The sequence below is a fragment of the Pollachius pollachius genome, assembly GCF_949987615.1.
Source record: "Pollachius pollachius genome assembly, chromosome: 3".
Classification (NCBI taxonomy): domain Eukaryota; kingdom Metazoa; phylum Chordata; class Actinopteri; order Gadiformes; family Gadidae; genus Pollachius; species Pollachius pollachius.
The window spans coordinates 14,468,192-14,538,144 of record NC_136936.1 but is presented as its reverse complement, the minus strand read 5'-3'; the positions used below and the strand labels follow the sequence as shown (position 1 = coordinate 14,538,144).

At 44.6% G+C, this 69,953-nt stretch overlaps 2 protein-coding genes across 2 annotated transcripts; one reads left to right on the top strand and one right to left on the bottom strand.

The window, feature by feature from the left end:
- The first annotated feature begins 13,015 nt into the window (after positions 1 to 13,015).
- On the top strand, positions 13,016 to 20,896 carry LOC307073358 (uncharacterized protein). The gene is made up of 7 exons (XM_079733144.1): positions 13,016 to 13,141; positions 14,746 to 14,792; positions 14,976 to 15,027; positions 17,748 to 18,771; positions 18,904 to 19,059; positions 19,313 to 19,405; positions 20,483 to 20,896. The coding sequence occupies exons 4-7, from the start codon at positions 17,755 to 17,757 to the stop codon at positions 20,789 to 20,791; spliced, it is 1,575 nt and encodes a 524-aa protein (XP_079589270.1). The 5' UTR covers positions 13,016 to 13,141; positions 14,746 to 14,792; positions 14,976 to 15,027; positions 17,748 to 17,754; the 3' UTR covers positions 20,792 to 20,896.
- Positions 20,897 to 33,555: 12,659 nt separating this feature from the next.
- LOC307073360 (P2Y purinoceptor 3-like) lies at positions 33,556 to 59,439 on the bottom strand. Its single transcript, XM_079733146.1, has 5 exons — positions 59,317 to 59,439; positions 38,120 to 38,474; positions 36,246 to 36,414; positions 34,258 to 34,579; positions 33,556 to 33,877 (listed from the first exon to the last, which is right to left on the bottom strand). The coding sequence occupies exons 2-5, from the start codon at positions 38,454 to 38,456 to the stop codon at positions 33,674 to 33,676; spliced, it is 1,032 nt and encodes a 343-aa protein (XP_079589272.1). The 5' UTR covers positions 38,457 to 38,474; positions 59,317 to 59,439; the 3' UTR covers positions 33,556 to 33,673.
- Between the last annotated feature and the right edge of the window lie 10,514 nt (positions 59,440 to 69,953).

Genomic DNA, 69,953 nt, shown 5'->3' with positions numbered 1-69,953 from the left:
GGACACTAATGCGCCTACTTCCTTTTATAATTGGATGTAAGATACCAGAACAGGAGCCTGCATGGGAGATTTTAATGGACCTTAAGGAAATTGTTGACATTGTTGTGTGTAACAGACTCTCAGAGGAAGCATTGTGTTATTTATCTTGTAAACTACTGGATCATCGCAAGTTGCTCACAACTACCTTTCCGGACTTCAGATTAAGGCCAAAACATCACTTCATAGACCACTACCCACATCTCATTCGCTGCTATGGGCCTTTAACGGAGTTGTGGACGATGAGGTTCGAAGCTAAGCATAGCTTCTTTAAAAAAGTCATCCACGACACTCACAATTGGAAAAATGTGCTGCTCACTCTTTCCTCAATGCACCAGCAAATGATGGCCTACCATTTGGATAATGAGAACCTTTTCAAGACAAAACTGTATGTTGAAAAGGTGAAAGTCATCAGGGTCTCCGAATTGGATCCACTACTAAAGTGTGCAATACAAAAGAAGTACCCACATCTAGACAGTGTGTCTCTGTCCAAATCTGTTCACCTGCATGGAACACAGTATGCGGAGGGCATGATTTTAGCTGCTGGGCAGTGCAGTGGCCTCCCAGAATTCCATAAGATTGTGACTGTTCTTGTCAACTCCAATGATGTGACATTCATTTGTAATTTACTTTCATCCTGGTACATTGAACATCTAAGGTCTTACGAGCTTGTTGAACCCCACTGTGCAGAATTAGTGGCCCTTGATCCAGATGTGCTGACAGATTACCGCCCCCTTACAGCGTACAAAGTTGGTGGAAAGCTGATGGTCACAAGATCATTCATTCTCCATTAAAGAAGCCAAAAATGGTATGCTTTTTGTTTACACTAAAGTGGTCTATTCAATGATGATTTTATTAATGATTTATCAAGTAAATGTTCTAACCCAAGTTTTACATATATTTTCCACCTCTTTTCTCTTTCAGACTTTGTTACTTCGGGTCGTTGTCTCTTCCAAAAATGCCAGAAGAATCCAGCTTTTCGAAGTACCGGAATCTGTGAACAATCTGATAGAAATACTAAGAGAGAGACTCGAACTTGAAAGTGACTTCTCACTAGTTTGAGGACCCAGAGTTTGGAAATGCACTATGCAACTTGACATCAATGTCTAAGTTACCAGCTGAGCGTGCAGTCTTGCATATTGTGTGGGACAGTGATTCATCTGTTAACCAGTCTATTGGTTCAGTCTCCTCTCTGGATACAGCCAGTGTTCACTCTGAAGATTTCCGGGATAGGTCTCCAGATTATATCCAGAGCAATTTAAGGCATGTTGCTAAGTGGCCCATTCCGTTTTCTATCCCCAAATTTAAACAGGATGTTGAACTGAAATTGCGTAAAGGCAATGCAACATATGAAAAGTCCAACAAGGGCTTTGATGTGACAAGAGACATAAAAATGGAAATCTTGGATAAAATCGCACAGGCGATTTTTGAAATCAAAAGCTACCCTGAGAAAGATGAAATTTAATCGGTTGCCTCTTCACTGGTTCTCAAGTATCCGTGCCTGAAGGAGCCAGGTAGAATCACAGGCTACGATGGTTGGAAAACAAGTATCAAGTACAAGCTCGGAAACTTCAGGTCAAAGCTGCGCGAGGCGGGCTGTAATGAAGTGGATGTTAACAGGAATAGAAAAGCAGGAGATGAGGATGACACTCCATTCACCCTGAAAAGGCCCAAACGTGGAGAGGTCAACCATGTTCCAGATTATCCACAACACCATGACGATTCTGCTCTTGAAGGGGAAAGAGTTGCTCTGGTCGATGAAACTAAAAAGAAAAAAAAGAACACGACATTGATACGGCAGAAGATGGAGCAAACATTTTCCCTTAGGCGGAGAGAGGTAGTAGAGGTGCAGCCTATGGTATCCGAGGTCCAGCAGAGATGGCCTGCACTGTTTTCCTGTGAAGAGGTAAGGCTGTCATTTATTAAGTAACTGTCTTGTTAATATGTTCATTGCACTGTATTTAATAGGTGAAGGAGTGTATTACATTGATACATATATTGACACACTCTACTATTCCCTGCACTACCACTCAATACATGCTCCTCCAACACAACTATACCACTATACCATCAGTCCTGAAATCTGAAGTCAAAACCTCACATTGTGATTAAAGCTTAATTACATTGTTCCGCTGATTGTTTTTCAGATATCTGAAGAATTTCGTCGAATCACCAGCAAAGACCTCCTGGAGACTTTCAATGCGTCCCTTGACAAATATGTTCCTCGCCTGCTCAGACTGTACCGGGCTAGAAAGGGAGCCTTTGGTCAGCAAATGGAAGACATCCTGGATAAGCTTGATGAACAGGTGAGTGATGGACAGTAAAATGCATGTAATGAGTCATTGCTTTATGTTCTTAGTTTTTTCCATTTGATAATTATAACAGTATTTTTAATTTGCAACACTAGAAAATGAATGACCTCCAGAGAGCTGGGACCAAAGTAACAAAGGCTACCATCACTAACACACTACGCCGCCAGGGACTCAAATCCTGCAGTGCCAGACGTGTCCCCCTGCTAAAGCCAGTGCATGTCCGGGCCCGTTTGAAGTTTGCTAGAGAGCATTTGGATGATCCAGAACAGGATTGGTAGAATGTCATATGGTCAGATGAAACCAAAATAGAACTTTTTGGTAAAAACTCAACTCGTCCTGTTTGGAGGAGAAAGAATGCTGAGTTGAATCCAAAGAACACCATACCTACAGTGAAGCATGGGGGTGGAAACATTATGCTTTGGGGCTGTTTTTCTGCCAAGGGACCAGGACGTCTGATCCGTGTGACGGAAAGAATGAATGGGGCCATGTATCGTGAGATTTTGAGTGAAAACCTCCTTCCATCAGCAAGGGCACTGAAGATGAAATGGCTGGGTCTTTCAGCATGACAATGACCCCAAACACACCGCCCGGGCAACGAAGGAGTGGCTTCGTAAGAAGCATTTCAAGGTCCTGGAGTGGCCTTGCCAGTCTCCAGACTCCAACCCCATAGAAAATCTTTGGAGGGAGTTGAAAGTCTGTGTGGCCCAAAAACATCACTGCTCTAGAGGAGATCTGCATGGAGGAATGGGCCAAAATACCAGCAGCAGTGTGTGAAAACCTTGTAAAGACTTACAGAAAACGTTTGACCTCTGTCATTGCCAACAAAGGGCATGTCACAAAGTATTGAGATGACCTTTTGTTATTGACCAAATACTTATTTTCCACCATAATTTGCAAATAAATTCTTTAAAAATCAGACAATGTGATTTTCTAGATTTTTTTTTCATTTTGTCTCTCATAGCTGAGGTATACCTATGATGAAAATTACAGGACTCTCTCATCTTTTTAAGTGGGAGAACTTGCACAATTGGTGGCTGACTAAATACTTTTTTGCCCCACTGTATATGGTACTTTTAAGTCACATAAAAATCGTAAACATAATCCCCACAGTCTATCAGATTTTTAGGCAGGTGTAGTTAAGGTCACTGTTCAGTCTGCTAGTCCTGATGATAGGCCCACATCTTCTGCAAACATAGATGATAGTCAGTCAGATGCAGATAGTGATATTGATTATTCAGAGGACCTTCCTGAAGTAGTAGAAAAAAAACTTGCCTCTGTTCTATTGAAATTAGAGAACATTTTTCATGTTCCATCTATAGCAGTAGATGACTTGGTTGAAGAGCTACACTACCTGCTTAGTACAGTGTCTGTGCCGATAACTAGTAGCAGGCTCTCAGATTTTGTCAAAAACAAAGACATTGAGGTTGATGGTGTTGTTAATGAATTAGCTGATTTACTATGTAAATCTAATCCTTTGGTTAATGCACTAGGGAAAGGTGGTGCACTTTCTACACCGTATAAGAGAAAAGAATACTTAAAAAAAGTGTTTAATGTTGTTGAGCCTGTAGAGTTTGTTCTAGATCAAAAAAATTGCAGGTCCTTTCAATATATCCCATTACTGCGATCGTTGCAGCAGATACTTGATTCTACTGAAGTGTTGAATAGAGTTATTGATACCCACAGAACACAGAGCAGTAACACTGACCAGCCTGAAAGCCAGCAGTATCGCTCCATAAGAGATGGTGTGTACTTGAAGGAAAACCTGTTCCTCTCAAGTGATGATTTAAAACTTTGTTTAACCTTATACATTGATGACTTTGAATTGTGTAATCCTTTGGGCACGTCACGGAAGAAGCACAAGTTGTGTAGTGTATATTGGATTCTGAATAACTTGGCACCAGGCTCTCTCTCAGCACTCACCTCAATTTATTTGGCAGTTTTGTGTAAGAGTGACGATGTAAAGGCATATGGATATGGAAAAATTTTGGAGCCACTTTTACCTGATCTTGTTACACTAGAAGAGCATGGTGTGTTCATTCCAAAGCTTGGAGCTTTTGTCAAAGGAACAGTGCATAGTGTAATTGCTGATAATTTGGGCGCCCACGGTTTGGCTGGTTTCATAGAGAGCTTTTCTGGGCAATATATTTGCCGATTTTGTACTGCTCAGAAAGTAGAAATACAGTCAAAGGATGTTCATTCAGGTGCTTTTTGTCTACGAACCAAAGAAATACATGAAGCACATCTGAAGATTGCACAGGATACTCAAACGAATTGCTTTGGAGTGAAGAGAGCTTGCCCTTTAACTAAACATCTTCAACATTTTCACGTCAGCACAGGCTACCCCCCAGATATAGTACACGATTTGTTTGAGGGCATTGTCCCATTTGAACTAGCACTGTGTTTGAGCATTCTGATCTCGAACAAGTTTTTCAGTTTGGATTCTCTTAACACGCGTATACTCAAATTTCCTTATGAGTGGAGTGACAAAAAAAATCGGCCTCACATCATACCACTTGCCTATTCCAGTAGGAAAACGATAGGTGGCAACTCCCATGAAAATTGGTGCCTAATACGTTTCCTTCCATTTCTCATAGGGGACCTTATACCAGAGGGTGAGCTGGCTTGGCAAGTAATACTAGACCTGAAGGAAATCGTAGAGTTAGTTGTGGCACCTGTTCACACGCACGAGACCATTGCGTACCTTGATGTCAAAGTGTCTGAGCACAGACACAGGTTGCTTGAGCTTATCCCAGGTGTGACGCTGAAACCTAAACACCATTATATCGAGCATTACTCACACTTGATCAGGTGCTTTGGGCCTCTTGTGGGTGTATGGACTATAAGGTTTGAGGCCAAACACATTTTTTTTAAACAAGTAGCTCGACACACAAATAATTTCAGGAATATTGCACTTACTCTGGCAAGCAAACACCAGCAATTGATCAGTTATCACTTGCATTCATCCAGTCTCAGTGCATCAAATGTGGAAGTTACAAATGTCTCCATAGTCCCAGTTGATGTTTTGAATGAGGAGGTTGTATTGGCTCTCAGACTGAAGTATCCAGACATCAGTCAAGTGAATCTCACAAAGAATGTCACCACTAAAGGGATCAACTACAGAAATGGGATGTTTTTGGCATGTGGGTCAACGGCTGGAATGCCTGAATTTGCAGAGATCATACAAATATGTATAGTGAGAGATGAGTTGAGCTTCATAGTTTGTTTATACTTTGCTTGGTATCAGGACCATTTTGGGGCGTTCCAGTTGACATTGTCACCAGGAAGAGAGGTTGCCCTTGTTCAGCTTGAGGAGCTGACGGATTACTGTCCACTTGTGGCCTACACAGTCGGATCCAGACGTATGGTGACACTGAAGAGACACAACGTCATTACAGGTTTGATTTTGATAATTTACAGTGCCGTGTAAAAATCTTCAGTAACAAATTTGGTTTTAGTCCACCACATAAACTTTGTGGGTACCTCTCTGTACTCATGTCTGCTCTCTACTGACCTTCTCACTCTCCTAGTCTCCACTCTCTACTGACCTTCTCACTCTCCTAGTCTCCACTCTCTACTGACCTTCTCACTCTCCTAGTCTCCTCTTTACTAACTTCCTTTGTTACCCTCCTCGCTGTCCTAGCCTCATCACATCTAGGCAATGACTGTGTCCTGACCATGTATTCTGCCTGAGTGATTGAATATTTGAATAACAAGACTAATACCTGTCTACTCTGTATTTCTGTATCCACCAGATTAGCAAAGCAGGATGGCAGCACGAGTAACCTTCAGAGTCCTCTTTGGAGGTGAAGAGGATGCAAGAAAACTCTCCATTGAATCCGGAATACCAAGAACTGTGGAGGACTTGGCTCTTAAAATCAAGACTTTCTTTGAAGTGACTGAGAAGTTCAGACTTCAGTACAAAGACAAAGACATGGATAATCAGTTCATGAATCTCTTGTCAACATCAGAACTTGAAGATAAAGGGACTTTGAAAGTGGTGTACATGCTTTGTGAGACAACCAGGTCCGCTCCACTCACGGAAGATGCCTGCTGCACAATCCCAGGTACTCCTTCCAAAGCCAGCTCTTCATCACAAGAACCAAGTGATTCAGACTCCCACTCCAGCAATGATACCATCGTCTTGTCATCGCCTGAGACCCGGTCCTGCTCCTGGCCTAGACCCTTTGTCGTGCCCCGCTTCTCATCCTGTGCTGAGATTATGCTCCAGAAAGGAAATGATGAGTTCAAGGCACAGGGAACTGTTCTGTGTCCTACGCCAAAAGTATGCTCAGATATCCTTGAAGGCCTAGCTGAGGAAATAATAAAGTACACAGCTTACCCAAGGGATGAGCAATTAGAGGAAGTGGCAAAGGCTCTGATACAGTCACATCCATTTTTACTGGAAAAAGTAACACGAACTGGATACTGTGGCTGGAAGCATTACCTGAAGATAAAAATGATGAACTTCCGCACCAAGCTGAGGTTTGTGTTTTATTTAATGGGTTCTTTTTTTGTTGCTGTCCTAAGTACCAAGGCTTATGCTTTATATTTGTGCCAGCAGAGGGTGGAGCAAGATAGTAAATGCCAGTCCGACAGATTAGAAGTCTTGCATTTAAGGTCTTGTGCCACTTTGCACCAGCATAAATGTATGAAAGACATGGCGCTAAGGACAAAACTAAAATGGAGCCCATTGTGTTTAAATTGTGAAGCAATTTTTGATCGTCAGTGAAAGGTGCTGAAAAAATATCATTGTTCTTCTCCTCAGCCGAGCTGGACACCCCGAGGTTGCCATCAACTCTCTGAAAAACAAGCGAAGTGGCCAGCAGTCTCCAGCAGCCAACATCAAGAAGCCCAGGAAGGGAGATGTAAATTTCTGTCCGAACATCCCTAGTGGTGAAACAAAACACAGTTTGGAGATGGAAAGGGTGGCTCTACTGATGGAGGTATAATGTGCAATACATATCTTACCTATCCATGATTACACCATGTTCACGGCATGGCCAGTATAAGAGCTTTTCACCCGTCATGTTTTTTGCACTATACTTCCTGTCCAGCTCAGCTCAAGCAGCCCAACAGTTCATTTTGCACAGCACTGGACACTTTAGCTGTTTTGTGGTTACTTTGCACAGTTCATTTTTCTTTATCTATTACGCTCAGTTTGGAAAATATTCTTACTCCCTAATCATATTGTTAATATTTCTGTTTTCAATTGTATTGTGTACCATTGCTGAGAGTTTCTCATCATATCTCGTTATACAAGTATCTTTACTGTATAATGACAATGCCGTTTCATTCCATTTCAGGTAAAAAAGAAGAAGGGATGAGGCCCTCATCAAGGAAAAGATGCAGCGTACATTCTCCTTCAGGAGACAGGAGGTTCTCCAGGAGCCAAAGATTCCAGAGTTTTTCAATAAATGGCCAGCGCTCTTTGACGTCATTGAGGCAAGTGTGACTCTGAAGTTTAGTAACTTGTGTATTCAATTGGTCTGCACTTCAATAGCGCTTTTGTGCACCCAACAGGGCATGACAGTGCGACTGTTTTGCTCGCATTTGCGAGTTGATAATTTCCAGTGCGAATAGCAAATTACATTCAGTCGCATCAGTGCGACTCCAAAAGAAACTGTAGTACATGCAGTCCTTCCGTGACATAAATATTCTATTTTCTCACACACATTTGCATTGTTTGTCTTTCCTGATTTTTGTTAAGGCAAAGAGCCAGTTATAACATTAAAAATTAGCAGGGTTAGGATTAGGCTAAAGTACTTTATTTGTTTCAAAATGACATCTTTACCAAAATTGCTGAATTTTCATTGTGCTGCTAAAAAATGTTGTGTGCTACTAAATTTTTCAGCATGTTAGCACAAGTGCTACTTGGAAGAAAGCTTAGCGTCGAGCCCAACCCAAACCTAAGTGCTTTACAATGGCTTTCTCTCATTCACCCAGTTAACAATTCAATGGCGGCAGCCAGCTGCTGTGCAGTGCTCTAGCCTTGCTCAAGGACACTTTGACATGTGGACAGTCAGAACCGGGATTTGAACCACTGACCTTCGGTCTATGATTGACCCCTTTACCAACTGAGCAACAGCTGCCCCTGTTTAAGTCTGTGTCCTGTCTCTGTTGTCTTTTACAGATCAACTTGGAGTTTATGCGGCTGACAACTGTACCACTGACCTCAACATTTTTGAGGAAACTGGACTGCCTGACTGGCGACCTGATCAGGGTTTTCAACACTAAAGGGGGAGCTGCAGGGGAAAAAATCGGAGCCATGATGGCAATGATGGAGAATGTAAGTATTTTTTTGGTCTAACCCAGGGGTGCCAACCTCATACGCCATGGGCCAAAATTAAAAAATGTGTACAAGTCAAGGGCCGGACTGGTTGTTTATTGAGAACTTATTGAAATTACATTTTGCTTTAATGGAGTGTAGTGAAACCAGTTGAGTTCAGGATGGTCAAGGAGGGAAATGTTAGTGGCTTGACATGCGTGTTAGTGTGTATCTGACACTGACCAGCATGGAATCATGCAATGTTTGTTTCAGAGTCAAGACATCAACGTGAGGCGTGATTGCGTTTTGAGATGTCTCAGCATCTACCTCTGTGAAGACCTGGACACATTGGTCAAAGAATACGTGGTAAGTATGTCATCTTTCTGTCCTTTTTGCCAGATGTAATTAATTTCCCTCTAGGTGGGCCTGATAACATGTGGTGTTCATGAGAATGGGATGGGCATTAGGTCACATTGACCTTGACCACCAGTAGTTCGTCATTGGGTCCAATGGGTTGTTTGTTTAGAGTAAGAAATTCCCTCAAGGCAATGGTGGTAGTGCTGTCACTTGTAGGAAGTAAATCCAAATGGTCCGGAGGGGCCTGAGGTGAAGGGACGGGTCCTGGAACCTAAGCGTCTCCAATCTGCCAGCAACAATTCTGCCCCAAACAAGAAGGTGAGTACACAGAAACTTGACAGTTCTCGTAAAGCAGCAGTTATGTAATTGACACCCGTTTTGGAAATGTTATTTAGTAAGAAATGCCTTTCAGATTATGTTAGTTCGGTTTTAATTCTTGATTCTGATCAGCTTGATTCTCGTGTGTGTGTGTGTGTGTGTGTGTGTGTGTGTGTGTGTGTGTGTGTGTGTGTGTGTGTGTGTGTGTGTGTGTGTGGGGGGGGGGGGGGGGGGGGGGGTCAACAGGATGCATGTTGTGGACTCTCAGCTTATGAGCTCCAACGCCTGAAGAACATCGGAGAGAGGGAAGCCTTCTTGTCGTCCTTGATGTTATTGCAAGTAAGTGGACATGTTGACTGGAACTCTAACCAACACAAGATTGATCGACTTGTCTCTCTCTCCCCCCCCTCTCTTTATCCTACCACACTTTGTCTGTCTCCCCCTTTCTGTGTCTGACTATCTCCCTCTTCTCTCTGTCTCTCCGTCCTGCCTTTTCTCTCTTCCCCTAGGTCTTCTCCCTCTCGGTCTGTCTCTCTCTCTCTCTGTCTCCCACACTTCACACATATAGCTTTATTGTGTGTTACCTCCTATCACAGTGTAACTTCACACATACATAAAGCATGGGATTTTAAAAAGGTGTAAAAGTAGGGCGAAATTGTTACTTCTCAATTTTTTCTACAATGAGGTTTACAAAGATAATGCAATTCCTGTCTTCATCCTTTACCATACCTTGTATTGTATTTAGGGCTGATATCTGTGGAGAGAAATAATGGGATAATTTTTGTTTTTTCTGTCAAAAGGCAGCTGAGGATCTGAGGCAGACTATAAAGCCAAAGCCGGATGTGAAGAGGTAAGTCATGAAACAGTGTAGTAGTAAGGATACTTTGTTTTGTTTTGGCTGTTGGGGCTGATTGTATTTAGTAGAATGGGGCATTTGCAAGGGTTGATGGGTTAGGGAAGAGAAGGTCAGGATAGGAAGAGATTAGTTCCTTCTATTTGCTAACAGGAAACAGAAGGTTAGGAGAGGGAGGACGGCATGAGAGGGTTGGATAGGAGGGAGGAGTAAACCTTACCCTATGAGAGGAGATTAGGAGAGATGGTGGAGGGTAGGAGTGAGGGAGCAGTAGGTTTGCCTCTTTCCTACTGTCCTTTCACCCTACTTTGGCTCTTTTAGGTATTGGTTACTTATGAGAATATTTTCATAAACCTCACAGATTTTTTACATTTTTAAGGGATGTTTTGTTGACTCCATTTTTATTGTGGCAGGTCAAAGGCTTCGTTGGATAAAGTGCAGTCTCTTCTGTCTTCCCGGAAATCCTTGCGTCTTAAGGAAGCACAAAACCTTAGCCTCAGTAGGACGAACCTATGAACATGTAAGTTAGTCTCTTATGTTTCATGTGCACCATTAAATATTCACTAAATTAAAGGATTACCGTTAGAGTATTAATTTTAAGCAATGAGACACGACATGCCATTCTTTACGGCACAGAGTTACCACAAACACGGTAAGGAATGGCATCTAGATTCTTTGACACAACCCTCATTGTGATCAACAACGCTCAAACACCACTTTTTTTTTAATCATATTTAAATAGTTGATGATCATTGAATGTATAACTCCATTTATACATAACGTGACTTTTTGTTTTGTTTTCCAGGCTTTTAGGGAGTCAAAGATCTTGAGGTCATTGTAACCTTGAACTCCATCCCATTCTCATGAACGCTATATCTACAGTGCCTTAAGGGAATTTTTTTCAAATTAACACTTGGCCTCAATGATGAACTTCTTAGAATTTGGTGGTCAAAGGTGAGGGTGACGCAGTTCATTGTTCTCTGTTCCCTCCATCTTTCAGGACATCGAATGCAGTGAGGCCGAGGCAGATGTCGCAGGTACAACCATGGCAATCTACACCGTTCAAGCTGAGGGTGATGATCATGATGGTCCTGGTGGACTCTTTGCAGATGTCGGTATGGTCCTGGAAGGGGTCAAAGTTCTCAACAACCTCAAAAGTATCAACCATGCATGCGTACTGCTTTATGGGTTGATCTATGCTCTTAATTTAAGCTATCCAAAAAACTTGAAGTATACATTCGAAGCTTACCAGAAGATCCTGATGGACCTGGAATCGTCCAAGCCTTCCCCCAAAGTACGAGCACTGAAACTCAAATTGCTCAGGTGACTCTTTTTTTGGGGTGGGGTGGTGATGGGAGGAGGAAGTACAGGAAGCGACCACCCATACATGCTGATAACCATGTGTTTTATAGTGTTCCAGTACGTTCACAACCTTGAAGATTCACACATCGAATACAAAGAAAGCTAGAAACGGAAGGTGCTCAGTTAACTATGTTCTACTACTGTGTTTAATGTTGTTGAGCCTGTAGAGTTTGTTCTGTCCTTTCAATATATCCCATTACTGCGATCGTTCCAGCAGATACAGATGTAAGGAATGTTGTTGAGCCTGTAGTTTGTTTGTTTGTTCTAGATCTAGAAAAAAGAGCAGGTCCTTTACTGCCATTGTTGGAGCAGATACTAACTTGCCTCTGTTCTATTGAAATTAGAAAACATGTTTCATGTTCCATCTATAGCAGTAGATGACTTGGTTGAAGAGCTACACTACCTGCTGAGTACAGTGTCTGTGTGAAGAGAAGCGTTAATAAATTAGTTGAATCAACAAGGTGGTCTGATTGTATGCATCATTGATATATTGTTGAATTTCAAACAAATACACAATCATCTTGAATAGGTAACCTAATAGAAAAAATGCATTGAATATGAATCATAAAAATAATGCATTATGATTAAATTTAAGCTTAATTGTTATGTAAAAATATTAATGGATATTAATCATAAAAATACATAAATCGAATGCATTTTGATTGAATTTAAGCTTAATTGTTATGTATCTTAAACACATACACTTTATTCATCTTGAATAGGTAACCTAATTACTATGTAATTCAAACAAATATACTTAATGTATTCTAAATGTATAACCTGAATAATATGCATTTAAATTCAATAAATTATATTAATACTAAATACATAAACCTGAGGAATATGCATTTCAAATGAATAGGCTTTATTACACTGATGCATATGGATCATTTAAAGTTTATTAGATAGGTTTATGTTCAAAATATTTAAAAAATCAAATGGAACTTTGTTATTAATTAAATTACATAAATCTTAAAAGTTAGGGTTAAATATTTCTGTGAGTGTATGTTTTCTGCCAGTTCTAGTGTATTGTAGTTGGTGCTCATACAGACTATCGTTTTCGAGCTTGGCTCTGTGCTCAAATCCCTTCTGCCTCTGAAATTGAGATTAACGATTCTTAAAATATATATATATATATTTACATTTAAGTGAGATTCACAAAATTGTTTCAGGCGCCAGTTTGCAAGAGGTGCATATCCACTGTCAACTGTTCAAGTTTGTGAGTGCTTTAGAAACACCTCTGTGTACACTGAAAAAAGGGAAATATTGGGTCTTTGAATTTACGAAAGTGTAGTTAGTAAAAGTAACACAATTTATTTAGATTCTGTTTGTGAACATGATTTAATCAAGTAGACCCAAGTTGTTTATAGAGGTTGTTGAACTAACTAGTTTCTTACAAGTTGGATGAATTTAATCAAATTAAAAAAACGAACTCATTGTAATCGAGTTTGGTCTCTGCTGGAAATTAAGGTGTCATTAATCCCTCCAGAACAGTAGGGGGCGCTTCATTCATGATGTGGGGCGCTTAGTACCGGTAGTTGTGTCAAAAAAAGAAGAGCCCTCCGAAGGAAAGAGCGCGAACAACATTTAACGGAAAGTCTACATGCTGCAAGAGGTCAAGGCCCAATATCTTTAAAAGTAAGTTCTTCAAATGTATATAGTTCCTGTAAGCTTACTTGGGCGACAGTCCACTTGAGTGCTGTTTTCAAACAGTATGGTGATATAACAATTAGCACTAAAAGAGCCTGTTAACTCTGTGTATTTTTAGCCTCTTTGCATTAGCCTACATGTTAAGCTCACACACGGTAGTTAATTTAACGTTAAGGTAGGACTGTAGACGGTAACGTTAATCGTCACTGTGTTTTTCTCTACTAGACTAGATTTCTACTCCAGACTGTGACTATTGCTACGAAATAACTACGAAATATTTAAGTTATAATGAACTTATATGTGTGCGAGCGTGTGTGCGCGCGCGTGCGTGCGTGTGTACGCGGTTAAATGCTGTTGTGGCTGTGAATGTGTGTTGCTCCAGACACAATAACATAGGCCTACATTAAAAATCGAGCTCAACGTGTCAGTTCACAATTCCCTCTCCTTCAGAGCTCATGTTTCATGTTCTAATGTTCATTTGTCATAGGGCTGCAGGATATATCAGCATTTCCAAGGGGATACAAGATTTGACAATATCGTTTATATCGATATATGCGTTAAAATGGTCCGTTTCCGCCTCAAGTGTCTGCGTTTGCCTTGGAGACTGCGCGAGCGCGACCCCTCCCCCTCCCACTCCGTCTTTCCGAACATGCCCTGTGCAAAGACGCTTCATTCCCGCCCCCGCCGAACCCTCACAAACACATCAAGCATGGAGGATACTGGTAAAGAAAACGAGATGGCGGCGTGAGATGAAATTGTTTCAAAGAGGAGAAACAACGGCTCCCATAATATGGAAATGGTTCGGGTTTAAAAAAAACAGATGAGCTGCAGGTAATCTGTAGAGAGTGTAGCAAAACCGTTGCGGCTAAAAGTGGAAACACGGCAAATCTGTTCCACGATTTACAGCAGCGGCACAAAGTGCAGTATGAGGAATGCTAAAACTCCGTGGCTGTGCTGCTGCATCACCGGCCGCGACAGCTTCTTCTGCCCCGAAACCAGGGCCGGGGCTCGGCATACGCCACCTAGGCGTCGCCTAGAGCGGCAAATGTGTGGGGGGCGCCCTCTGGTGGCGCCCTTAATTAATTTTAATAAACGAAACGAGCGAAGTTAAACCAAACATGTTCCCAAATGGAACGGAGAAGGGAGGGGGCGGGGTATTAAAGTTATGGCGCACTGAAACCCTCACCGTAGTACGCAGGACAATGCGACAAAGCCATCTAACCCACTCTATAGAAGTGGGTTAGAACCCACTCTATATCGTATATCGCCATTCAGCCAAAAAATATCGGGATATCATATTTTGCCCATATCGTGCAGCCCTAAAACGCACGTCTGAAATAAATGAAATAGAGCCATAAATATGTATGTGCAATAAACAATCCTGTCATTAAAAACACTGCAGTAATATTCTCTCTCCTAGAAATCTTGTTTTTTTAATCTTGCTATTTAATGTTTCCAGAAAGTGTAATTAAAAATAATGTCTGCATCTAGCACATTTGCTTAGTGATTTTGTTGTACTACTAATTTGTAATTGTTTTGATTGATTTAATTGTGTGTGTGTTTTGACTGATGCTAAATATTTTCTTTCACAGGTTCACTGTCCTATTTGCATATCATACAATCAAAAGGCTCTGTAATGGTAGGTACTCGCACATGAATTTAAGCCCTAAATTTGCATCTTCATTTACCTGTACAGGTAAATGAAGATGTGTTGTGTTTAAAGACCTATGAATTTATTTGGACATTTTTCTATCTTGTTTTGAATTTTGGTAGTGAGCCTTTTTTTTCTGACTTGACTTGATGATCTTGATGTATGTTGCAGGATTAGGTCCAGGGAATGTGGAGTTGTAAGGGGTGTACAGAAACCGTATCAAGTAGGTCCAAGCTTTTACATCACTACAAGTTAAAGCATTCACATTTTGGACGTAGTTCTCGTTATCCATGTACACACCAGCACTGTCCATGCACATTTAAGACGTGGAATGCCCTTATTGTCCACCAAAGTAAAATCCACTCTACAGGTGCTCCTCACAAAAAAGAGGCTATATTCAGTTGTCACATTTGTAGTTGTAATGATTTAACATCAGAGAAGGATTATTTTTCTCATATAAATGCACATCTCAAACGAAACGAGACTGTCATTTGTATGTTTTTAGGCTGTGACTTTAAGACAAACATTTATTGTACTTTTAAATCACACAAAAACCGAAAACACTCCAATCACACATTGGTTGATTTTAAACCAGAAGTAGTTATAACTACAGGGATCTCATCTGTGGATGAATTGGAAACAAATAGTGAGGAATGTGTTGATGTTGAGCAGTCAGATACTGCCATTCCTTCAAACACTCATACTGAAGACTTGCAGAAGGTCATTGAGCATAGATTTGCAGCTGCTTTGCTAAAGTTAGAGCATTTGGTCCATGTGCCGACTTCAGCTGTAGATGAATTTCTTGGGGAACTCGATCATTTGATCTGTTCTGCCCCTGTGCCATTATCTTGTGACACGGTGCGTGACATCTTTCATCAGAAAAACCTCTCTGTTGATGAACTTATAATTAGAGAAACTGTTGATGCAATTTGTTCTGGTAATCCAGTGCAAAGGTCTATACAAAAAGGTGGCTCTCTAAGTACATCCTATCTGCAAAAGCAGTATTACAAGGATAACTTTGGGGTTATAGAGCCAGTTGAATATATTCTTGATGCCAAAAACAAACGCAGTTTCCAATATGTTCCAATATTGAAGTCCTTACAGCAGCTGTTAAGTAGAGGGGATATAATTACACAAGTTGTTGAGAGTCATCAAAGACAAGAAGGCACATATTCAGGTGTGACACATCGGTACAGGTCCGCAAGGGACGGCTCTCTATTTAAGGAAAATTGTTTCTTTGCTGGAGAAAAGCCAAGGATCATCCTAAATTTTTATGTTGATGACTTTGAAACGTGTAACCCACTTGGCACCTCACGAAAGAAACATAAGCTTTGCGCTGTTTATTGGGTATTGGCTAACTTGCCTCCGGGGTCTCATTCTGCTTTGTCGTCTATCTACTTGTCAGTATTATGCAAAACCGATGATGTGAACACCTATGGTTACGATAAAATCTTTCAACCTCTTCTGCAGGATCTAAAAACTCTTGAGGAGCTCGGCGTTTATGCCCCACTGTTAGTTGAGTCACTTAAAGGTACAGTATTCAGCGTAGTCGCTGATAACCTGGGAGCTCACAGTGTTGCAGGATTTTTGCAGAGTTTTTCAGGGGAATATTATTGCAGATTTTGCACAGGAACCAGCAGTGATATTCAAGTACATTCAGTTGCATCTGGTGCTTTTAGTCTGAGAACCAAGGAGCTCCATCAGACCCATCTCAGACAAGTCAAAGATAGTACAAGTACAAGTTGTTTCGGAGTGAAAAGGGAATGTGTCTTCACACAAAATCTGTCTCATTTTAACGTCATCTTTGGTTATCCTCCTGATCTTGCCCACGATGTGTTTGAGGGTATAATCCCAGTGGAGCTTGCTCGTTGCCTGACAGTGCTAATCTCAAAAAAGTACTTTACATTAGCAGAGCTGAACACTGCCATATTGAAGTTTCCATACAAATGGGCTGACAGGACAAACAAACCCCATGTTGTGTCTCAGACTTTCTCCAGAAGAAAAACAGTTGGCGGAAACGCACATGAAAATTGAAGTCTGCTGAGGTTCTTGCCTTTTTTGGTGGGCTCACGTGTACCTGAGGATGAGCCTGCATGGCTCATCCTCATGGATCTGAAGGACATCACTGAGCTTGTTGTTGCCCCCGTCCACAGTGATGACTCAATAGCTTTTTTGGAAAGCAAAATCCTGGAGCACAGACAGCGGTACCAAACACTTTTCCCAGACATTAAGCTCATCCCAAAACACCATTATTTGGAGCATTACCCCCAAATAATTAGGCTGTTTGTTCCAGTTGTAGGACAATGGACGATGCGTTTTGAGGCTAAGCACAGCTTTTTCAAACGGATCATCAGGCATACAAGCTGTTTCAAAAATGTGCCACTTTCCTTAGCCTCAAAGCATCAACTGATGATCGCTTACCACCTGAGCTCTCAATGTCTTAACAAATCAGACCTAGAGGTTTCAGCTGTCTCAACTCTACCAGTAGACCTTCTCAGAGAGGAGATAGCGCAAGTCATCAGGCAAAAGTTCCCAGACACACCTGAGGTCCAACTTGCAAAGTGTGTGACCACCAAGGGCATAACGTATAGGAAGGGGATGATACTGGCCCACAGAGCAATAGGTGGACTGCCAGATTTCTGTGAAATTGAACAAATCTGCATTTTACACAACAGTGTATTTTACATTGTCAGTGAGCTCTGTGGCTGGTACCAAGAGCATTACAGAGCCTTTGAACTCAGTACACTATCAACAAAAACATTCACACTTGTGGCAGCCAGTGAACTCCTTGATGCCTATCCACTTGTTGATTACAAGATTGGATTAGTTCGGATGGTGACTTTGAAAAGACATTGAAATAAAAGGTGTGTGTGCGTGCCATACTACTATATTGTATACTGGATTTGACATGATGTCTGATTAATATTCTTTGTGTTTCTGCAGAATAAAGATGGCCATGCCTGTAATCGTGAAGATCTTGCTGACTGATGGCAGCTGTCAGAGGCTGAGTCTTGCACATGGACTCCCTGAATCTCTTGGAGACCTTATGACTGAAGTGAAAAAACAGTGTAACCTTGAGGGAAACATCAGACTTCAGTTTATGGACTCATTGTTTGGGAACGAGTTCATGAACCTAACTTCTGTTTCAGAGGTGCAGGACAGAGGGACTCTAAGAGTAATGGATTTGTCAACGCCCACAATGCAACTTGAGAGCTCTCCAGTCCTACACCTTCAAGCATCAAGTCCTTGCTCCTCAGCAAATGACTCATCACTGTCAGGAGAACTTGTGGATACAGATATACTGTCATCAAATGAGTCCACAAGCTCACGGTCCTCCTGGCCAGCTGTGTTTCATGTACCGAAGTTACCCTATGATGCAGAATTACAACTTCAGCAGGCAGGTGTAGTTTACATTCAAAATGGCACTGTCCTCACTCCAAATCCCAAATTGAAGTCAGCCATCCTTGATGGATTAGTCCAGGAAATTGTGCAGTATAAAGTATATGTTAGTGATAAGGAGATGGAAGAAGTAGCCCAGAGTCTCATCAAGAAACATCCATGTCTAACTGAGAAGGGGTCCGATACTGGCCATGGTGGATGGAAGATCAGTTTGAAATATAAACTATCCAACTACCGCACACAACTGAGAAAACTGGGATGCCCTGAAGTGACGGTGAACTCTTTAAATCACAAACCTGTTGGAAAGCGCAGCGCAGCCTTTGGCATCAAAAAGGCAAAGAGAGCAGAAGTAAATTTTTGCCCGACATACCCATCAGCAGAAACTGAGGAGAGTCTAGAAGCCATGCGGAAAGCTTTACTCCTGGATGTAAAGAAGAGGAACAATCGAGAGGCTGTGAAGCTCAAGATGGAAAAGACCTTTGCATCTAGAAGACATGAGATTGTTCGTGACGCACCGATGGTGGATGATTTTATGGCGAGATGGCCTGCTTTGTTTGAAGTCAGTGAGGTAAGGTTGATCTCATGCTGTTTTTTTTTTATATAGCAAATCATGTGTCTGTACTTCATCTCCCTCCTTGACTGTCCTGCTCTGCTTTTGTATGATGGTGGCATTTTCCCTGAGTCCTCTGTGCTTTTTCAGATAAACGCTGAATTCAAGAGAATAACCACCGTGCCACTACAGTCTAAGTTCCTGTCTCAGCTGGACCTCCACTCTGACAATCTGACAAGGCTTTTCCAAAAGAGAGGAGGACAGCTAGGGGAAAAGCTCAAAAGAGTCACTGCACAAATTGCTAATGTAAGTGATGCAGGCCTCCTACAATCCTAGAAATGTTTTTTAAAGAATTAGTGCTTCCTTTTTTTTGGTTGTCTATTTCTATATTCTACCTCTTTTCTAATTCCCTACAATCTTCCTCCACCATGGAGTGCATGGAAAGGCTTGCACAATCATAGGAAACTTGAGGAAAATACTGTGCACCCTTGGGACAGTCCACGTTAAGGTAAGGCATATGAGCTGAATTAAGCCACTAATCTAGATAATGTCCTTTCAGTGTGATGATGTAGATGCTGGACGAGAGTACATCATCAAAGGAGTCTGTGTCTACATGGGGGAAGATCCAGATAACCTAATACAGGAATATGTGGTATGTATATTATTCAGTGCTTACGCTCTTTTTCCACTCTTCTCTTATTCTCATTCTTGTGTTGTCACTGGTGCTGAAATTATTCATCAATTAAAAGAATAATCATTATAATTTTCATCATCAATGGTTTGCTGTTTCATACAAAAAAAATATCTATACATTGTTTCTGGGTTGATGCTAAATTAACTTAAAGGTATATTGTTTAAGAATTACTCCCATTTAGTGGTGCGGTTGTAGATCACAAGCAACTCAGTCGTATTTTTCATGCTGCATTCACGTGAAATCGGTTAGATGGCAGACGGACAACAGCCGCTGCAGGTAACGGCGTAAACAAGTGGTCCGTCAGCACGAGGCAAAACAATACACGTGACAATATGTTGTCATGGCGATGTCGTACTGTTGACCTGACCCACGTTTTACCGGCTTTCTCTGGACTTCTGTGACTAAGATGACATCTGGTTTGTTACCGACGGCCGTCTGCCTGACTGCACCTGAATGCAGCATTCATGTGCAGTCCACACAGCACTGCAGTGACTTTTCACAGACGCCACCTTGACCTGAGCCGACAGCTCCGGTGTCTCCGCTGAGTTTCCGTGGTTTCCTACCGTCACGCTGCCACTGAACGTAAAAACATGGCGACACCACATGGCAGCAGCACCGAGTTACCCGCTCCATGTAGATATGAATGATATGAACGGCTCATTCAGAGTTTACCAGAACACTTAAGTTTGTTGTCTGGGTAATTATTGATGAATGAAAAATGTACTTTTAAACGAAATAATCGATTTCCGTGAATAGATAACAGGAGAACACAATGTACCTTTAAAGGTAGAATAAACAACTTTTTGTCAAATTCAGCAAATACCTCATGGACCGCCAGCAGTCTCATCTGTACATGCTGAATGAGAATGCCATGATTATACACAGCCATGGATCTGTGCAACAAAATGGCTCAGACTGCATTACCTAGATCTATAGTGTCACTGTTTTATGTTTGTAATTTTCTTGAAAGAGCTTGGTGAATAGTTTTGATTTGTCTATCTTTGTTTAACTTACCTTTTTGTCTGTTTTGTACAGAGCCTGGACAACACCATCACTGAGGCAATTGAAGACACCACCCTTGGCATCTATGTTGTCAAACAACATGCCTCAAGTGAGGAAGTAGAGGACATTGGCATTGTTGTTGAAGGCATCAAGGTCTTACAAGACCTTGATAATCTAGCATTAGCTGTTGCAATGCTGTTTGGGCTTATGTATGTCCTCAACCTAAACTACCCTGCTGAGCTCCGCTACACCTTTGAGGTCATCCAAAAGATTTGGATGGAGCTAGATGGAAGCAAGCTTTCAAACAAAGCACTAGCGTTGAAAAACAGGCTCTCTCAGTGAACTGTTCAAACTTGACTGCACCTTTGCTTATTTCTCTGTGACATTACCTTTTTTTGCAAATCTTCTTTAAGGTTAACTGTCATGGTTATTTCTTTTCTAATTCAGTTTGTGGCATACATTTGATTTTCTGGGTTACAGGGTTTCCCAGTCTGTTGAGTTAGAGATTATTGCATTTCCACTTGTTAATGTTGTGAGAAACATCTTTTAAGTGAGCTGTATTTACATTTGTGTTTGACACTGTTTTGCAATCTGATGTTTACATCAAACACAGTTCAACATGGTGTGTCCAGTGTGGAGCACATCTGAACATACATGCATGTTAACTGACACCCTGTCAATAGTTGTTGTGTCTGATGCTTTATTGTGGTCTTGAGCTCAGATAGTGTCACGTTCTCTCATTTTCTGACACGAGATGGAAAACCAATCACTTTTATTGGTGTTGTTATTTTATATTTGCTCTTAATGATGCACTAGTACTGTTAACAATGTTTTTAAATGTACTACTACTGTAAGTGACTGAAGTATTTTTGTTTGTGGTTTGTGTTTTAAATCCACTGGTATTATAATGGTTATAGCATTGTATTTCTATGCTGAAGTTACTGTTGGAACAATACAGTGAATTTTTTCAATGCACTCGGGTTTCATTTTTTTTTATTTGCACACAACACAAAACTGCTTTTAAGTTACATAATACATTTAAATAGTATTAGCATTAACAAATCAAGTTTAGACCTAACCTGGGTTGTAAGCAAATAATACAATTGCTTTTAAGTTACATAATACATTTAAATAGTATTAGCATTAACAAATCAAGTTTGTCACAAATCAGGTATCCTGAACATGATATAGTCACTTCCATACTACTTAATTAATTGGTGTTTGCTAACTTAAAAAAAATAAGTTAACCAACTTGATTATTTTAAATTTCTGAACATGACTGGAATGTGTTGGCCTAACTAGTAAATAATAAATTGAGAGAAATAAGGATATTTGTCAGTCTTACACATTCTTATCATGTGGGACCGATGTACACATTAAAATCAAGTAAATCCAAAGGATTATTTTTTTCAGTGTATGTACACGCGTGCATGTGCACTAATTTTAAGCATGCCATTCTCCTCTGCCTGTGATATAGAAATGTGTGGGATTGTCAGTTGCCAGTCCACAAAGCTCTGGATTCTCATTGGTTTTGTTTTTTTTAAAGTCAAGTTCCTTGACTTAATGTGCTTCAATGTTTCAAGTTCCATAGTGGTGTTGAACATGTTTCTGAAAAAGAGAAATACAAAGTTTTCAGCTATCTTTTGATGTGTGCTATTTATTCATTTAGCATTTCTTAAATACAGTCAAAGTTTCAACAAGAATTTCCGAGTTTGTTGAAGGTAAAAATACATCGAATTGAGGCATGGATTTTATTGTTGGTCCGACGTAAATATCATAATTAGGTGAACAAGATCGAGTTGGCATAACTCGTATATAAACTCGGAAATCTTAGTTAAGTCAACAACAGTAGTCAAAGTTTCAACAAGAGTTTCTGAGTTTGTTGAAGGTAAAAATACATGGAATTGAAGCATGAATTTTATTGTTGGTCCGACGTAAATATCACAATTAGGTGAACAAGAGGATCCAAGTTGGCATAACTCTTATGTCAACTTGTATATCTTAGTCAAGTCAACAATAGTAGTCAAAAGTTGAGAGAACTCAAAAATGTGGTTGCATCAAGTTGCCTTGATAATTTGCGTTTTCTCAACTTTATTTTTTTTACAGTGTATAATTGCTCCATACTCAAATATTCTGACTGGTATTTACTGAAATATGAAATATCTTAAAATTATAATTTGTTTGTCAAATACTAATTTCTTTTGTGAAATAAACTTAAATAATGGATGTAAATATAAGGCAAAATTAACTGTTGGATGTCCAACTCAAATAATCAGTTTTGTGATTTTCAGAGATTTTATTAAGATAATATACTTTTATTTTATTGTGATATATCAACCCAGTATCACGCGATTTTGTGGTCAAGTGCACAAACGTTAATCTATTGAATCGTGTCCCAGAGCACGATTGTCCGACCTTTTCCGTGCTACACAGAACGAAATGTAAACCAATGCATTTGGAATGGGAGCGTTTTTCAAATGAGAGAGAGTGTGTGCAGACAGTAGGCTACAGTACACCCTCTAGTTATATATGTCAATATTTCCGATTTTTTAAGCAGACCTCAACTGAAACGAACGTGCTTCTCAGACAATTAACGTGCTCCATAAAAACGAAACAAGAGAGAGTAAGAGAGAGAGAGAGAGAGAGAGGCTTCAGAAGGGGTGTGCGCAGATAGTACAGTGCACCCTCTAGTTATATATGTCAATATTTCTGTTTTTTTAAGTAGACCTCCTCAAAAACTGAAAATAAATAAATAAAAATAACCCTGCTCAGCAGATCGAAATGTAAACCAATGCATTCTGAATGGGAGTTTTTCTCAGATTTTTCCGTGCTACACAGAACGAAATGTAAACCCATGCATTTTGGATTGGAGCGTTTCTCAAAATATACATATATATATATATTCATTATATAGGAGAGGCCTATATGCATCAGTGTCCACCTCTATCGCTCCCTCTCTCTTTTCCACTGTGTTTCGAGGTGGTCATAATCATTTAAATACAATTAAATGAAAGCGTGTAACGAGGAAAAGAGACGATCTAGTTGTGGGCCAGCAGAGGCTTAATTTTAACCGAATTCGGCCCATAACCTTATTTTTTACATCGTTTATATATTATGAATATTTTAATATTTTCTGGTATACCTGAACCACACTTACAAATTGGTCAAGTGGATTTTCAACGGTCAATTAGGCTACAGATCTTGTTATAACGATAATTGAATAAAAGCTACATGGTCTTAATATTAGAGGCTAACTAAATAATTGTATATTTATATATATATATATAATATATATTTTAATTTTAAATTAATTCAATATTAAACCAATGCATTTCAATCGGGAGATTTTTTTCGACCTCAGAAGGGGGGGCGGTCTGTGCAGTGCACGCTCTAGCATCATCTTGTTACAACGATAATTGCATAAAAGCTAGGCCTATATGTCTACTTATATTATAACCAAATCATTTTATTGAAAAAAAAAATAGGCCTACATAATATATATTTTAATATTTAATTAATTCAATATTGAACCAATGAATTTCAATCGGGAGATTTTTTTCGACTTCAAAAGGGCTGCGCAGTGCACGCTCTCGCCCCCCATATCGTTCTATTTCCCACAGCTTAGACTTGTAATTAATAGTTTCTTTTGTATTCAATGTGACTCTTTTCTTTTTTTTGGTGTCTGGTGGCTATAGTAGGCCTAGGTTATAATGTCACTCTGAGAGATGTGCACGGACACATTTAACGAGGCAGGGTTATTTGAATTAATTCATTAAATTATCATGTGTGAGAGGTCATTCCTCCTCCTGAGTGTGTAGGGTGTGTATTGACAACACAGTCTCACTCCGAGTATACCGACTGTTGGCAAGGGCACTTTAGCGTCGGTCGCTGAAGGGAAAAGTACCCTTCGGCGTCGTCTGCAGACGGAGAGGGGGTTCAATTCACTACAATGTTATGCCATCCCCGGCGATGATTGACGTTCAGAGCGGGTGCTCCAGCAGCCCATTCACTCCTATATTAACCCGACTACGGTTGTGCGCATCTTTGCTATTGGATAGGATATTTATTTATTAATTATATACGGAGACCACCAGACTTCCTCAAAGCAACGAGAATGGTCTATCAAATTCAAGATGGGTGTGCGAGAATAGGGATATAGTTCCATACCGTCAATCTGAATTTCATTCAGGCTGGTCAATGGTATAACGATAATTGAATAAAAGCTATGGTCTACTTATAATATTATAACTAAATAATTGTATATATATATATATATATTTAATTTATGAAATACAATAACGGCTTTAAACATGTGACATGCCTACGTTTTTTTGGCCTTTTCTTTTCAATAGGCCTGCGTCAACGTCACGTGACCTAGGGTCCGCTGGTTAGGAAATAGACAGATATTCCAAAGTTTCCTTCAAATGGCACCTTGGAATATGTTTTTTTCCACAGTTTAGACTTGTAATTAATAAGTTACTTTTTTAATGAACTTGAATAGTTTTTTTTTAAATCGCTGTCTGGTGGTTTGTTAGGTAACTCTGAGAGACGCGCATGGACAGATTTTATAGTGACACAGCCTATAACCTATTCTTGAAAGCTAAACACCAAGCTCATTGATTTAACGAGGCAGTGTTATTTGAAACAATTAATTGAATATGTGTGAAAGGTCATTCCTCCTCCTGAGTATGCTTCCTATATATGTCTAGTGTACCCCTACTGTCCACAAGAACCTCCCCCCTCCCCATATGGATATGGAGGATTGTTGCCACGTCCCAGTGGTGGTGGTATAATATATATATATGAAAGAGGACATTCAATTACACTACAATGATCAATTAGGAGGCCGAAGCCCTAAAGGAAGTGATGCAATAGGTGACGAGGACATTAACAAGTAAGCTATAGACCTGGGGTCTTTCTTATATCAAAGGGGGTCTCAAAGGACGCATACCACTATCAACTATACAGAAAGGCTCACACAGCACCATCAAATGCTCCATTGAAACGCATTGGCAACATGCCGTTGCTAGAAATTCATCTAAATTAGTTGAAGTGATAGAAACTTGTCCAATTGACCTTCAACTAGGATGCATCTTGGGATTACTCTGTCAAAATTGTGGGTCTCTGGGAAGAAGCTGGCCCTAACCCTAATCCTAACCAGACCCGTCGCCAGACCTGAGTCTTAAGGGGGGCATATGAAATGCATAGGGGGCACAATTATTATTAGCCTACAGTGCGTATATTTTGAATAATCCTATCCTCTATTCGCGCAGCACATAATCATCACGTTAAACATAACCAACAGCAACATGACCCGGTAGCCTATAGCCTACCATCACATCGTTCCTCATCATTTAAAGCAATACATTACATAGAAGCAATGCTATGAATAAATATTCATAAAACACTGGACTATACAACATATTAGGTGTAAAAGCAGTTTACAGAGGGATATGCATTGCCATTAGGCACACACACACGCACATACACACACACGGTAGCTTACTTTGAGTGGAGTCAGCGCTGTCCTCCCTCCCTCCCTGTCCTCCCCGTTGTCAGTACAGCAGGAGGTGGCGTTTCTCCGAGCTGAACCTCCTCATCAACGTATTCTTCCAATCGGACGTAAACTTGAGAGTCAGGTCCTTTTCAAAAGCAAGCTGAATCAGCTGGGCCTTGCGTCTGTGCAGCATACTGCGCTGATGCTCTGAGAAGACGTTTTTCAGCATGGAAAATGAGTTTTCACACATTGCTGTGGAAGCTCCTAAAGTTAGGGCAAGGGTGTAGGCTGTGGGAACAGTCGGCGTAGCCTGGAGTGCAGTTGAATGTGCTAAGGATGTTTGCTATTGTCCATTTTCCGTCTTCAGGGGGAATCGGGGTGTCATTCATTTTCTTAACCAGGAACTCACGAGCCACAGTATATTCAGATTCAGCCACATCAGTTCCAGCTAATAGCAGGAGAGGGGTTATCTTTGATGGGTCCAGGAAATTATCCCCGGCCTCTGGGTTCAAAGCAGCCAGTGCGCCAATGAGCTCGCTACTGCGCTCTCCAAAACGCGCATCCATCTCTCCTTGCACAGCATCAATAACACTGTAAAATACTCTCTTGAACTCAGTCTTTTCGTCTATGTCACTTTGTGGCTGACCAACTGTTTCTTCAACTGTAAATCCACTGAGGTTCTTGTTAATTGTGCGTCTTCTCTTGCTTGGACCGGGGTCAGTCACCGGCACAGCCTCGGTGGCCGTGGCTGGAGGAGCGCAGAGATCCCACAGTGCAGAAAACTCGTTTTCTGTGCGCAGTGTCTTCACACAGTCAGAAGCGTTATTCACAAGTGTCACCGCGGTGAACAAGCCCATATCTTCGGCTTGTAGTATTCTGTTAGGCGGCTCAAAAAGTGACAAGTTTCTTAACAAGGTGCGCAATGAAAAGAAAACTGCAGCGTAATGGCACGAAGCAGCCCCGTAGCCTCGATGCGAACCTCGGCTCCAAGGCCTTGTGTTTTCCACCTCAGTCAGTAATGTGGATATGTCGTGAAAACTCTTCACCACAACTTTTACCGTTGCCAAGTGTCCAGTCCATCTCTGGTCCAAGAGACGTTTCAGGGTCTCGCCTTTGTACAGAACAGCCACGGTTGGCTTCCTGATGAAGTTGTACAGCGTGTTGCATAGTCTGAAAAAATCCTCGACAGCTGCTTCACTGGACATGGCATGAATCACAACCAGATGAAGTTGGTGATTAAAGCAATGAATATATGGTATGTTACGATCCAGCTTGTTTTGGAGCAATTTCTGCACACCACCATGCCTGCCAGACATGAGTGATGCGCCATCATAAACCTGACTCAGAAGTTTGTCTGTGCTGAGTCCGGCGCTGGTGAGCTCATCAATGATGACAACAGTCAGAGCCTCTGCATCACCTTTCTCAGATGTGGCCATTACCAAGAGGCGTTCACACACACCATAGTATTCGTCAACAAAACGCACAACTACAGATATATTTTCTTGGCCCAAAGGATCCCGTGTGCCATCCACTTTAATTGACCAGCTATCGCCGACTTGTCGCACTATCTCCTCTGTCACAAGTTTGCTCATCGTTTCAATAATCTCGTTTTGTATCTGTGGGCTGGTATAGCGTGCATTCTGATGGATTGTTATTGTTATTCTTGTCAGTTCTGGATCTTTGCGCATTGTGTACTCGAAGAGAGACAAGAACAGCCTCACGGAACTATTTTCATCTAGCACACTGGCAAAACCAACACTATCTTCACGTAACGGCAATTGATTCACCACTAAATACTCCAGCATATTAATTACGGCTGACATGTAATATCTGTTGCGCGCCAGTTGCTCTGAATTTAAGAGAGTTGAAATCTCTTTCCCTGTCTCTCTACGTTTTCCTGAATCTCTTCACATTGCTTCACAGGCTAAATGTTATTTTGAAGCTGCATGCTTATTTAAGCCCTTGCCTGTTTCAATTGCATGTTTCCAATCAGTAAATCCCTTAATGTAGAAGGTTGTGTCCGATGATACAGATTTGAATTTCCTGCAGGCATAACAAAATGCGGCGTCCTTTTCCACCGAGTACTCAAGCCAGTCCCTGTTTAAATACCAGCTAGAGGAAAATGATCGTTTTTTTGCACCAAACATTTTGACTGGATATTTCTTCAACACAACCTGTTTGGGTTTGTCCGTGCCAAGGTCACTCAGACCCACTGATCCGACAGGCAGTTTTGGCCCAAATACTGCCCCAGTCGCGGTTGCACTTGACCGGCTGCTGGTAGCTTCCGCACCGTGGCCGCTGCAGGTCCTGCCAGGCCCAGGATCGGGCTCCACGACGGAGCTACTAGCAACGGGCTCAGGCTCAGATTGTCGTCCAGGGTCTACTCCAACGACAACATCAGGAGACGTCGGTGTTGTATCCAATTTGGCAGAGGAGACTGTTGGTGGGCTTTTCAACCACTTTCGAATATCCATGATGATGAACTACAAATGAAAGTAAGCTAGCGAAACCTCATCCAGCTTCACTTTTCAAAAATGCGCGGTAACTGTTAGCGGCTACATTGACGTAGTTAGATCAGCAGATTTAATAGTCCGCCAAAGACGTTGACTTCGCTTAGCAACCGAAGACACTGGGGTTGACAAGTTGCCGGACTACTTGCGGAGTGGTACCAAAGACGCCATTAGAGGCAAAAAATCCTTTGTTTACCTTTACAGCGGTCAATTATATTTGGCAACGGTGAATTATCAAATATAATTCACCGCCGGAAGTTGTGAAGGGCCCATGCAAGTGAACGGAGCGTTAATAATATAAATAATAATACAAAATGAAAATGGGGGGGGGGGCCAAGCATTGTGAGGGGCGGGCCCGGCCCCCTATGGCCCGCCCATAGCGACGGGCCTGATTGAGATATTCACTGATTTCGACACCACCTTAAGTTTTGCTGCCAAAATAGACAAAATTTAAAACCTATTTTCAGTATTACAATGGGTTTAAATAAGACATTCAATTTATAATCTGTCAGAACAAAAATCCAACACTTTACAGTGCACTCTTCTACTGTGAAGGTGCAATTGAAAATTTGATTTCAATTTGAAGTTACTCGTATGATATGCATAGGCGTAACTATAATATTTGTATTTTTTCTTCTTTTTTTTATTAGTTGGGATTCACCATGTTGCTGCGTGTCATCCTTAGCCAAGATGACATCCGGAGGATAACCATTGACAACATGGCAGAGACTGTTATTGGCCTTCACTTGATGCTAAAAAACAAGCTTGGACTGGAAGGTGACTTGGTGGTGCAGTTCCAAGATGCAGAGTTCGATAATGAGCTTTGCAACTTGAGTTGCATGTCAGAGCTGCCTAAGGACAAAGTGACTTTGAAATTCTACAGCAAGAATCTTGAATCCTATCACACAGACTCAACCTTGGAAACGCCAAGCCTAACCATATCCTCTGAGGAAAGCCCCAGCCCCTCTGCCAGTCGTCCTCTTCAGCTGCCACAGCCATTTAACATCCCTACTTTTTCATTTGATGTGGAACTTAAGTTGAGGCACGGAAATGAAGCCTTCCATAAAGATGGAACCCTTCTTGACGTCTCCAAAGACACAAAATCTGACATTTTGGATAAAATAGCAGAAGCCATCTATGTCCACAACCCATACCCGATACTTGAGGAATATGATTTGGTGTCACAAGCTCTCGTCGAAAAACATCCATGTCTGAGGGAACCAGGGTCGGTCTGTGGTTGGTACTGTTGGAAATTTAGTTTGAAGTTTAAAATGGGTAAATTCAGACAGAAGCTACGATTGGCTGGATGCCCAGAGCTCATGATAAACTCGCACTCTCCAGGTACACCTGGGAAAGGAAACCTTAAGAGGGCCAGAAAATCTGAAGTCAATTTCTTGCCAGAAATTTGCCAGGGAAAAACGCAACGTTGACTGGAAGAGGAAAGAACGGAGATGTTCACCGAAATGAAGAAGAGGAAAAGTGATTGGCAGCAAATAAAAGAAATGATGACCAGCACCTTTTCTTTACGGAGAAAAACAAATTGTGGAGGATAAGCCACCTGTGGCCGACGTAAGAGCAAGATGGCCAGCACTGTTCTCTGAACGTCAGGTGAAAGTATTTTTCTATTTTAGATGAGATTATGAGGATCAGATTTGAAACTGATTAAGATTTGCTAGATAATTTATTTAAGAATAGTTAATCGGTCATGAATAATTTGGTATACTGACTAAAGCATACATTGATTTAAAAAAAAAAAAGTTTCATGTGTTCCTTTGGTTGTTTTCTGCCTACCAGATTGAAGCAGAGTTTGCTCGCCTTACGTCTGTTGACCTGAAAGGCTCTCTCTTCGCTGGCCTTGACAAGTATCTGCTGTGGTTCCTTGAGGTGTACAGAGCATGGGGAGGGCTGGTGGAGCTGAACAGCCTTTTGAGTACTCTGGATAATGACGTACGTGTGTTGATATAAGTCTGTTTTACACAATCCAATTAAATCAACCTAATTTTTCTGTTTAGTCCATACCTGCCCATGTGTTACATATCATAGAGCAATAGTTCCAAAACCCCTTGTAGACTCCCATTTTGAGCTAGAATGCTTTTTGAATACTTCTATAATAAAAATGTTATTTATTTCATTATGTGAGTGCTGCATGCAGCGCTCAACTATTGTTCTTCATAAGTTTTATTCTTTCTTTCTTTCTTTCTTTATTATTCTCCACAAAATTTGGGACCTATCTCCTTCCTCAATTTTTCAAATAGGGACTCCATTCAAATTTTTAAATATTCAGAATAGCTTGGAATCGTATGCTTCTTTTCAGATTTTTTTAATATTTTAAACTTTTTAAGATATTCTACTTTTAAAATATTATGTTTTTTTAACATGGGAGTCAATGGGCCCTATCTTGCATCCGGCGCAATTGACTTAATCACTGGTGCATGTGTCGTTGCAAGTTTGCAACTGGCGCAGAGCGTTCTTTTCCCTCCTTCGCCATGCGTCGGTAAATTAGGGAATGATCTTGCGCCCCAAGGGGCGGTTCGGCGAAAGGAGGAGGCGTGTTCTGGCGAAAACGTTCCCTGGTGCTATTTTGCAGTTTCAGAAACCACTTGCGCCACAAACCACGAAATACCTGGTTTAAAGTCAGTGGCGCGTTGTTCAGATGCTATTTTAAGGGTGCATGCATAATGTTGCTTGCGCACCTCGCGCATACACTTTGCTTCTCTCATCTACCTAGCCACACATTCTTGGTAAATTATTTGGGAAGGAACAGCTGATACAGCGGTAATAAGTTGTACTTTTAAATCAATACATCTGCAAACACCGTAGCGCAAACACATATTACACGTAACGCATAATACAGTCCATGGCAATGTATATTAACGGGGGGACACATGCATATTAGGAACACAAGTCGATAACGATAATGCATACAATACTGATAAGAAACAATGTTTATAATGTATTGCGTGAATCATTAAATAGAACCACAGTTACCGCATATCATATGCGTGTTAAGTTTTCTTTGCCGAAATTTATTTGAGGACTCAGTATTTCTGAAGTTGTGGAAGAAAACCTTATTACATGTGTGAATTAGGCCATATTATTTGGCCATAAACTGAGCCATTTGAAGTTTGAAATTCGACGTGCATCTGTCTCATCGGAGACTGCAGACGCGCTGTCAAAATATCAACTTGTCAGATTAAAATGCGCTCATGGCTCTTAAAGGTGATGGGAGCTGGCACTCTCATTGGTTTATTGCACGTTACGCCCAAACCACACCTACGGGTAAAGGCTACTTCAGACCAACCCTTTTTAGATTTGCGCCTGGCGCAAGAGTCATTTTTGCGCCGGTAAACTAGCGACATCGCCATAGAACCGCCCACAAAGCTACTTGCGCTTGGCGCTTCTCACTTGCGTTACAGACCGTTAAAATAGGGCCCGGTTTCAAGTAATATGGACTGAAGATGGAGTTCAGTCATATAGCAATATCTATTTAAGTTAACTTATTGCGTTAGTTGTCTCGACATACAATTTCAAGGCAGCATGGACACTCAAATTTTTAAGTTGAAACAGCAAGTTCGGGTTTACAGTGCAGTCTGTCACTTGTAGCATTACCAGGTGTCTGGTTATCTGCTAGGGGGTCACGGCGAGGTTGGGGGGCAAGCATTTCGAGTTGACTAATGATGACTAATAATGACATCACAGGGTAGGGACTACCAATGACGTCGCAGGGTAGGGTTGTCCCATTTGGTAGGGGAAGAAGGGTAGGGGTAGGGGGTTGGCTTAAAAGTTAGGGTTAGGGTTAGGGTTGAGCAATGCAGGGTTGAGCAATGAGCAATGAATTCGGATTCATCCATAATCCTAACTGCTCCTGACGAGTTGGCAGTCACCTTGCATGGTTGACCCTGCCGTCGGTGTGTCAATGTGTGTATTAACCGATGTAAGTCGCTTTGGATAAAAGCGTCTGCTAAATGTAATTACTACACAGAACTTTGTGTACACAGTTGTACAATATATACGAGTATAATATGTTCATTGAACAAAAACATAGATCCTGCTAGAGACATGAAGAGGACATAATATGTCTGTAGTCGTTGGTTATCTAACATATATAGTCGGCTGCTGTATGTCTGAACGGTCAGAGAAAGTCTCAAACGTTGTGAAAGCAGGTAACCAGTGGCCTGTACTACGAACCTCGATTAGTGGGTTAGTGGGTATGTTGCGCTCAAAGCCTGGGTTAGTGGGGACACGAAAGTCGATCTCTTTTAACGTCGCCGTATCGCCATGGTGACTTATGTCTGTACCAATCCTGGTCAGGAGCATGGACATATTATAGATGTGACTTCTTGTCATTACACAAACCAGGTGTATTAAGGTTGTTGCAGCTGGTGTAGGACAACCTGCAGGTGCCCTGAATATTATACCAGTGTCGGAGAGCGTGATTGCAACCAGCTTATGACTTTTTTATTAAGAAAAAAGCTAAATAATTAATATAATCATGTGTTATAAGTGCCTTTAATGCAGTACTCTGTAAGACGTACCTATTTACAACAATAACGAGATACGACACATACAAACTAAAGGTAGGTTTGCGGAATTTTGACGAATATGCTGATTTGAGCTCCACTTCAGCAGTGTGGGTCGTGCTGAGACCGGACTTCGATGCTCCTGATGTGAATGCTGAACAATATTGTGTGATGGCAGGCGTTTGCCGGTGGCTTTTTACAGCGGTTTAATGTTTTTCTGACTTCATGTGACTCTAATGCCTCATTACCTAAAGTTCCTTATTTTAGCGTTTTCTTGCACAAGGTACAGCACTGTTCATGAGCCAGATCTTGTTGAAGTTGCATTAACCCATAGTAGATTGAAATTAACGTTAACAGAAACAAGTAGCTATTCTTTGACGAGAGGGGATGCCACTAGCCTCCGCGACACACTAGCTGGGTGTGCTCGGATCAATTCTAACTGGGTTGCACAGTTTGCATTAGTGGTTATTGGTCCCATAATCCATTACATTTTAAGACCTGTATTTAAGACATTTAAAAGGCCTATATTTCAGATTATTGGATTTTAGACATTTAAAGACTATTTAAGGACCTGTAGGAACCCTGCTTTTACAATTAAAAACATTATGGCAGTGATTTGCTTTCATACCCGTGTTTGGTCACCGGGAATTTTCAAAGAGGACGAGGTGTTTTAGATCGGGTAGAATCTAGTAAAATATCACAGTGACATTGTAAACACTGTATTTGCACATTCTGGAAGTGTGTTTTCAGATTTTTTCTGCTTCTTCTTCTTTTTCATGGTTTTACGGAACTCTTGGCCAGCCATGAAGTAGAGGATGGGGTCCATTATGCTGTTGGCATTGGCCATCAGCCAGGTCACCTGGGAGGCTATGAAGAACGCGTTCTCCATTTTGCAGGTCATCTGATCAAGAGACACAGAAAGAAGATCAAAAAAAAAAATACTTTATATGAGTCAGGAGAGGGGCATGGCTCTCAAATCAGTGAGAGTTGGTGGCAGGTGTTGCCGAGACATCATCTCGTGAAATCACAGGGTTAAAAATTAAATGAATATCAGAAATAGAAACTTCCTCAAGAATGAAATGTGCCAATCCATGGGTTGATTCAAATTTTTCTCTTCAAATCATTTTATTTTCTCCTGAAAATCCTATAGCTATATCTGTAGCTATCTGTAGCTACACATCAAGCCATTAGAGAATGCTAACAGGAACACATACATAGTTTTATCAGATTTCAAACAAATCCTGTGTCAGGTATTTGATTAAGGATATTTGCTGCACTGACCTCTTCTAGATGATGTGAGAGGTATCTGCAGTATTCGATCAGGTGGTAGGGCAGGAAGCAGAGAAAGAAAGTCACCAGCACGATGATGATCATCTTCACCGACTTCTGCTTGGTGCGGTGGGCCGCCTGGAGCCCCTGCTGGCCCTCCCCTGATTCCCAGCTGGGCTCCAGCAACTTGCGCACCATCAGGCCGTAGCACACCATCACCACCATGAAGGGCAGGACGAACATCCCCATGGAGATCACAGAGCCGTAGACCAGGTAGGCACCTGAGAGATTCAGGTTCATGAGGTCATAGCAATAAGTGCTATTGTCGTACTTCCTGGAAAACAACAGATGCATTGTGGTTGAATGCAAGTCTAGCTTTCTTCTTCACCCATAACTGACAGTGAGTTGAGGTAGAATAGTGCAGTGACAATAGGGCAGTCTACTCCCCGGCCAAAAGGTCCTCGTGCAATCTCCAAAGTAATCCTTCCTATGGCATCCTTGAGAGTGATGCTTAACCCTTACTGCCAAGATATATGTAAATAAGCGTTTGCTTTCTTGCCAAGATTCAGCCCAGTTATTTGATTCCAAATTGCGTGTCCAGAGGGAGAGTTTACTGGTTAGCATTTGCTTTTGGTTGGCCAATTCTATTGACTTGCAGACTTACAGTAGCCCAGCTCCTGTTCATGTGAGGGGAATGCACTTCACTTCATAAGAGATCTAATGGTTCACAAATGTTAAGTCAATGCAGAATTACAAAAAACATTTCTGAACCTGGATAAGACAGGCATTCGCCAATCTACAGATATCTCTGCATATCCCTTTAATCGCAAGAAGACTGGAGGTCGCTTTGGGCAAAAGTGTTTGTGTGTGTGTGTGTGTTGCCTCCCCACTTGGGCCCGTGGTGCCGACGCAAAAAAAGCCTTTGCAGTACTTCCTGTCATGGTCCGCCCCTGGTTTTCCCATTCACCTGCCTGCCACCCTGATCTCCCCTAATCAACCCAACCACCTTCACCTGTGCTCCCCCTATAATAGTCCTCTCCTTTCACTCAGTCCTTGCCAGATTGTCTCTTGTTTTATTCAGAGCTTTCCTGCACCTCCCGATTGACTTCATCTACTCCACTCTGCCTGTTAACGAACCCTCGCCTGTCTGACCTCCTGCCTGCCGTCCAGTACCTGTCGGTCTGTCTGCTCCTCTGTCCCCATCTCCTGATCCATCTGCCTGACTTCCTGTTATCGACCCTTCGCCTGCCTGACCTCCCGCCCGACGTCGAGTCCCTGTCGCTCTCTCCAGTTCCAGACTCCCGATCTGCTCTTCTGCCCTCCCGATGCCGACTCCTCGCCTGCTGACCCACTGACGATTCCCTGCCCACCTGTCGGTGACTTTACTGTCTGCTCTCTGCCTGCCCGATCCTGTACCAGAATAAATCCTTGAAACTGTCCTACAACTGTCGTCTGTCTGTGCACTTGGGTTCTGCCTAACCCCCCCCCCCCCCCTTACACTTCCTGGTCAGCAATATATGCTTTGTGTAGCTTTCTTGGGCACCCAAAACTACTTACAGTTGGGTGAGGTAGAATAGGGCTGTGGCTATAGGGTAGGCTACTGCCGACCAAAATGGTACTGGTATTGATGTCATCCTACCTATGGCATCTTTGAGGAAGAGGCTTAACTCTACTGCCGAGATATCTTTACATTTGCATTTGCCCATCCTGCAAGATTCAGTTGAATTGTTCAATTCCAAATCACAATTCCATGTCCAGAAGGGGCTGGTTAGCATTTTCTTTACATTAGCCACTTCTATTGAGTTGCAGAGTTACAATAGACTAGATGAGTGAGACAGGCATCCTCCAATTTAGAGAGATATCTTCGTATCCCTTTAATCACATATAACAAGGGCACTGGAGGTCACTTTGGTTAGAAGTGTCTCGTCTGCTGAATGACCTTACATTATAACACTCCCTTATGCCGGGCATTGGGGTGTGTGTGTGTGTATATTCCTCACCCGATGCCGTTGAAGTAGAGAACGGGTGCCTGACCAGTGAGCACACAGGCCCACACGCCCACGGATACCAGCTTGGCGCGTCGAGTGCTGTTCCAGCTGAGGGAGTTGACCGGGTAGCAGATACCAATGAAGCGATGTAGACTGATGACGGACAGGAAAAGAATGGCGCCTGTAGGCACAGGTGGGGTTTTAACACTGCAGTAGCATTCATCTAACCTGTTTTAACACATGATAGGACATGAATACATTCTGTGCTAATGGTAATGGCAATGTGTCATGTTTTGTATTTTGGCGCCACAATGTTACATAGTTAACCCCTCTAGTTTTCTGAGCAAATCTCTGAATTGCACTTTTCAAAATATTTCAACATAGCTATTTTGTGTTGAATTAAGCACACACTTGGTATGGGTGTAAGATACTATCAGTTACAGTGGGGCAAAAAAGTATTTAGTCAGCCACCAATTGTGCAAGTTCTCCCACTTAAAAAGATGAGAGAGGCCTGTAATTTTCATCATAGGTATACCTCAGCTATGAGAGACAAAATGTTTTTGGGCCACACGGACTTTCAACTCCCTCCAAAGATTTTCTATGGGGTTGAGATCTGGAGACTGGCTAGGCCACTCCAGGACCTTGAAATGCTTCTTACGAAGCCACTCCTTCGTTGCCCGGGCGGTGTGTTTGGGGTCATTGTCATGCTGAAAGACCCAGCCACGTTTCATCTTCAGTGCCCTTGCTGATGGAAGGAGGTTTTCACTCAAAATCTCACGATACATGGCCCCATTCATTCTTTCCGTCACATGGATCAGACGTCCTGGTCCCTTGGCAGAAAAACAGCCCCAAAGCATGGTGTTTCCACCCCCATGCTTCACTGTAGGTATGGTGTTCTTTGGATGCAACTCAGCATTCTTTCTCCTCCAAACACGACGAGTTGAGTTTTTACCAAAAAGTTTTATTTTGGTTTCATCTGACAATATGACATTCTCCCAATCCTGTTCTGGATCATCCAAATGCTCTCTACCAAACTTCAAACGGGCCCGGACATGCACTGGCTTTAGCAGGGGGACACGTCTGGCACTGCGGGATTTGAGTCCCTGGCGGCGTAGTGTGTTAGTGATGGTAGCCTTTGTTACTTTGGTCCCAGCTCTCTGGAGGTCATTCACTAGGTCCCCCCGTGTGGTTCTGGGATTTTTGTTCACCGTTCTTGTGATCATTCTGACCCCACAGGGTGAGATCTTGCGTGGAGCCCCAGATCGAGGGAGATTATCAGTGGTCTTGTATGTATTCCATTTCCTAATAATTGCTCCCACAGTTGATTTCCTCACACCAAGCTGCTTACCTATTGCAGATTCAGACTTCCCAGCCTGGTGCAGGTCTACAATTGTGTTTCTGGTGGTCCTTTGACAGCTCTTTGGTCTTGGCCATAGTGGAGTTTGGAGTGTGACTGTTTGAGGTTGTGGACAGGTGTCTTTTATACTGATAAGGAGTTCAAACAGGTGCCATTAATACAGGTAACAAGTGGAGGACAGAGGAGCCTCTTAAAGAAGAAGTTACAGGTCTGTGACAGCCAGAAATCTTGCTGGTTTGTAGGTGACCAAATACTTATTTTCCACCATAATTTGCAAATAAATTCTTAAAAAATCAGACAATGTGATTTTCTGGATTTTTCTTTTTTCATTTTGTCTCTCATAGCTGAGGTTTACCTATGATGAAAATTACAGTCCTCTCTCGTCTTTTAAAGTGGGAGAACTTGCACAATTGGTGGCTGACTAAATACTTTTTTGCCCCACTGTGTATGAGATGTAGTTATGCACTCATCATAATACATCAAAAAGACTAAGAAAGCCTTAATACTGTTTACTATGCGTACTGCCTACCATAGTGATTGGCTTCGAAGAGAAAGCCAAAGATTTTGCAGACTGCCTCGCCAAAGGGCCAGTCGTTAACCAAGTTGTAGATGAAGAAGGGCAGCGTGAAGACGTACAGGATGTCGCACAAGGTCAGGTTGAGCATGTAGATGGTGGACGGGGTCCAGCGCTTTGTGCGGAACGTGATGAAGAATAGCACCATGGCGTTCAGCGAGAGGCCAAAGAAAAACAGCAAAAAGTAGATGACGGGCAACACGTATTGTACAAACTTGTGAATGTCTTGTTCAAAGTCACATGGGTCGAGGTCGTTCTTGTAAGTTGCGTTGGATACGTTGCTAGAATCCATCCTGAATGCTGGGACCCCCTGTAGTGAGAAATAATCATCTTACATATGGAAATCTATTCAAGCTTGAAGTAAAAAAAACAGGATGTTGATCCAGTTTATGTTTTTCATCTCTGAGATATAGTTGATTTTGTAAATTGTAAATTTAGTGAGATGTTTTGAGGTGGCTAATTGGCTATCATGAGTAAAGTGCTTCCATATGTTATATTATTATTAATATTTGTTCAAGAGTAAAACAAAGATTTGGACTGATATCAGCATCGGCAGATAGCCAAAGCTGCGGTATCGGTATCGGAACTGAAAAAGTGGTATCAGGACATTATTAGCTATCACAGTCTTAAGCAGAATTTTTTTTATTAACACTAGATATTCATACCCTTTCTGATAAAAATAATAACAATACCAGCTCAACTCGCCTCGACTCGGCCCGCCTTTTTTTGCGTTTCGATCGCCAAAATGAGGTACCTGGTCCCTGGTAACTGTTACTTTATTTGTCTCACCTCCTTCGAGGTTCCAAGAGAGCTGATCTGATACTTTTGTGTGACTTAAACAGGCTGCTGGCCACTGATTGGCCAGAGTGATGCCATTGGACAAATAATGATGAGCGCAACATCCGAGCCTGACACCCGATACCCAACACCCAGCATCTTTAAAGGGATACTTCACCGATACAGGACCGGCATTCTATCATTATAAAATTGCTATTGTAGTATAAAAAAAAGTTTTTTTTCCCCCAGTCTAACCCAGTCTTCCCTTAGCCCAGCTTTCCTGATCTAAATTTCTCCTTAAATTACGCCAAATGAAACGTTTGGCGTCATGTCAGTAAAACTTTGCTTGCCTGCTAGAAGGGCCGAGGACTACAAAACACTGCTTCTGCAAATTTGTAAGCCCACCAATAAGGAATGAGGGGGGCGGGAGCTCGCGTAGGAGGTGTAAACACAATGTCCGCCATTTTTCTTCACCGCTTAGCTCGAGAACTAGACCGACACAAACCTCCGACCATGGCAGAAGCAAATTTGCATGGGAAACAGCTGGAGTGGATATCGAAAATCTAAGATAAGATAAGATATACTTAATTCATCTCAGCAGAGAAATTTAGGATTTATAGAAATTTAGCATTTATCTATGCTGCATTCTGACGTTCAGGGCTATTTGTACGAGCCAGAATACAGCCAGGAATAATTAAGACAAATAGAGGAGGAGGCTGCTGCGGCTGCAGCTGAACAAGCCTTGCCTGTTGCCGAGGACGAGGAGCCGGAGCGCACCGGAGTGAACTGGTGGTGTACCTGTTTGCTCTGTTCGCCTATGGACACCAACATAGAGTCCCAATTGTCGTGTTCTTGAAGAAAGTAGTCTAAACCGGGTCGCTTTTAACTCACTTTATTTGTTAAAGTATTTCGGTATGGTAACTATGAAGCAAAAGAAGGGAATTGTATTTAACACACGTGGAGAGAGATACCGCAGAGCTATCTTCCAGCCCCGGGGCTGTAAACGGGTCTGCCATATGTCTCTGACCTCATCTGACTCCCGCTCCCCGTTTGTATCAAGTAGGCGTGGCCTATGTGAAGTAGGCGTGGCCTATGCAAAGTAATTACAGCTTATATGTTTGATACTGCTTCCTTGTGGCTATGTGGAGGTAATTACAGCTTATATGTTTGATCCTGCTTCCTTGTGGCTATTTGGAGGTAATGCAGTTTGTGTGTTCGATTCTGCTTCCTTGTGGCTGTGTGGGGGCAGCTCATGTGCTTAAAATACGTAACACTATGCTGCAGCGAATTTCAGCGATGCCAGTTTCTTCTAGAATAAATGGCTGAATCTTGCGAGGACAGGGCCATGTGTGTAACCTCTCACCCAGGCTTTACGCCTCATCTGAACAGTTGGGTATTGGATACATCTTTCCGGACCCAGAAATTGAACTGGAAATGCCAGCCAAAGCATAGCCATAGTTTTGAGTCCCGGGGAACGTGACAATGTAGTTATCCGAAAGTAGCCGATTGGCAGACCACAGGCTACGTTACGTTAGCTTGAAGTCTGTTTAATGCTGTATAGGCTACTCAAGGCATAATTTATCTTGCTTTGCTAATGTTGTTCTCTTTCTTTCTTAAATAGTATTGGCTTTCTGTGTTGTCCAGGCCGTCAGAGCTAATTACCCAGCAGCAGATTGGCAGTACCGTGGCTAACAGGAGACAGTAAATGCTCAAGATTAGCTGTGACTATTTTGACTCTAGCAAATGTACCCTACATGTTTTATTTTTGTAAATAGTTTAGGGAATATTGCACTACGGTCCTCTATGTTGTTGCACTACGGACCTCTATGTTGTTGCACATAGCGGAACAGGAAGTTAATGACTCTGTTTAGATGTAAACCTACCGGCACTTTCAGCTGCTCATGACATGTTTGGTTATTGTCATTTCACTGCTGTCGTTCATTAAAGCAAGTGAACAAATGGAAAGTTGTTCTTATTTATAACCAAACATCTGGATTAAGCCAAGCAGACATCTCCAACGTCGCGAAAGAATGCAATCATACGAGTGGCCGGACAGCGAGTGTACTTACAAGTGACGTCACCCGGGAACCCGGATATACGAGTGCATCATTGAAAACAAAGAAACGAAAATACAAAACTGTGAGACCAAGGATGAATGTGCCTTGCCCTATCGAGGAGTGTGACTATGTGGCTACACATGCTGAAGCAGCAGTGGTGGTGGCCATGCTGAACATACACGCGACCACACACGCTGCAGCCCCTAGGGAACCACGCCCAAATGCCAAAATGGAGAAACTCAGACGCCCGTCCATAGCGTTGGCTGGAACAGCCGAGACCTGGTCATACTTCCTAACCCTCTGGGGTGAGTACAAGAGGGGCACTAAACTAATTAGATCAGATGTTGTCACACAACTGCTAGAGTGCTGTGAGGAGGATCTGCGAAAAGACCTCACCCGTGTTGCAGGCAAAAGCCTAGTGGACAGTGATGAAAAGGACGTTCTCTCTGCCATGAGGGCACTCGCTGTCCGTGCAGAAAACACAATGGTAGCTCGAGTGGCCCTATCTAACATGCGACAGGGACACGAAGAGCCCATCCGATCATTTCATGCTCGCTTAAAGTGGCAGGCAGGCACGTGTAAATACGAAATGACATGCACTAAGGAGGGGTGTGACCAAGTCAACGACTTCACAGAGGAAATATTGCGTGATGTGATCGCCCGCGGCATAACAGACCAAGAAATACAGCTCGATCTGCTTGGCGAAAAGAATTAGGATATGCCACTAAAGGACATGATAGAGTACATCGAAGCCAAAGAGTCAGGAAAGCGCTCAGCGTCACGCCTGCTTGACCCTCAGAGCACGGACACTATCAGCAGCTCTTATCGACGGGGGAAGCAGCAGGACGTCCGAGCCAGGGTTGGCGGCAGAGCGGAGAAACCCAAGGTCAAGGCCGAGGGGACGTGCATCTACTGCGGCGAGGCAGGCCACGGCAAAACACCTCAGTGGCGCGCCAGGCGCGCCGAGTGCCCTGCGTACGGCAAGACGTGCCGGAAATGCAACCGTCAGAACCACCTTGACAAGGTCTGCCTGGGTGGCCGATCATCTAGGCCCGCACCGGAGGAGGCTGATGGGGTGTGCGACGAACAGCAGACGACCGCCTTCGGCGAACTGTGCACACTCACCAGCACCGCCGACATGGTACGCACACTCCCCCTCGCTCACCACCTGTATGATGATATGTGCGACAAGTGGATGAAGCGCCCGTCCAACTCACAGCCATACATCTACCTCACACTCACGATTGAAAACGAGGATTACAAAGCACTGGGCCTTGACCTCCGGAAGCACACCCGCACTGTGACTCTGCCAGCTATGGCTGACACGGGGTGCCAGAGCTGCCTGATCGGCGTCAAGGTCGCCCAACAGATGGGCCTGAGCAAAGATGACCTCATTCCCGTATCCATGACCATGAAGGCCGCGAATAATGAGGGCATACGGATTCTCGGGGCCGCTGTCGTCAGGTTCGCTGGTAACAGCAGTGACGCCTGAAGAATGGAGACACGCCAGATCGCGTACGTGACTGACCCCTCAGACTGTATATTCCTCCCGCAATGTCACTGACGTCAGGTCCTGGTTCGGACTGGTCAACCAAGTGGCCTACGCCTTCAGTATGGCCGAGCGCATGCAACCGTTCCGGAAACTCCTACTGCATGGGGTACGCTTCGAGTGGTCTCCGGAATTGGAGAACGTTTTCCGCGAATCAAAGGAGGAGATCGTCCAGGAGATCGAGCGCGGCGTCCGCATCTTTGACAAGTCCAAGCCGACATGCCTCGCCACGGACTGGTCAAAAGAGGGCGTTGGCTCTGGCTGTTCCAGAAGCACTGTCAGTGCGCGCCGGTCAGGCCCTTCTGCTGCGCTGATGGATGGAAGGTGACCCTGGTTGGCAGCAGATTCACGCATGCGGCCGAGTCCAGATAAGCGCCTGTAGAGGGCAAGGCGCTCGCAGTCGCTAACGCCTTAGACAAAGCGCGCTACTTCGTGTTGGGCTGCAGGGACCTGATTGTTGCGGTCGACCACAAGCCACTGCTCAAACTCCTTGGCGACAGGGCACTCGACGATGTGCCCAACCCCCGTCTCAGGAACCTCAAGGAGAAGACTCTGCGCTATCGTTTCCGCATCATACATGTCCCCGAAATGAAGAACAGGGCTGCAGATGCCATGTTGCGCAGGCCTGTCGGCATACCGTGCCCGTCGCCCATGGATCTTCCGGACGACAATGCCGCCATGGTGGCCCACCTCTCACCCAGCGCACACACTGATGTGCTGTCTCTGATATGGTGGGCAGGGCCGAGGGCCGATGGTGTTGAGGAAGGTGACCTGGCCTGGTGCGCTGGGGGGCTTGAATCGCTGCAGTCCGTGACATGGGACCGCGTCAGGGAGGCCATGAGCAGCAGCGACGATATGTGCGCGTTGGAGGAGATGGCAGCAGACGGCTTCCCCGAGTCAAGGGCTGGGATGCCGGTGGCGATTCGTGGCTTCCATCAGTACCGCGAGGACATCACATCAGCTGACGGGGAGGTCCTGTACAAGGATAGGGTAGTCATACCACCCTCACTCCGTGGCGAAGTGCTGAGCGCCCTGCACGCTGCCCACCAAGGCGTCTCCATGATGACCGCCCGCGCGGAATCGTCCATGTTCTGGCCAGGCATGTCGGCTGACAGCTGCGCCACTCAGAATGGCTGTGAACACTGCCACCGGATGGCGCCCTCTCAGCCCGTGGCGCTGCCGACCCCGCCGTGACCAGGTCTTTCTTTCGCAGATGGGGCGTACACCACCGCCTCTCATCGGTGGCCTTCCCCCACAGCAACTGCCGCGCAGAGATCGGGGTGAAGACGATGAAGCGGCTCATCACTGACAATACAGGCCCGAAGTGCGAACTCGACACCGACGCTGTGCAGAGGGCGATACTCCAATACCGTAATACGCCGGACCCTGACACAAAGCTATCCCCGGCGATGTGTGTCTTCGGCTGGCCCATCCGCGACTTCATCCCGATTCCCCCCGGGAGGTACAGGCCGCACGTAACGTGGCGTGAGACGCTGACGGCGAGGGAGGAGGCCCTCCGCAAACGCCACTTCCGCACAGCTGGCACTTGGGCGGAGCACACCAAACGCCTCCTACCTCTCGAGGTGGGGGACTTTGTCCGCGTACAGAACCAGATGGGGCCTCACCCTCACAAGTGGGACAGGACGGGCAGTGTCGTTGAGGTGCGCCAGCACGATCAGTACGTGGTCAAGATTGACGGGTCGGGCAGGGTCTCAGCTCGGAACCGAAGATTCCTGCGCAAGTTCTACCCGGTCCACAGCGACCGGCCCCCACCTCGTTCGATCTTTGATGATCTGGCGTCTCCTGTCGCTGTACCAGCACTTAATGCAATGCCGCAGCTGCCTGGTCTTGCGAGCGGCCAAGTTAGGCCCATGACGGAGTCAGGGCCCGCTCCACCAACGGCGCTACAACCTGCAGGCTCTCCCCGGCGCGGGACGCAGCCCTCCTCTATCGTGCAAGTGGTGCCGGCCCAGGGCATGCTTCGTACGCCGCCGCCGGCCTCTGTGGGCCCTGTGGCCCCTCTCCCACCGCCACCCGACGTGTCGCCGGCGGCAGGCCTGCGCCGGTCCACCAGGAAGGCCAGTGTGCCTGCCTGGCATAAGGACTTTGCTGTGGGGTAGTCTTTAATGGGTTCTGTGGGCATTGTGTTCATGTTGGACTTTCCACTCGTTTTTATGGCACAAAGTGCATACGACCGTTCGTTCGATGCTGTTTTTCTTTTATTTCTATCAGCCTTTGTGGTAGAGTGTTAAAGTCTCAGGGGGAGATAGGGAATATTGCACTACGGTCCTCTATGTTGTTGCACTACGGACCTCTATGTTGTTGCACATAGCGGAACAGGAAGTTAATGACTCTGTTTAGATGTAAACCTACCGGCACTTTCAGCTGCTCATGACATGTTTGGTTATTGTCATTTCACTGCTGTCGTTCATTAAAGCAAGTGAACAAATGGAAAGTTGTTCTTATTTATAGTTCATATTTTTTCATGAAGAAAACTTCAAATTCATGTTGGTTGTTGTGATTTGTTTACTATCCCAAGTGCTGTTATATTAAAATAGGCCTACTGTATAAGATAAACACTTATTTCCACTGGGGAGAAAAGGTTGAGTACAAATGCTTGATATACTGAGCTACTGTAAATAGCAAATGTTTTTATGCTTTAATGTAATATACAAATGATGAGCTTAGACAAAATGAGAGCAGAAGTCTAAACTAGTCAACGCATCACGGGGATATGTTTACACAAAGTTTGCTCGCGCTACCACTCGCGCTAGTATAATGGCTCCTTCCCCTTCCAAGTGGAAACGGATGGGAGGTGTGTTACATCTAGCACTGCTGCGTCAGTGCAATGTGTTTTACGGTAACGTGCGATTCACGTGACCGTACCTGTTTTCAGCGAGTTGCGTTTTGGTTAATAAACGGAGAGCACGCTCCAAGTAAGCTCTGGCTTCAGTCTCCGTTATTCAAACATAACATTGGCGACGAGAGATGGCTGATTGCTCCCTACCACCACCCTCCCCCTTCCTGGCCCTACTGGGAGAACCACCGGTGCCGTGACCTCGCTGGATTTCCTCGTTCGAAACATATATTCTAGCTGCCAGCTTAGAAGATGTTTCGACAGTAAGGAAACGTGCACTCTTGCTGCACTGCCTAGGAGGGGAGGGACAGCGCGTGTTTGGAACTCTCGGCAACGCAACAACTTACACAAATGCCGTGGAGCTACTAAAAGCACATTTCGCAGCCCCACAAAGTGCTCTGCTCCGTCGCGTCATATTCCGACGGAGGCACCAACGGTCGGGTGAGTCAGTGACGCAGTTTGTGGCGGATTTACGAGGTTTAGCTAGCTTGTGCAAGTTCGGGGCCTTACAGGACGAAATGATAAGGGACCACCTGATACTGCACACGAACTGTGACAAAATAAGGGAAAGACTCCTACTGGAAAATTATGATTTAACATTAGCAGCAGCTCTACACCTTGCAGTTCAGGTTGAATCTGCTCTGGAATGTGCAGCTAGTTTATCCACCTCTTCCAACTCTCTAGCACTGGCCAAGGCAGCGGGCCCACTCGAGTCACGGGTGCCCCTCCTCCACGTGAGTGTAGACAGCAGCGAGGAGAACATATTACTAGCCTCTCAGTCACGTGACCGCCCACACCAGCCATGTGGGAATTGTGGCTCTTCTGCGCACAATTCAATAGCTCAGATCTGTCCTGCCTGTGGTAAAACCTGCTCCAACTGCGGGAAACTCAACCACTTTCACAAAGTCTGTAGGTCTGCCCCAGCTAGAGCCTCCCAGCCACCTACCACAATCATCCACAATGTTAGCTCAGGACGAGCGCCATTTAAAACATGCTCGTTGATGGTTGGTGATGTTATTCTACCGCTCCTCCTAGACACTGGAGCCACGGTGTCCCTCCTGAACTTGGCGACTTACACACAGTTTTTCTCCCACGAGCCACTGGGGCAGCCCACCACCACCCTGCGTGGCTATGCCTACTCAAAGATTGACATCGTGGGCTCCCTTCAGCTGCCTGTGAAATACGGAGAGAAGACACTGCCACTCTTCAGGTTCAATATTGCAAACCACGGGACCAACCTCCTTGGCCTCGACCTTTTCAACAGCCTCGGTTTCACTCTGCTAGACACCGCTGGCTCAGAGATTCACACTGTTACCATCCCCTGGCAGCAACAGTGGCCCATGCTGTTCAGTGGTGTGGGCTGCCTCGATGTTTTCGCCCACCAGCCCTTGTTAGACCCGCAGGTGACGCCTGTCATCCAGCCCCTCCGCCGCTCTCCTCTGGCCCTCCGCAATGACATCTCCTCTGAGCTACAGAGCATGCTCGATGGCGACATTATTGAGCAGGTGAATGCATCGCCCTGGATCTCCAACATTGTGGTGGCAAAGAAAGAAGTCTGGGGGGCTGCGACTCTGCGTGGATCTAAGAGCGGTAAACAAGGCCATCATCCCAGACAAATACCCTTTGCCAACGATAGAGGAGCTCACCGCCCAGTTCCACGGGTCCACCACTTTCTCCAAATTAGACCTCCGCCAGGTTTACCTCCAGTTGCCACTACACCCTGAGAGCCGCAACCTCACCGCGTTTATCACCCACAAAGGGGTCTTCCGTTACAAACGCATGGCTTTTGGTATAAGCTCTGCCCCCAGCTGCTTCCAAAAGATAATGGCCTCCATCTTCGCTGGGATCCCGGGTGTGGCCATCTACCTGGACGATATCGTGGTTCACGGCGCCACTGTCGAGAGCCACGACGAGCGCCTCCACAGTGTTCAGTGCACTGGCCAAGCACCACCTCACACTCAACGGCGAGAAGTATGTCTTCGCTGCCCCGGCCATTGAGTTTGTGGGGTTCCGTCTCTCGGCTGATGGCATATACCCTCTCCACTCGAACACAGAGGCCATCCACCGTGTCCCGGAGCCCACCTCAGCCACTCAGTTGGCCTCCTTCCTGGGTATGACAGCATTCTACCTACGTTTCCTGCCACAGTACTCGGCCACGACTGCACCACTGCGACAGCTGCTGAAACATGGTGAGCCCTGGTTCTGGTCGTCTGCCTGCTCGGACGCTGTGCGCCTCCTGAAGTCCCAGCTCACCACACCACCGGTCCTGGCGCAATTTGACCCAGCCAGCCCCACCCTCGTCACATGTGATGCCTCCGCCATGGCCATCGGTGCTGTGATGTCCCAGCTGCAAGGGGGTGTGGAGAGGCCGATCGCCTTCGCCTCACGGGCTCTCAGCCCCACGGAACAGAGGTACTCGGTAGGGGAGCGGGAAGCCCTAGCGTGCCTCTGGGCATGTGAGCGCTGGCACATGTACCTCTACGGACGTGCATTCACACTGAGGACGCACCATCAGGCCCTCACCACCCTCCTAGCCACGTCTGGCACCGGCCACAAACCACTCCGTCTCCATCGTTGGGCCGACCGCCTGCAGCAGTTCAACTTCCACCTGCATTTCACGCCGGGTCGGGACAACGTGGTGGCTGACCTGCTGTCACGTGCAATCCCCAACTCACCCCCAGATCCATATTTGGCCCCCGGTCAGGACCAGGCCGAGTACGACCTCGTCCAGCTCCTCCACACACCCCTCCAGGAGACAGTGTCACTGAGGGAGATCCAGGACGCCTCAGCTGACGACCCCACCCTCTCTACACTCTCGACCTACATCAGACAGGGCTGGCCGGTGAGGGTACCAGATGAGATGCTCCCCTACTCCAGGGTCAGGGACGAACTGTCATGCATCGCTCGTGGGCTCTGCACTGTGGTCCCGAGTGCCCTTCGGGCGCGTGCCCTTGCTATGGCGCACGAGGGCCACTTTGGCATAGTCAATCTCAAACAACGGTGTCGCGACGTGGTGTGGTGGCCAGGCATCGATAGGGAAATCGAGACCCTGGTCAAGGACTGCACTGCTTGCCTTCTTAGTGGTAAGACCAGGGCCCCAGCCCCAACCCCGCCCATGCAACCACTGGATTGGCCATCCAAACCCTGGGAGCACCTACAACTTGACATCTGCGGTGAGCTGCATGGAGTACCGCATCACCAGAGGTTCCTCGTCGTTGTCTACGACCTCCACTCTAAGTGGCCAGAGGTAGCGCCTGTGGGCTCGGTCACAGCCAAGGTGTTGGTTGACATTCTCGACTCTCTGTTCGCGCGGTGGGGCCTGCCCGAGAGGATCACGACCGACAATGGTCCCCAGATGGTCTCCCACGAACTGTCCTCTTATCTGGAGAAATCCGGGAAAGGAATACGCCACATTCGCACAGCATTCTACAACCCGGTTGCGAATGGGGCGGTGGAACGGCTGAACCAGTCATTGAAAAATGGCATCAGGGCCCATCTGGCACAAGGGTGCACACTCACCACCAGCCTCCTCCAAACGCTGCTGCATTACCGGGCCACCCGACACGCCACCACAGGAGTCTCCCCAGCCTCCCTTATGCTGGGGCGGGAGCTCCAGCTGCCTCTGGATAGTCTCCGCCCTACAGCAGTTTGGGCCCCAGCCCACCCGGTTCGAGCCGCCGTCGACACACGCCAGCATCGGATGAAGGACCGTTTCGACAGGGCCCGACGTGCTAAGCCACCTGCCATCGCTGTTTTGGACTGGGTCAGGATTCGTCAACCTCATCGGGACAACAAGCTCCAGTCGTTTTGGTCGGACCCGGTCCAGGTCAGCCAACAGCTTGGCCCGGCTACATTCAGGCTCGCCGACGGCACACGCTGGCATGCTAACCGCCTGGGCAAGGTACACGCCCCCCGAGCCCAGACCTGGTGGTGCCCGCTGCTAGAGTTCTGCCGGCTGCATGGTTAGAGGCTGCACCAATCCCAGCTCCTCCGGCCCAGCCCGACGGGCCAGTGGTTGTTGCTGCACCTGAACCCCGTCCAGCTCGGGCACGCGGCAGGCCCCAGCACCTGCGTGACTTTGTGACTGAGTATCACTCCTAGTTCTGTGAGGGGGGGGGAATTGTTACATCTGGCACTGCTGCGTCAGTGCAATGTGTTTTACGGTAACGTGCGTTTTTGTAAAGATTGATGGAACTACTCATCCCATAACATTGCGAACTATTCCTCAATGTAGAACCCAATTGTTAAGTGTGTTTCTTGCATCTTATAACCTTTGCCATTATTTTATTTTTCTATTGTTAATACAAGGTGTGTCATATATTGTGTGTGTGTGTACGTGTGCGTGCGTGTGTGTATAGTGTTTCATATAGTGTATAGCGTTGTTATCGACACATTACGGTACCTTGTTCCTGACTGCAATCCCCGCGCAATAACATTCCTATTTTTTTATATGTGAATTCAGTTTCGTATTCAAGTTACGTATACATTCAACATTATGTATTCCTCGCTTTTAAACTACCAAAATTACTAAAACTTTTAATTTTATCATATACTCTTTATTAACATATTTTTCAACATATACAGCTGATTTCCGCTTCAGTTCTTACAACAACTCTAACTTCCCATTAATCTAAGGGAAATCATGATTGCTGTGGTAAGCGATCAGTTTAGTGGCAGCAGTCATCACGACTTGCTTTTCGCGGATGAGGGCAAACGTTTCCATGGAAACAGCAAGCTCCACCAATCAAAGACGTTGTGTTACACTTTACGATTGTGGGTAGTGTAGTAGTAGGTAGGTGTTATCAAATGACATCGCAAATTAAACTCGTTTTTCTAAAAACTAGAAGTTTACTTCTTTAACTTGTGGCTTCTACAGGAGCATATACCATAGATTCACAATATAACTGCGCGTGGTAAGTATATTTTGGATGGTTACGACATTATGGCTTTTAATCAAAACCTCCATGGAGAAAATAATAGGCTTAAAGATGAACTGAACTGAAATAATCAACATCGATAACGTGTTAGTTATGACCATTCTAAAAAAAGACACAATTTTTTTTTTTAAATAAATCAATATATAGCTTTTTTATACAAAAGAAAATGCATCTTTTAGTATTAGAGCCCCGACATTTTCGATGACGTTACTGGCATGGTAGGACTAGGTCGTTAATACAGACACGCGAACGTCTTCTACACTCCACGGCGGAAAAGAGTGATTTTAATATGGCTGGTTACGTGTTCGAGCCTGTGAGGGAAAAGCCTGTAGTGTCCAACTACCACCCGGTGGAGAGGGAACAATTTCAGGCTCCAGTTCAACCGTCGGATCGGGTGGGTGTGACTGGTGTGCGTGTGGGTGCTGCCGGAGCGTGGACACTGCCTTTGAATCGGTCTGCTGCCGAGAGTTCCCTGTCAACCTTGACCATCTCATGGTGGGATTAGGTTGCATAGCCATGCATAGGGCATTTTGGATGCTGTGCGGCGAGAGAGAGGTTTTGGAAGTGGCCATGCTCTCTCTAAGGGACGTCCGAGCAGAGACGCTGAAGCGTCCCATAAATGGCAACCACAAGTCGAAAACGATCTTTCCCCCTCCGTTTTCCTTTGATGCGTTTCAGGAATATCTCCATAAAGACGGACTCATTGCGGAAACACATCAAGCTGAGAAAACGCGTTAGTACCTACATATTCAAGGCGCTGGTTCTCCACAAAAAAAAGTGGAGCGCATCAAGCCTGCGCGCATCCAGCCTGCGCGCTGTTTAAAAACATTCAAGTCGAGGAGGAGATAGCAGTTGTTTAACCTTTTAGATTGAGTAGAAATACTTTTTAATGTAAAGTTAGTAATTCAATTGACCAAGGGGCTGTATTTAAAGCTACAACAATAATAATAATAATAATAAAAAAAAAGTAACTTTCAACTCAACTCTAACGTCGCTTCAGGCGTCCACACGAATCCTAACACGAAACCGCATAGGTCCGGTTTTATTTGAAACCAACCTGGGACCATGGACCTATTAAAGAACATGGTTTATTATCTGCCTAATAACATGGTTATTAAAGACGTGGTTTCACCAAAAAATCGGTTCCGGGTAGACGGGACCTGAAAGACATGTTGGATGCACTTTGCCCCAGTAGTTAGGAAAAACTCACAACCGAGAGTATAGTAGTCGAACATAACTTTACTGAGGATCCACACACGGAAGCGGGGAGCGCGCATGGAGACAGGCAGGAAAACAACAAAAAAAAGGAAAGGCAGGCGACGGCGCATGCGCCGATGAGGGTTAAACAATAACAAGCCAGCAGACTGGCGTGACCACCTTTCTTCCCCACCCCCTCCTAACCAGTGGGAGGCATCAGTGCAATACAACATAGCAGCAGAAACCACATGCCGAACCCATGGCGAACAAACATACAAATAGATGACCCATCTAGGCAAACTACACAATACACAGCTTCACAAAACAACATCAAATAAACACAGTATAACGTCATAAGATATTAGAAAAAGGATACGCCACATGTCCATCACAAGTCCACGACATAGTCACTGAGATGAGATGGCAGGCAGCGCGGCCTGGTGCATCGCCTGGGGGGAGAGGGCGCACTACCAAGGTCAGCGCATGCTGTCCCCGGAGCCTCCAGCAAATCGAACGATGGGGCAGTAAAGTCAGTTGGTTGACACACCGGCACAAGGCGGGGCCCAACGGGGCTCACAGGGGTGGGCACTGATGCTATTTCAGGGGGAATAGCAGGCGGCACGGGGGGTTCCACCTGGGGCACAGCCGGGGACCTAGGACTGTCATCGTCAAATACGTCATCATAGCTGGTGGACCGAATGGCATCATGGCAGGTGACAGGGACTTTGTAACAGTCGACATGACTCGATAGGTGAAGTTCCTAAGTTGTGATCTAGCGAACTTGCGCAGACCACACCAGAGACCCTCGATGGAAACGACGAGATATCGGTCGCGGCTGCATGCTTTGTTGCGGTCAGTGCGAATGTAAACTAGATCGCCAACCTCAATTGGAGAGGGGACCAAGGTCCTCCCATGAGGGGCCTTAGATTTCTCACTGTGAGCGTGATTCTTGCTCCGCACATCGTGTTGTCTGCGTATAAGCTCCTCATCAGCTAGGGGCAACTGAGTGCAGGTGAACTGGTCTCTCTGTGTCCACATTTCCCGGGCAGACAGGCCACGTGAATGGAGTCTGGAGTTCAAGCAAGTGGTCGCTATGGCCAAGAGTCCCGCTGATATAGGACCACCCCGTGGCTGCTGCCGGAGCAGTTCCTCCTCTAACTCCTGCACTGCCTTCTCTGCGACAGGGTTTTTATTAAGGTTCTTCGCTCACCCCAGCTCCAGTGAAATTCTGTGCTGGGCAAGGAGCGAGTCGGTGACCAGGGCCCTAAAGGCAGGGGCTGGGTCTGTCCGGATCACGGCAAATGGACCATCTAGGGGGCGCAATTCCACACATAGCCTGATGAGTCCATCCCGCAGGGTCTGGCTACCCTCATCCTCCACGAGCATGGCCACTGTAAAGGATGTCACACACTCACGTACCACTAGCACTAACTGACGTGCTCGCTTCATGACGTCAGCGGCGAAGGTGATGCCGACAGCAGCTGGGGGATCAGACGATGACTGTTCCACAATGACCTGGGGGGTGTGACGAAGGGCAGCACAGGAATGACAGCCATCAGTAACCCGGCTGACGGACTTGTCGAGGTCAAGGGCAAAGAAGTATCTCCCTACTGTCTTCCTGAGCTGATTCGCCGTTGGGTGACTAAGCTGCAAGTGTAAAGCGGTCACCAGGCCATCCAGAACCTGTCTGGGGACAATGATGCACTCCCTCGATGGGGAGAGAGGCTCATCACATTTCACGATGAGCACGCCATCACTGGCTATGGACGCTATGCTAAGGTATCTTTTGATGTCCTTGATTTTGGTCATCTTCTTAGACGGCCGTGTGCCTTGAGTGAGATGAGCATGGGTGCGATGCAGATCAGAGCATTCAGACTGTAGGGACCGCCATGCTGTCCTGCTCGTGAACGGAAGTCTTGCGCGACCAGCCAGGATATCATCACTGGACAGCAAGCGCACGACTGAGTCCTGAGTCCGTTGCACAAAGCTGCACACTTGGCACGCCATGTCAGTGCAGTCAGGAGGGTTACGGCTGGCAAAGTCAGATGGGAGAACACATGTCGGACCGATACTTGGAACCTGCTTGCCGTGGAGAGGAATGTAGACACACGGGGACTAGCAGAGAACTCACCCCTGCAAAGCTTCTCATAGGCTTGCACACATAGTTTGCTGTCGGTCAGGACACAGGCCCTGTGCGATGACTGAATGATGTAGGAACCAAAGTGTTTGACAGCCGCAGCAATGGCAAGAGCCTCCACCTCACAGGGCAGCCATGTTAATTGATGGTTACATAACTTAGCGCTGAAAAAGCCAGCAAGGGCAAGATTTTTGTTGCGCATTATGTACAGGGTAGCGGCTATGCCAGGTCTCCTTAACGGCGCCATCAGACACAATCCATAGCTGATCATCTGGACGTGGCAGCATGACTGAGCGGCTGGAGGAGAGGCACTCCTTAACTTTACTGAAGGCACAGTGTATTTCTTCAGTCCAAGTAATGTTCTCCTGTGACGTCTTCCCTGCGATGGCATCGTCCAGAGGAGCAAGGAGGGCAGAGCAGTGTCGGATCACACGGGCCATTACCTTAACCGCTCCAATGAAAGACTTCATGCCTCCTACTGTCTTCGGAGGCTCACAAGCAGCTAGTGTGGACACTAGATGGGGGCTTGGCTGAAGCTTACCCTGGGACCACACCCACCCCAGCACGTTTATAGAGTGAGGGTTAATGACAGTCTTTGACGCCGAAAGGCGCAGGTTGCAGCGTCTCAGAGCATGTAGGACCGAGGACCAGTTATTCACCAGCTCCTCTGGGGAGTTGCCGCCACAATACAAATCATCAGCGAGCATCGCCACCACACCGGCTTGAAGCAGATCACCCAGCACACGGCACATGAGTTCTTCGAGAGCCGTCTCTGATCCAGGCATGCCCATAGCCGAGCGTGCATAGACACGGACTCCTCGGAAGGGAGTGACAACACCACAGTATTTCATGGATTTGTGCGACAGTGGTATTTGGTAGAAGGCATTTGTCAAATCAGTCGCTATCAGGTGTCTCCACTGAGCAATTTGACGTATGGTGCTGTCCACATCAGGCATTAGAGATGGTTGGGGTTTTGAATATCGGCCAACATCAGCAAAAGCAGTCACCAGACGATAACCGCCACTCTGTTTCCTGACTAGGAAGGAAGGGTTTAGATATTCCACTGACACACCTACATCCTCTGGGCGTCGGAAGACCCCCAGACCCTCCAGCTCATCAAACTTCTGTTGCAACTCGGTAAGTTTGTCTCTGCCATATAAGGGTAAGCAGCCTTTGCGTTGAGGAGGCTCAACCGGACCCATGTTCACTTTGGATTCGAATGGGCCTACAGCGCCATTGTAACCCGAGATAGCAGGGTTGAAAACCTCATCATATTCGTCCAGCAAGGTATGGAACCTATCTTTAAAGCCGGGAGGGAGTAGGTTGTCTGGATCCACTTGGATGCCCCAGGAGTGTTTAACACCTGTAGTCAGCACAGGGAGGTGTCTGACTATGGGCGTGATAGTGTAAGAGTCCGGTGCTGGGTGTGGTGTGGACGGTGGTGAGAGGGGGTCCACTTGGCAGAAGTGCTGGCGGCGCTTCAAGACATGAGGCTCACTCGAGAGGTTCGGGATGCGGACCCTGCCTGCAACGCTTGATATCACTCCAGGGTGAGGCCAGGCATGTGACATTTCACTCTTGTGCGCGCTGTGCGCATCCAGGCGGGGTTCCAAGACATATGCCGAATCGGACGGAGCATCAGGTGGGAGGCATATCTCCACAAACTCACCCGGCCAAATGGTGGTTGAAGTGGGAGGGGCACGCAACAGTATGGTGCGGCGGACAGCGTTCCTGGTGAGTTGGGTGTCAGCGGAGCCGTAGGGGAATGCTGTACCATCGGCTATGGTGACCAGTCTTTTAGCAGGACGCAGAGAAATGTCATTTGAGGACATGAAGGGGGTGCCTGCCAGTATGTCCACATCCAAGTGTTCAACTACGAGGTGGTCAAAGTGGAATTCATTTGAGTCACGACAGAACGCGAGGCGGGTCTCTCCTACCACCTTCATGGTAGAGGAACCGTCGGCCTGGTGAGCCGACTGGGAGCTCGGGGTCACAAGAGCACCAAGGCGGTGTGCCGCTGACAGTCTTATCGTGTTGCACGTAGCACCAGTGTCAAGAATAATGCGTGCATGGTGGTGTTTGCAAAAGGTGTCTATGTATGGAGATTGCCGAACTTGTACAGCGCGAGCAGTGTGGGGCTGTGTCGGCTCAGGGCACTCGTGAGGAAGTGGCTCATCAGGATATTCATGGTACATGGCTGTGTCGTCAGGATCCTCGTCAAGCACAGAGACAATCTGTCTTGCCTTCAGCATGAATCTACGGTCCTGTTCGGGCAAGTACTTGCATGCGATGAGGAAGTGTGTGTTGCCCTGGCGGCCTGCTTGTTTGCAGAGATGGCATGATTTCTCATGGGGGCTCATTCTCATCGGCATTCTAGGGGAAGCACCGAATGGGGGCTTGCGTGGCAATGAGCTACTGTATGTGCGGCTAGTGGCAGCCGCACGCATGATTTTGGCATCGTCAGCTGTGCGGATTTCATTCAGGAGGGAGTCAAGAGCTTGGGAAATCTCTGGTTTGATAGAAGCCAATGTACGTGTGCGTAATTCAGTGCCGTAGCGTTGTTTGATAAGTTTGGGTAAGCCAGTATGAATTAAGCGTAGCCATGTCACAACTACAAAGTTCTCAAGGGATGGGGACAGCTCTTCATCCTCAGCTAGAGTTTCGCCATGGTGAGTCAACACACGAGCTTTGAGGAGGCTATCCTCTGTAAATGCCATAAGGCGCTGATATAGATCTTCGGGTCGCTCGTCAGTTTCTAAGTGAATGTCCACAAAATCAATTAGCTGAGCGCCAGTTGTCTGGAAACCGTAATGTAGTGGAATGGCTTGCCAGATACTATCTATCGATGTGGAATTTCGAACAATGGTGTTACGTGAAATCACAGGGCAATAGTTAGCAATCTGACCTAGCATCAGTTCTAAATGGCTCACTTTCTGTTGAGCAGTTCGCCTGCAAGCTTCAGCAATTTGCTCACCATCGTCCCGGAATCCTCTGAGAACGGCAGTTCTATTCTTCTTAGCCCACATCGCCCCCTCGACGAGAAGTGGAGCAAACAATGGGTCCAAAGAGAGTGTGTAAAGTAGGTTTGGCTTCCAGTTTTCAAAAGAATTCAGAGTCTCTTGTTTGGATAAGCACCACTGTTTAGGTGTGCGGCTGTTAGTCGCCATTACGCAGATGGAGAGGATCTCAAACTACCTTCTCGGTTGATGACTTGTTCGTCGGAGTTGGAGATGTTTCAATTGTGAGGCTGGGTTAGGTGAATTTGCGCTGCCACCACGCCAGTAGTTAGGAAAACAACCGAGAGTGTAGTAGTCGAACATAACTTTACTGAGGATCCACACAGGGGAGTGGGGAGCGCGCACGGAGACAGGCAGGAAAACAACAAAAAAAAGGAAAGGCAGGCGACGGCGCATGCGCCGATGAGGGTTAAACAATAACAAGCCAGCGGACTGGCATTGGGAGATACACCCGCGGATGAGCATAGATGCGAGGCGGATTCAAGAGTGTCACGTTTACTTTTGGTGGATGTTGGAGGTTTACTTTCTGGTGGATGTTGATGGATATTGCACAGATGGATATTGCACAGATACATCTTACTTTGAAACTACTTCGAGTTTAACTCCCTCTGCATCAGCAATCGGCTAGTCGGCGAACATCAGGGTGAGTAGAAAGAGAAATTTGTGGAACTTCTGTTTACAGACCCGCCGTGGTTTAATTAGCAGCTTGGAAACATAGATCTGTGATATAGTCGGAGAGTAATAGTTTATACACTTTATGGTCTGAGTGCTAGCTTGTGGAGATTGACATGACAGGGGCTATCGGAGGGTTAGCCAGTTTTAAGGCTGCCAGCCATGTATTAAGGGCTGGTTTTCTATTCAAAGGTAGCCTGTGGAAATGTCTGATTACCCCAGCTGCCTTGGCCCTATATAATTCAATACTGCAGCCAGGGGCAATGCAGTATGATCCTTCTGCATACCTGGTTGTTTGCTTTTCCATAGCCATTTCAGCGAGCCTCAGAGCCTGACTCATTACCTGCTATGGCTGCTAGAGCCACAGTGTAGGAGTAGGTTACCATGCCAGTGACGTAGCTGATTGTTGAAATCCAACATGGCGGCGCCCGGTAACATAAATAACACTTTCACCGTACAAATTAATCCCTTGTAGCAAGTTCAGCCATTATTACTAATTGTACCAATGAGAAGGCAGACAATACATCTGTTATATCAACTAAACTTCAAATTTCAGTTCAGTTCATCTTTAACTTTCGGAACCACACTGTTGCGCTCTATTGATCCGCGGTGTATTAGGTCTATTGGTGTAAAAAAGACGTTATAAAAGAGTATCAAAATATGCTCCCCATATTCTTATAGTGAACATGGGTTGATAAGTAGTGTAAAATAACGTCATTTAAAGCATCTATGACAGTCTCAATTGGACACCGATCCGGACCCATTTTGTGGATCCATTCCGGAGCCTACCATACCTCCAAGGCGGATCAGGTGCGGAGTCAGTTAGCTATCTGGGTAGTGTATTGCTTTGCACTTACTCTAAAAATAAGACGCATGATCACAAACAATAGTGTGGTTTGATTTGCATCCAAACCAACTAGACATGTCGCCGCGTGTGCATTTTCTGAAGAAACTGCATGTGGTTGCATGTTGGCTAGGGATGGGACATATTTCAGTGTTGCTTGGAATCGGCTGCTCCAAAGAACAGGACATCGAATGCCTCACAGACAAGTGAACAAGCACCCTCACACTGTTTGCACCCAAGGTTATTTTTCAATCGCAATGTTTGCACCAAAGACTCTTTTAAGAGCCATTTACTCGAGGATAAATGACTCTAATCTCCAAAGTACAGATTCTGCAACTTGTTATAAGGGTGTGATATCTTCAGTTTGGGGGAAAAGAGTTTCTGAAGTCAAGCGTGTGGGTATTTATTTTAGGATGTCTATATATACATTTTCATTATCGTGCACTCATTAATATTGTGGCGACCACAGGTGTAGGCGCTCGTTCAGTTGCGCAAGGGATTCTGGGGGGTTCATTTATCCTGGGGGTTTGGACCCTTTCGGGGACAGTGTGGTTGTTGGGTTGAGTGGGGTTAATGGGTTGGGGTAGTTAATTAGTTGTGTGTTGAGTGTTGACATGTTGTGTGCATCGTTGCCGCCACCGTCACCGAGAGTGACTTGTTCGTTTACTGGGTGCGCTGGTTTCCACGTTTGTGGTAGTCTTTCAATAAAGGCAACTCTCGGAGTCGTGCGGTGTATGGGGCAGGAGGGTTGCGTAACCTGTTAACCTGGGCCCCCGTCTCGTCCTTCCCGTGCTGCTTGCCACATTATTCATGAAAAATTATTAACATAAAATGATTATTGGACTATGTTCTACACTCTGGAACACCTGTAGGACATATGTCCTTCAATCACTGACAACTGGTTTAACTTTACCATTTCCAACGTATTACCTTTACCATCTCCAATGCATATCTACTTGATCCACTCCAACACCCTTTAGCTCCAACTTGTTAAACTCTCTAAATCTCTTAAACAGAATGTTATGACAAGAAACCAAAACTGATCCCAATTTCCATAAACATGACAGCAACGTTAAATTAGAAGAACATTGCGTTATTAAAAACTCACCCAACAAATGTGGAACGAATGTAGAACCTGCAGCAAATGTGTATTGGAAGTAAATCCAGATTCAAATACCAATGTACTTCTCCGTGTCGCAGAATCAACGTGCGTTGACACCTCTGAGACGCCTCTCAGATGTGTATGGACGCGCCTACCTTGTACGTTCAAACCAAAAGCTATAAAAGACGCCAAATAGCTCAAAACGCAACGCTGTCCAAAATATTTACAGATGATATCGCTCATTCGATCTCGCTTTTCCTTTTAAAGGAGCCGCGCTTTTTGCCTACTACACGCTCGTAGGCAAGTGCTGCTGCAGATGCCGAGCCACAAAAAACACAAGATTGTCACAAGTTTGGTCGATAGAAAAATAATAAGCTTAAATAGGCCTACATGAAACACTAAATAACTAATTAATGGAGCTATGCTTATATGTGTATGCGTGAGAGAGAGAGAGATGTCAACCTCATAGATCTCCGAAAACATGACCTCAAAACAGAGACAAACGCTAATCAAATTCACCTTAACATTTGTTTGAGGAGTGAATTTGCTCCAAATTTGATTTGTTTGCTGGCAGCCTGCTGTGGAATTGCGGACAGGTGTCAAGCAACGCCTTCAAGTTCACAACAAGGCCACACAATGGAGCTTCACTCAGTTGACAGTTGCACTTAACACATCCTCAGGATTGCAGGCAAGATTGCTTTGGACTCCTCTCACGACGTAATAAGGAGTATCAGCTCCTGTCGTCCGGAAGACGCTTTAGAATGCCTAGCTGCACGAGAAACAAATACAAACCCTATTTTCTCCCTCATTCCGTATCATTGCTCAACCAACAGCGAAGAGTGAAGTAGACTCACTTTACACACCCCAGAGACATCTATTGCCTTTAATTTATTGGACTGTGAGACCCCTGACTCTTATGAACTTACCTGTGTGTATGGAGTCTTGGGCTCTTAAATGTTGTGTAAATGTTTTTATGTGCTGCTTTTATGTCTTGCTATGAGGATTGAAGAGATGTGTAATGCAAGACAAATTTCTGTGTAAACAGACAGAGTTTATCTAATCTAATCTAAAATTGGGAACGGCGTATTGCGTTCACACCAAACGCGTCAGGGCGACACGACTCCATACAAAGTCTATGGCAAGCCGAACGTAGAGACGCGTATCACCTATTATTGAGATGATTTATATTTACATGAAGAGATATTAAGTATTTAATCTTTAAATCGTTATTATTGATGTGTTAATTAATATAAAGTCAGGCAATCAAAAACAATTTGGCTTGCAGAGACATAATGTTGTTTGTTTGTGCGTACGTGCGTGCGTGCAAAGTGTGTGTGATATATACTGTGTATACATATATCACACGTCACATACATGTTCTTCCGGACATACATTTTGTAGCTAGTGTGAATGCTGATGCAGCATTATATATTATGTGTGTGTGTGTGTGTGTGTGTGTGTGTGTGTGTGTGTGTGTGTGTGTGTGTGTGTGTGTGTGTGTGTGTGTGTGCCTCCCACCACTCAGTTTCACAAATCAGTTTCGCTGACCAATCCAACCCCCTTTGGTTGTTGAACGGGCGGTGGATGATTTTTCATACGAAGCTTACAGTCAGCAATTAAATGGCAAAGTTCATGACAATATAAACACTCCCGTTCCTCCCTAAAGCGTAAGGGAAGAGAAACTGACTTGTGAAACTGAGTGTTGGGAGAGTTAGAGAACACATGAGCAGGCTTGTGGGTCAGTACAAACTCGTGTGTGTGTGTGTGTGTGTGTCTCCCTCAGTATAATTGGTTGTATTACTGTGACGGACAGTGCTGTTAGCCAATCAGAGGCGATACATTTGCATGTCATGAATATTCATGAGTAAGAGCCAAAATCATGCCGTTCCTTTCACCAAAACCGACTCACAGGGAATTCATTACTACTAGTGACCAACGCAAAATCAATGAAAAAACGATGCAATGACACCTTTACTGAAAGACCAGCGTAGCTTCTTCTCAAAATGTGTTAACTAATGTGAGCCGGTTCTGTGAACGGTTGCAGTGTGTGCCCTCGCTATGGAAACTCTGTCCGCCTCACAGAAGCGGATGAAGCATCACTTTGATGAGAAGGCTGTCCCATGTTCACTGCAGACAGGACCAGGTTCTAGTTCTACTGCCCATTCCCGGTTCCTCTCTCTCTGCCCTTTTCTCCGGTCCTTATTGTGTGGAACGGGGACCGCCTTCCATTCAGACATAACGCCACTCCGACATTGACGTCTAATTGTCGTGGTGGCGGCACTTCCATTGTTTTCAAACGTCCCACCACTCCGACAATTTCTGTTTCCTTGGTCGGAGTGGCGGTACTTTACGCCACGGAGTGGCGATACTTTACGGTACTCCTACTTTACACTCTCACGGCGGAATAATAATTCTAATACATGAAAGATAACTTCTCTCTTTATCCGTATACTGGCATAGTTTATTGTAAAGCGCGAACAGACACACGCTCTCCAAGAGCCAAGTGCAGAGAGAGGGAAATTGGAGTGAACATTCTGCTATATAGTCACAGACATGGCGCAACAGTGTCTCCTTTTGGTTCTGAACAGGTAACTACAGTTACATCATACATAATATCAACAATTACTATTATCATTGTACTTTCATTAATTAATATGATTATTTCTTAGTTGCATGCGCTGCAGTGTCCTACACTGACATTCGTCATTGGTGATTGGGAGAATCCCGATTTTGAGTTGCGTGTCCCGAGTCCCACCCAAAGCCTGTCGGGACGCTACAATGTCGTGGTTTCCACCATCCACTCGGAAATGTCTCCTTTTGTCCGCGATTACATAGCCAATGTGGTCTTATTATAGCCCGATCATTAACAAAAAAACACATAGAAAGATTAAAGCATCCAGCATGTGATTTCAACAATGTGAAAGGGCATACGCAACAGGAATAATCGCACAGTGGAATGCTGCACGATTTAATCTGCACAGTGGAAAGCGCTCGTCCACTTGGCGGACGAGCGCTGCCCGGAGATGTCCGCTCATTTTAGAAGCAGGAAGATTACAAGACAAAAATAAATATATAATTTGCCGTGTACTGCCTGGCACTAATGCTCCCGTTGAACTGATCTTTATTCCATCGTGATACTTGAGATATATATATATATATATATATATATATATATATATATATATATATATATATATATATATATATATGCTGTGTGTGTGTGTGTAACGGATACAAATATAGACTGTGCCTTTAAGACGCATCACGTGCACCGGAGAGGAAAAACAGGCGGGAAGAGAGTGAGGAAGCCCGGTGGTGTGCACGGCGAGGTGGTGCGGTTGTATGCTGGTTTTTCCGTTTTGTTTTTTTGTTAGGTCTAGTACCAAGTTAAGGGTTAGGTTTTGCGTCGGCTCGGTTGCTGAGAGTGGTGCGGCGGTTTTGGGTGTTTCGTTAGTGAGCCTGGACGTCGGTGAAAGCGACGGGGAAAAGAGACCCTCCGTGTGATGTCCTACGTGGTTGCCTAGAGCTGCCCGAAAGCTGGGGACGTTTCAGGAAAAGTTTGCCCTGCCAGCCATCGCACATCACGAAGTGCGATCTCTGCTGCGGTATCGTAACCTCTGCCCTCACCTAACCATTTACACTGAAACAGAAGACACACACACACCGTGCGCAGCCCGAACAGAACTGTGACTGAACGAACTAACACACACGCACGCACCCACACACACATCCACACGCACTGCGTTGGAAGGAACATTGCACCGCTGTGCATTCCGTGCACGTACCCCTGTTCTGGACTGAAGAACAAGTGTCTTTCTTGCCCGAGTATTATAATTTTTATTGTATATATAAAGTATTATAATTGGATTGTGATGGTGATTCGAACGTTAAATGCACGTCGGGTGATTTAACATTGAAATGTGATTAATGTTTTCCTGGTTTAAATGTTATTGTTGATTGAAACCAATGTATGTATACTGTTGTTACCTCCTCAGCTTCCACGCTCCGAACCGTAGTTGGGAGCGAGCTGGTCTCTACTAATTACTTGGCTCGTTGCAGGTAACTTGTTTGTCCAGTGGTCCAGGTTGAAGCACAAACAGGGAGACGTTGGTTGGTTGCACGAAAACTGAACTCGGCTTTATTCCTTCAATGACTCCAACTGATTCGCCCGCGGTCACACGTTCTTCCTACCCACAACACACCTGTTCTTTTTCGTCACACCCATGTGCCACACAAACATATTTTCCCCAACAAGCCACCAGGGGGAGGCAGAGATTGCAACACTGTGTTGAACAAGTGTCTTTGGAACCATTTCTCTGAAGTAAGCCGTGTTTCATGTTAAGTAAACATCAGAGGTAAAGGACAGACATTTTCTATTTTATTTACTTTGTATTGGGCTACTTATCTGGGGGTAGGGGCGCTTCACCTGTTTAGCCAAACCTTAGTAAAGTAGGGGGGGAGGTGTCAGGTCGCAAACACTGCACACACACTGTAGGCGATCCCTCAGGACATCCTGAATCCTACTTCTCCCCTGTCTAGTAAGCTACGTGGATCTAGACGGCTAAACAGCGCACAACGTGTCCACTCACCTGGACATTGAAGCCATAGTCATTGGGTGTGGGGGAGCTAGATCCTGACCCACTCAGTCCTCTCCAGACCAAGAACTGTGTTACCCCTACAAGGCGGCGGCAATAATCCCAACCGTCACACTCGATTTTTTTTTTCCCATATATATATATATATTAGGGGTTCAGCCCTAATATATATATATTAGGGCTGGGAAAAAAAAATCGATTCTCCGATGCATCGCGATTCTCTCTAAAACAAGATTCGCTCTCGATGCAGATAAGTTAATAATCAGAATTTTAAAAATTACATTTGTTCACCTTATGCAACATTTTGTTTGCCTGCTGAAGAACGCTACAGAAAACTCCTTTCTGCATGCCGGTTCTCGTCTATACGCGCCGCACACGTATAGACTGCGCATGCGCGCCAAACACGTGCGTGACTGCGAATTGTTTATATACTTTAAGTAGAGATAAAATGGCTGAGAGCAGCAAACCTTTACGACCTGCACCGGCTTCTTTAAAAGCTCCCGTATGGCAGCATTTTGGGTTCTTCTCTACTGCAGGGGATATTGTGACTGCCCAGCGGAGTACACTCACACCAGAGCATGTCGACCAGCTCCTGTTCTTACACAAGAACTTGCATATTACATCCACCAGTTATTAAGCACTTCTACTGTTACTGTTTGTTTAATAAGTTTGCACTTCCATGGTACACTGCCATTATTTCATTGTAGCACTGTTATATTTCTGTTTACTTTTCTTCCTCATATTGCACACTGTTTTTATATGAGCTGAATTCCAAGCCAGACTTTTTGCACAATGTGTTGAAATGCAAGCGGCATACAATTGTGTAGCATAGAAAATGCAAGCTGCATTGATTATTGCAATGTTCATGTTCAAAGTCATATTTGTGAAAGAAAACCTTTTCCCTAATAATAAATTGGATATTGGAGAAGGTAATTCATCTGTTGATTGTCTTTAATGATCACAAAAGTAGGAAGTGATTAGCCAACTATGAGGAGCAAACTCAGATGTATATATATATTTTTGAAAATCACACATGGAAATGTTCAAAAAATAATTGTTGCATCGAGATGCATCGATAATCGGTCTAGAATCGAATCGTTGACCTCTGAATCGGAATCGAATCGAATCGTGAGGTGCCAAGAGATTCCCACCCCTAGTTTAGATAGAACTGGGGATCGCTCTCTTCTCAGCCAGCAGGGGAGTCGCTGAGATAGAACTGGGGATAGTTCTCTTATCAGCCAGCAGGGGGAGACGTTAGGTGGGACTTTAGCTGCAGAGACTGCTAAGAGCTCCAAATATGGTGGTGGGGAAATTACAAATTTATCAAAGCCTAAAAGCTCCACAGAGCCCTTATCTGTACTGCTGGAATATGTGGTATTTTATGGCATAGGGCCAACGCTCACTTACAGTAGAATACAATCTCTATCTCCCTCGTCTTCTGTGTCTGCGTGTGTGTGTGTATATCTAAGTATATGTGTACGTGTATGTGTGTCTATCTGTGTTGCTCACTAATATTGTTTGATATAGTGTAAGCTCAAATATTGGCTCTGTACTCCTCTTTCTCAGTCTCTCTGCTTCTTGTCTTTGTCCCTAAATTATTCTTAAAACTCTAATGGAAGGGGCTATCCCTTGTTTTATGACCTATTTCCTTTGCCATTCTCCCATTTGTTTCTCCTTCTCTCTCAGACAAAGGGTCATTAAGAATCTTCAACCAGGAGGAAAAAATAGCACCCAAGCGCACATACAAGCGTGCATTAATACACATCAGGGTTATTCACAAAAGGGTTTATGATAGATGCAAGTCGGCTTAACTCCTCAGAGTTAGAAATATATATTGCATTCGTACTCAGTCAACATCTTATCAGAATTACAAATAACCTTACTGGTCCCCCCAGATTTTTGTCAAACAGTTGTAAAATCTGCGTCTGTTCGCCCTTGCCAAGCAAGTCTGTCTACTGAAATGAATCCAGGCCTTCACAGTCCGATTCCGAAATGATAACTATACTGGTCCCCCCAGATTTCTATACACACAGTTATAAAACCTGCGTCTGTTCACCCTTGCCAAGCAAGTCTGGCTTCCGAAATGAATCCAGGCCACCCAGGCCGATTCTGAAATGCCATCACAGGTCCTAAACCTTTGTAAAGCGCATTGTATTGCCTTTGGGCCGATATGAAGTTAACTGCGCCTATCCCTTGATTCGTTCTGCCGCGGCACTCCCAACAATTAATTTTGTTCCAATCCACTCCAATAGTGGTCCTGCATTGAGTTCAAATCAAACTCTAACGAATAAATGGTCCTGTTTTAAGTTTCATAGAATATTCTTACATTCCCAGGGCATGTCAAATTAGTGCACGCCCCGCTCTCGTAACACACTTGCCAACTGCCGTCGTCAATTGATGGAATGGGTTATTTCATACATCATCCCAACAAAAATTTGGAATTAATCAAATAAATTACAGATAAATAATACTGAAATGACTACTTTTTGGTTGAACACATTTGAACGAAATATGTATGATCCCCAATGTTGACCTGAAGATGGCGCCACTGATTGATTGACTGTCTGGAATGGCGGTACTAAAAGGTGTCGGAATAGGGGCATGTCGGAATGGCGGCATGTCGGAATGGCGGCATGTCGGACTGGCAGCATGTCGGACTGGCAGTATGTCCGAATGGCAGCATGTTACCATGTAAAATAACGTCATTCTGTATTGGGAGCATCGTTTGACAGACACATTTTGACTCCGATCCAGACCTGTTTCGTGGATCCGTTCCAGAGCCTACGATACCTCTAGGGCGGATCCGGTGCAGAGTCAGGCCCTGTCCACACAGAGCACTGGACAAGGTCCAGTGCTTGGTGCGGAACGTGAAGAAGAATAGCACCATGGCGTTCAGCGAGAGGCCGAAGAAGAAGATCAGAGATTAGCTGATGGGCAGCAGGTATAGTAAGACCTTTTCATAGTTCCTTCCAGAGAGACATGATACAAGGCTGTTGTTGTACATCGCGCTGGACACGTTGCTAGAGTCCATCATGAATGCTGGGACCCCCTGTAGTGAGAAAAATCATCATCTTGTGTGTTTTAGAATTCTTTATTAACCAATGTTTGTCTGTATCTCATATTGTTCATTGCAGAAGCCTAATAGTTTAAACAAAATAAAGTCTCCCAAGGTTGTCATACTAACGTAAAATATGTATATTATTCCGATAGTGATTGGTAATTTTTAATTTTTCACAGATTATCCACTTTGGACCAGTGTCTCAAATATCGATCTGTCATGATACCAGATCTTAAAACACAAATATAACAATAGCACATGGTTGAACAAGTTTTTTGAAAAAAACAAAAGTAGGCGAAACTAACAAACACAAAAATATATATTATTGATGTCCCTGACTTATTTAAAGCAAGTCTATGCAGCTCCGGAAAAATGGAAGCCATACACGTTCAGTATGAAGTCTTGACGAATTGTAAAATCAGACTTAGATCTCATTTTACAGTTGATTTCTGGAAACAATAACATTTAAGTTATCAAGTATAAGCAAATGTTTGAGGCCTATAGAGGCTAAGAACCCCGCGTCAGATCTAAGAACCACTTGCATAAGGAAATTGATCAGGTTTATGTTTTTCATCTCTGAGATATAGTTGATTTTGTAAATTGTAAATTTAGTGAGATGTTTTGAGGTGGCTAATTGGCCATCATGAGTAAAGTGCTTCCATATATTGTATTATTATTATTATTATTATTATTATTATTATTATTATTATTATTATTATTTGTTCAAGAGTAAAACTAAGTATCGGACTGACATGGGCTTCGGCAGATAGCCAAAGCTGCGGTATCGATATCGGAACTGAAAAAGTGGCAAAATGACATTATTAGTTAATAATAGTTATTAGTTATTAATTTTTACACCACTGGACGATTAATGATGAGCGCGACGTCCGAGCCTGACAACCAACACCTGAGACCCGGCATCTTAAAATAATAGCACCAGCGTTCAGTCAACAATAGTTATTGATTATTGAACATGGCAGGATCAGTGGCCAAGAACACGCCGTGAACCGTGACAGAGGTGGAGACACTCCTATGCGTAACCCTGTTCGTTTATGTGTCGCATGGTTGCGTATGTGTCGCAGTTTCGCGCATTTGTGCTATGACGACTGGCACGCGTTAAAGAGGTACTTTCTAGATGGAAACACGACGTGCCTGGAACCAAACCAAGTCGTGCCATGCTAAGTCGTGACGAGTTGAGCTGGTACTGTCGGTGGAAAAGGGGCATTAGGCAGTGTTTAAATTGACCCTAGCACATGAAAAAAAACACAGCCATGCAAATTTATTTGATTGAGACCACTGCATTGACGCACAGGGGTGGGGATCAACGCAGGGGGCTTCAGAAAACATTTAGCCAGTCTATCTGGCTAAAAAGATGAAGCAGGCCCAAGTTTTCACAACACATCATCCAATTTCTGGTTTACTCTGATGGTTTCACTCTGCGATTTTATTGATGAAATTACGATTGCAGTCACGCAAGATAATACTTCCTCATAGTATCATAAATAGTTATGGCTCGTTTCCACCGAGTGGTTTGGTGCGGTACAGTTAACGTTTCCAGCGCCAAAATTCGGCGGGGTCCCAAAGTAAGCGCACTGACCAGTACCTATTTTTGGTACTCCTCCGTTGGGGTTCCAAGCAGTCTGAAAGGGTGCCGAAAAGGTGGAACTACACACACCGTCCGTGGATTGGTCAACAGAATCGTGACTTCCGTGTGACAGGGGGATAAAAATAAACAAACACACAAGTTGTGTCATATATTCTGTGAGTGTGTGTGCGTGTATGTATAGTGTTTCATATAGTGTATAGTGTTGTTATCGACATGGTACGTTCCTTCGTTCCTGAATGCAATCACAGCGTAATAACATTGAATTCTGTCTCGTATTCAAGTTACGTATTCATTCAACATTATGTATTCCTAGCTTTTAAACTACCAAAATTATAAAATTTTTTATTTTTATCATATACTCTATATCAACATATTTTTCCACATATACAGCTATATTCCGCTTCAGTTCTTACAACAACTCTAACTTCCCATTAATCTAAGGGAAATCATGATTGCTGTGGTAGCGATCAGCTAAGTGGCAGCACTCATCACGACTTGACTTTTGCGGGTGGGGGCAAACGTTTCCATGGAAACAGCGAGCTCCACCAATCAAAGACATCGTGTTACACTTTAGGATTGTGGGAACTTTAGGAGTAGGTGGTTTAAAATGACATCGCGAATAAATCGTGTTTTCTAAAATCTAGAAGTTTACGTCTTTAACTTGTCACTTCTACAGAAGCATATACCATAAATTCACAATATAACGGCGCGTGGTTAGTATATTTTGGATGGTTCCGACATAATGGCTTTAAATCAAAACCTCTACGGATCCACGGTGTAGTAGGCCTAGTGGTGTAAAAAAACACATACTGTACGCCTGAAATCTCCAATAAAGACGTTATAATACAGTATCAAAATATGCTCCCCATATTCTTATAGTGAACATGGTGTGATTAGTAGTGTAAAATAACGTCATTCTGTATTGGGAGCATCGTTTGGAGAAGAGAGATGCAGTCATATTAAACAAAGACGTTGAACGATGGTGCGATCTACGAGAGAGACGCAGAGGAACTGTCCTTACGAGGCTTTAGACGGGATAAAAAACAAGTGGTCAGCAAAATAAAGAAAATGTTGGGGTTTTGTACTTGTAAATAGCTAATCACGTTTGTAGCCTACACTCAGACGTGAACTAATTCTTGCATGCGGGTGTCTTCATTCATAAAAAAAATTAAAACATTTGGGAGTGTGCAAATTATTCTAAAGAGGTCTAGACTCCGTGCGCAGCCCCGCCTTCTCCAGTGAACCAAGAAAGCCCGCGCTGTGACGAACGGGGATAATTGATCAAAAACTCAACTTCACTATCGCACCAACGTGAACCACTTGCCGTCATGTTTATTGTTTAGGGTGTACAAAATGTGTGTGAGCTGTGCTCTGTGTGTGTGTG

Bases quoted from the DNA above. Each gene is read 5' to 3' on its own strand.
- LOC307073360 (XM_079733146.1), bottom strand. From the start codon at position 38,456: ATGGATTCTAGCAACGTATCCAACGCAACTTACAAGAACGACCTCGAC. The intron at 34,580-36,245 runs GTGAGGAATATA...GTTGTTTTCCAG, and splicing joins CTCTACTTCAACGGCATCGG to GAAGTACGACAATAGCACTT. The intron at 33,878-34,257 runs GTCAGTGCAGCA...TCTCTTGATCAG, and splicing joins TCTCACATCATCTAGAAGAG to ATGACCTGCAAAATGGAGAA.
- LOC307073358 (XM_079733144.1), top strand. From the start codon at position 17,755: ATGGCCATGCCTGTAATCGTGAAGATCTTGCTGACTGATGGCAGCTGT. The intron at 18,772-18,903 runs GTAAGGTTGATC...GTGCTTTTTCAG, and splicing joins CTTTGTTTGAAGTCAGTGAG to ATAAACGCTGAATTCAAGAG. The intron at 19,406-20,482 runs GTATGTATATTA...TGTTTTGTACAG, and splicing joins ACCTAATACAGGAATATGTG to AGCCTGGACAACACCATCAC.